This window comes from Elephantulus edwardii, unplaced genomic scaffold (assembly GCF_000299155.1).
Source record: "Elephantulus edwardii isolate Elephantulus edwardi_28Jun2011 unplaced genomic scaffold, EleEdw1.0 scaffold00072, whole genome shotgun sequence".
NCBI lineage: Eukaryota > Metazoa > Chordata > Mammalia > Macroscelidea > Macroscelididae > Elephantulus > Elephantulus edwardii.
In genome coordinates, this window is record NW_006399822.1 from 2,768,887 (window position 1) to 2,840,975 (window position 72,089).

Below are 72,089 nucleotides of genomic sequence, written 5' to 3' on the forward strand. Positions count from 1 at the left end.
TCAACACCAACAACATCAATCTATGAATCACTAAATAAAATAAAATAAAATCTTCAATGCACTGGATTGGCACAGTGGCTACAATGATCCCTGATGTGCCTGGGTCCATCTTATGGTCACCGTGTCAATCCAGCACATTGGAGCTCAGGACCACGGACAGGTTCAGAACTGCTGTGGTGAGGGTCGCTCTCGTGGTCAACCGGATGGCACCTAACAATAACGGGTTCAGACAGAGCAGTGGCTGCGAGGATGAGGCCGGACCAGGCAGGGTCTGTTCTGCTGAACACAGGGCCACTGTAAGTCACAATCAACCCGACAACATCGAACAATAATAATCTATTAGACTGGGACAGCTGCCGTCTCATCTTCCATGAAGTACTCTCAGTTTGATCCGTGGTCCATGGACCTCATAAATACCCACCTATCATCTGTCACCGGCAGCTTTCATGCTGCTATGACGATGCAGATTCCCAGTGTGAGATGGAGCGGTTAACCACAGCCAAGGCCCAGCACCGTCACTTACTACAGATCCGCTGGGACTCTGCGGAGTGAACCAAGACACACGGAGACTTCTTTCCAAATGACGGAGCTGCTTCAGTGTTGCTGCTGAATGGGTGATACTCGCCTCTGACGAAGGCAGACCCTGCGGAGCCCTCTGCCTTCTCAAGGGGGCGCGAGTCGGCTCACAGGACCTGGAGAAAGTCCACACGGGTGACCGCATCCCACGCATTCTCCCTCCAGGCCGCTGGCAGAAGCTGAATGACTGGGGCTGCTGCTTGTCGGGTCTTGCCCACAACCCAATCCAAAGTACAACAGGTCTCTTCAAACAGCAACAGCCACGCGGTAGATTGGACAACGAGCGCCCATCCCTAGACAAATGCCGTCCTTCTCATAAGAGACTGCTCTCAGAAATAGGTACTTTGCCGGTGTGCTCATCTTAGAGGCTGGTCGATCGTTTGGCTGAGAGTTGAATCACAGGGGTGAGTTTTGTTTCAGGTTCAAAGGGTGACTAAGAGCCATGGTTTGGGGGTTCCACCAGAGAGACAATAGATCCTTGTTCTTTGAAGGCAACCACTGTTGGTATCTTTTCGTGTTATGGTGTCATGGTAATTAATACAAGATAGCACAGGGAGAAGAGCCTTGGGCAGCACCAACATTAAACCTGGACCACCCGGGGCCTCACCCCTGAGTCAGCCATCAGCCCACTGCCACTCCCGGTGCCAAGAGCCCAGGAGAGGGGGTACCCCAGTACATGACAATCCACTGTCATTGTCCTAATTCACTCCACGTGGGTTTTTATTACACAGCACCTATGGATGAATCCTAGAGTCCTAACATGTAACCACAACTCTTATCAAGGAGAAAATGTTCTGAGAGCCACACAGCGCCCTCCGCCCCAGCCACTGAGAGCTCCCGAGATACCTACACTTCTGGCTCAGCTCTGGACACATCTCGTCTGCTCAAGAGGCCATGTGTCATGTCCTCCCTTTAAGTCTAACTTTTTTCACAAGAAGCCAGCACTTACCACTAGCTTTTCATCCTCAGAAGACAGCGTCCACTCATGTCTCCCAGGGTCCACACACTTGGAACCTGGTTTTCTGGGCTCACGTTCATCAGCTGGTAGATCCACACGCAGCCCCAGGAATCCCGCACGACAACAGTCTCCTGCTTCTAAGGAACTGAAGGAACACTGGTGATGCAGTGGGTTCCGTGCTGGGCACTAACCCAATGGTCGGCAGTTCAAATCCACCAGACTTCTAAGGGAGAAAGATGCACAGTGTTCACCCTCAAAGCCAATGGGAGGTCCATCCCCACGAGTGTGAATCAGTGGGCTTGACTTTCTGGTTTTCAGTCACTAAGATCTGCAGGACCTGTCCGAGTGTCTTCTCACAAGATAAGCTTTCCTCTCCACTTGGGACACTGAAGATTCTGGGAAACCTTCATCCAATTGCCCAGACAGGAGCTCGCATGGAGCTTTCCAGAAGCTGCCCCTCTGTCTCCTCAAGGCACATGGAGGGGCTCCCTGAAGACAGCTGGACAAGCTCCTTGTTGAAGCAGCTGCTGTTTCCTGGGACAGACGTTGGGCCTTACATCCTCCAGGAGCTCAGTTTGTCCTCCACACTCCAGGAGTGTGGAAAGTGAGCCCCACATGCACTATACTGGTTGGGCTCTCTTCACACTGCAGTCCACGGCCTCCTGTATTCTGGCTTGCCCACAGGGAGGGAGGCCGTGTGATCTGTGGTCTCACCATCATCTCAGGACTGAGGACAGCAACATAATGGATCCCAAAGATGACCATGTCCTAGTTCCCAGAACCTGTGAATCTGGGACCTCATATGATAAAAGGGAGTCTGCAGGCGAACTAGGATAAAAATGGTGAGACTCTGAGAGATGGTCCTCAATTAGCCAAGTGAATCCCTAGGAGAGAGGGACAGCGGTGAGGGAGTCAGAGAGAGGGGCTGACAGAGATGGAGGCGGGAGCACTTTGAGAGAGGAGGGGCCCCGAGCTAAGGAGCACAGGCAGTGCAGTGCCGGGAACCAGCTCCCACTCAGTGACCGCAGGGGCAACAGACGAAGGCCCTCCCACGCCTGCGTCCCCTTCAGACTCACAGTCACCGCCACAGGCACTGCGCCGACCTGTCTCACCAGGCACCCCCTCTTCTCACTGAACCTCTACTTTACCAGCACGATGCCCTTCTCAGGGACGGGTCTGTCCTAACAACAGGTGCAAGGTGGGCTCTGAGATGAAGTCTTACCAGCCTCACTCACAAGAAACCTTCCAAGCGTAGTTCTGCCACTACCGATCGATTTGTTCTTCCGGCAGTCCACGGTCAAGATTCTTCACCAGCACCATTAATTCAGGTCAAAGTCAATTCTTCATCCACACTATTAACTCAAACGTGTCTGTTCTTCGGTCTTTCTTGTTCAGGGTCCCATTTTCACAAGGCTATAAAAAGACTGGAAACTCCATGGCTTGGGTGAAATACCCCTTAGTGCTCAAACACTGTCTTTGTTCTTAACATTTTAAAGGGGTCTTTTACAGAGTGGCCTCACCCAATATACTGTTTGATTTCCTGTGTTGTTGAGGGCCGACCATCCCTCCTGATCACATGTGGAAGGACAAGAGGGGCGGTCTTTCCACTCGCTTCTAAGGAGCGTTCTACTTATTCCAAGACAGACGGAGAATCTCTCATATTCTACAACAGCATCATAACCCGAAGGCATCAATTTCGTCTCCCTTATTCATTGTCCAGAAGGTAGGAAAGGTCAAGAAACGGATGTTGTCGTAGAACACCCAGAAAGAAGACAGCCTCATTGACCGTGACGCTAGTCCAGGGAGACAGACCTCAGACGTCTGACCTTCAGAACTGAAAGAGCATTAATGTGCATTATTTCGAGCCTCTGAGTTGGTGGGATTTGTTACAGCAGACATGGGGGGATTATGCGGGTCTGTGGTCCCCCAAGTCTGCAGCAGGGCACAGGGGGGCGACCACAGAGCGGGAAAGCCACACTGAACCCACCCCGGCGCAGCTGCCCCGGTTCCAGGCAGCCCGGAGCTGCCGCTCCCAGACCACACACCAGTGGCAGCCCTGACTCATCGGCTCTGAAGGTGCCTGTGCACGGCGCTTTACCAGAAACTGCCTGGCTTTGCCCGACGGCTTTCCAATGAGCAAGTAACTCTTTCCAGATGCAGAAGCCCAACCGTGTTGGTCTCGGACTTTGTGAGAGACCCCATGGCTGCCATGGCCCTCCACACCTGCAGCACCCCTTTACTGAAGACCAGGAGAGAGGTGACACAAAGCCCGGGACAGACAGCCGAGAGGTGGTCCTCCTCTCAATGGGGAACCTGATTTCACCACCATGCAGCTGTGTGCGAAGGTGCACTTATTTTCTCTTCTTTAACAGGACTGGGGTGAGCAAGGTGGTGGTGTTCACTTTAGCCCACCTACTGACCTCTTCCCTGGTCACCTGCTTTAAAACATCTCTCTGGAGCCCTCTGACCCCCTCACATTCCCCTCAGGGCTGGCCAGGGATATCTTCCTTAGCTCTCCACTTTCTAGGACAGTGTTTGCTTGGAGGACGGGGGAGTTTAGGGCCTTCAGTGGGAGCGGGAGCCTCCTCATCCCCAGGTACTTCCTGCTTGACTCAGGAGCCAAAGCAAGTGACCGGGGTCCTGGGACCACCTCAGGGAAGCACCACATGCTGGGGGGCCGCTGGACAACCAAAGGGCCTTGCTTTGGGGTTCCAGGGGATGGGATATGACTTCTCTGAAGGTTCTAGAAGAGAATAGTTTCTTCTGGCTTTGGCGGCTCCCCATGTCCCTGGGCTATAGCACTCCAACTCAGCCTGTCATCACACAGCCCTCATTCTCTGCATCGTGTCTTCTTAGGACACTGCTCAAGAGGGTAGCCTCACCCTGGTCTAGAAAGAGTTCCTCTCCAAGTCTTTGATCTCATCTTCAAAGGTCCTTTTCCAAGTGTGGTAGCCATCAAGGCACTGCAGGTGCCTATCTTTCCAGGGCCACCAGCCAACAGAGGGACAGAGAAGTAGAGGAAAACTCTCAAAATGACAGACAGAGTGACCATATAGGACAAGGCAAGGACAGGGCCAGGTCCAGACCTGCTGTTCATACAGTCACTAGAAGTAGCAGCTGATTTGACAGTACCTACCAACAAGATACACTGCCACCGAACCACAGTAAGTACCAGGCTGGTCCGACTCAGCAATGAGTCTTTCTGTGTTTAAACTTTTCATTCGCTTTTAAAATAAAAGTCTTCTACAGTATTTATCCTTTTGTGACCGACTTGTTTGACTCAGCATAACAGATGCATCTGTGTTGTGCAATTCTTCACTTCTTAGTGTCAAGTAGTACTCTACTGTGTGAATGCACCAAAGATTCTTTATCTATCCATACACTGATGGAAATCTGGGGGGTTACTATCCCTTTGCTGTTGCCAATCACGCAGTCATAAATATGGACACCCGTACTCATTGCCGCACTATGTACAAGGCGGGAGTCTTTGATCTCCACCAGTAAATGTTGCAATTACTCTTCAAATCCTGCAAGGAAGGTTGATTCATTTGCATATTCCAAGTTCCTAATGAGTCTTCCTCCAACCTTGATGCTGAATTCTTCTCATTGTCCATTTTCTTAGACTATTTGTTCAGCAAATAAACTGGGTAAAAGTATGATGAAAGGAGACAAATAGACACATAACTTCCTTGATTTTAAACCACACCGTACTTCTGTTTAAATGATTGCTTCATAATCTGTACAGGCTCCACATGAACACACCTAAGAGCTCTGGAACATCCTTTGAAATGTTACACATAATTAGTTATACACACAGTCAAGTGTCTCTGCATGAGTCAATAGGACAAAGGTAACTCTTTCTGATACTCTCTGCTTTCCACTAGGATCCGTCCGACATCAGCAGTGAGATCCCTCCATCCATATCTTCTGAATCCAATTTGAATCTCTGGCACTTCCCTGTCAATGTCCTGCTACAACTGCTTTTTCATTATCTTCAGCTACTTTTACTTCTGGATGCTGTTAATAATATTTTACTAGGTGGATTCACTTTCTTTGGAATAGGTACAAATATGGATCTCTTCCAGTTGGTGGTCAGGTATCTGCTGGCAGAGAGCACGTCCAGGGCTGCACCTGCTTGTTCAAACCCCTCAGTTAGTATTTTATCAGTTGTTAAAGCTTCGTTCTCAGCAATACCATCAGCATAACTCATACTTCTTCCCTCAATACCATAGTTCTTGATCCTGTTTTATCTCCTCACGTAGGTGAACGCTGACCAGTTCTTTCGGCTACAATGACTGTATGTTCCTTCCACTGTCCTTTGATTTCTCCTCTGTCATTCAATATTTGTCCACAGATTCCTTCAATATTGCAACTCAAGATTTGAGGGGTTTGGTGATTTTTTGGCTTTTCCCTCATCCTTTCAACTTGAAAAATGCTGAGTGTATTCTTCCCTTTTGCTTTTCTCACCCCGTTTGCATATCTCACTGTAAAACTCTGTGTTCTCAAGATGCCCTGTGAAATCTAGTCATTCTCTTACTACATCACTTCTTCCATTTCAATATACACAGAGGAGCCATCAAGAAATCAAAGGATATGCTTCAGTGGGAAAATATGCTGTCAAGGACCTCTTTAAAGGGCTAAAAAGCAAGGATGTCACTTTAAGGATGAAGGTGGACCTGACTCAAGCCATAGTATTTTCAATGGATCCTTGGGCAAGTCAAAGTTGACATGAACAGATAAGACTGAAGAAGAGCTGATGCCTTTGTATTGTGGTGCTGGAAAAGGAGCACTGAATATACACCATGGACCGCCAGAAATACTAGTGGCAAAGCCTACAGCATCCCAGCAACACGCAAGCCACCACAGCAGCCAACAAAATAATGGGCGGCGGACAACACTTAGAGGGAAATAAACAGGATTGGGGGAAGGGAACAGGACCAAAGGAAGGAAATGTCACAGGCTGAACTGTGTACCCCCAACATGCATGTACGTGATGATCTTGCAGCGATCTGATAAGCAGTTGGAATCCCACCACAGCCCTGATGTGAGGGAGCGTCCCTGGGCTGTGGCCTGTGTCCCACAGACGGTAAAAGGAAAGAGGAATTGAGTAGAGGGGAGGTTTCAGTATTACCAAGACAGAAGAGCCGGAAGCAGAGTGTGTCCTTTAGATGGATCCAGGTCCCTGTGCTGAGAAAATCCTCGACACAGTGGAAGTCAAGACACAGAGACCTCCAAGAAATGCAAGGCCCACTGGTGGCCCAGTGTAAGAATCTGCCTGCACATGGTTCGATTCCATCAGGTGCTCTGCAGGAGAAGGATGGGCAATCTGCCTGGTACACAACAAAACACAGACACCAAAAGAAATAAGGATAACCTCCAGAACTGAGAACGAGAGAAGACCGAGTGTGGACTTGCAGCCTCCTTAACTGTAAGAGCATACATTTCTGTATCTCTTCAGGCGGTTCTAGATTACTAACGCAGGACGGGAGACAAAAAAATTGGCAGGAGTCTCTCACCGAGCAGAGAGAAGAGGGAAGTGCCTGGACAATCTGAAAGCAAGCAAGCTTCTCTGAGCCTCGACAGCAGCGTCCACACGGAATGAGGGCTGCCAGGGGATTTGTGAGAATAAGAACATCATGAGAACTTAAGAGCTGAAAGAAGCATTCCCTTCAACAGGCCTTGCTCCACAGTCACACAGTCTGTCCTCATTAAGAACTGACCCTTTCTGATCCCACCAGATGTTCTGCTGGAGGAGAGACAATCTCCTCCTGTACCTGTCAGATCTGATTTGATGGTACACACACACACACACAAATAAACAAATAAAATTTTTAAAAAAAGAATTGGCCCTTTGCAGCGGTGACCTCTGCATGCACACGCCTCCTTATCCCTCTCCAGGAGAGGAGAAGAGGAAACACACGACGAAGCACCTGGTGCAGAGTCCGGATTCCTATTTCATGGATGTGAAATGTCGAGGATGCGATAAAATCCCCACGGTCTTCGGCCATGCACAAACAGTAGTTTTGTGTGTTGGCTGCTCGACTATTCTCCATCAGCCTACAGGAGAAAAAGCAAGGCTTACAGAAGGATGCTCCTTGAGACGGAAGCAGTGTTCAGAAAAAAAAAATCAAGATGAATGGAAATTATCTCAATAAACAGAATTTTGGAAATACTGAGATATCTAGATCTATACCTATATCTGGATCTATATAGAATTGAAAGCAGGCAGAAGTGAACTGCAACCAAGAACAGTAACCCGATCCACCTCCCCGACCTGTCCAGGGACGCAGACAACAAACACAGACGGAGCCCTATTTTGGGGGGAGGTGGGAGTGCTGAAATACAACCCTGCCATTATCAATCATTTTCACACTTACAATTCAAAGACATCAATTCTATCCACCAGGTCGTGCCAACACCACCACGACCTGTTTGCAAGTTTCCCCATCCCCTTTGGGATCTAAGATCGGAACTCACCTAATGTCAGGAGGTACAGGATTCGGGATCTGTATGAAGTTGGTTCCTACAAGGACATCGACCACAAAGGATCTCTTTAAAGTGCTAAAGACCAAGGATGTCCGTTTAAAGACTCCAGTGCTCCTAATACACGCCACAGGACTGCCGACTGCTTCGTATGCATGGAAATCTGGACAGCGTAAAAGGAAGACCAAAGATGAGGTGATACCTGCAAATAGTGGTGTTGACAAAGAGGGCTGAATACTTCATAGACTGTCGAAAGACACAAATCTGTCTTGGAGAAAATGCAACCAGGACTCCTTAGAGGTGACGGTGGTGAGACTGTCTCACATACCCTGAGCATGTTGTCAGGAGGGGACTGGTCCTTGAAAAAGGATGTCATGCTTGAAAAAGTAGAAGAAAGTCAGTGAAAGAGACGATGACTCACTGGGCTGGACTTTCACAGTGATTTCAGCGATCCTTTCTGGATCTGAAGCATTCGCAGCACGAGATTGCAGGCCAGCTAGCTGGTTCTGGCAACATTATAAACCCCAGACCAGAAAGGTCGACTCCAAGAGGGAACCAGTGCATTGCAATCCTTCCCAGAAATTCAGCGTCACTTAGGCAGAAGCAACACCCCATTCCCACTCCACTGCTGCCCCCAGTGGCAACTAGAATGCTCTGGTCAATGCACTTGTCTTGGGCGCTCTGGTGGCTGAGTGGCAAGAGGCTGTGCTGCCAAACCTAAGGGGTGCAGTTCAATTCCACCAGCTTCTCTGAGACAGAAAGATAGGAAATCTCCCACGTAACTTAAAGCTTCTGAAAAACCCCTGGAGGGTCAAGTACAAGTCCATCCTGTGTGACTTGATGGCACTAACAACATTCACTTGCCTCCTCGTATATTTCACGTAGGATCACATAATACTTGTCCTTTGTGTCTGGCTTATTTGCACAAGAGGAAGTTTTTCTTGCACACAGACAACTTGAAAGGGGTCCAGGCAGCCCTGCAGAGCTAGTCCCTGAAGTTCATTAGAATGGCAGGGGGCTGTGGGCTGGCTGGCCACCCCGTACAAGCTCTGAGAAAGGGGCAGGGCCAGGGACTTCCCTGGGTCAGCCTCACTGACCAGGACTCTGGAGAAGGGCCAGCTGAAGGGAAGGGTCCAGAGTTCCCTGAGTGACGTGAGTTTGCCCCAGGGCAGCCAACTTGTGGAGGGAAAATGTCTCTTGGTAGAAAGATGTCTCTGCTTCCCAGAATCTGTTCAGCCCAGCACTGAGCGCTGGAGTCTGTCCAGGGAGCAGTTCTTTCCTGGTCTCCCCCCAACACTCCCCACCGTCAACTCAAGACATCTCAGTGCCGACAGCCTGCTGATGAGGTTTCTGCGAAAGGCTGACCCACTGGCTGACCTCCTGGTTGCTCATTAGGAAAGTAATGATCGACAGAAGACCTGGGTCTGCAAAGTGCGTCACTGACATAAGTCAGCTGCTGTGCTTACCAGATGTACGCTGTCTGGGCTTTTTATGTCATCATTAGCTGCTGTTAGGTGCCGTTGAGTCGACTACAACTCAGTGATCCTCTGAACGAGCTCTGACCTCGCCCTGTCCTGCACCATCCTTGGGAAGGACCCCTGGAGAGCTCTAGCCTATTGCTGTGATCACTGGCTGGATGCATCCTGTAAAGCGTCTTCCTCTTTTTCCTTCCTATCCTCAGGAGGAGGAACCAAGGCGCCCTAGGTCTACAACGGTCAGTGTTCCGTAACTAACCAAGCTCCAGAGATAGTCACAGCGCTCTACAGTGAGAACAGAGTCCCTGCAGACACAGGCACAGCGCTCTACAGTGAGAACGGAGTCCCCTTGACACAGGCACAGTGCTCTACAGTGAGAACAGAGTCCCCGCAGACACGGGCACAGCCCTCTACAGTGAGAACGGAGTCCCTGCAAACCCAGTCACAGCACTCTACAGTGAGAACAGAGTCCCTGCAGACACAGGCACAGCACTCTACAGTGAGAACAGAGTCCCTGCAGACACAGGCACAGCACTCTACAGTGAGAACAGAGTCCCCGCAGACACGGGCACAGCCCTCTACAGTGAGAACGGAGTCCCCTAGACACGGGCACAGCGCTCTACAGTGAGAACAGAGTACCCACAGACCCGGGCACAGCCCTCTACAGTGAGAACAGAGTACCCACAGACCCGGGCACAGCCCTCTACAGTGACAACGGAGTCCCCTAGACACGGACACAGTGCTCTACAGTGAGAACAGAGTCCCCACAAACCCAGTCACAGCGCTCTACAGTGAGAATGGAGTTCTCTAGACACGGTCACAGCCCTCTACAGTGAGAATGGAGTCCCCATTTGCATGACCACAGCCCTCTACAGTAAGAACTAGTCCCCACAGACCCAGTCACAGCCCTCACACAGTAAGAACGGAGCCCCCGAAGCCATGACCACAGCCTTCTGGTGGTGAGAAGAGACAGAGAAAACCATTAACCATCAATTAGGATTGAGTTGAAACCCCTGTCAAGGAGTTGAGGGTTTGGAAAAATGTTTCCAGATTCTTTTCCAAGTGTCTGATGAATCAAACAGCACCGCCTTTTTCCCAGGAAGATTCCCTCAGGCACTGGGAAGCCAGGGGAATTTGAGGAGACTCAGTGGCTGGATCAGCTTGTCTGGGCTTCACCCATCAGGGTAATGTTCAGTCTCCAGGCCCCTGTGTGTACTCTACTCTCCAAATGAGATGTTTGCACTTCAGGAGCACACAGCGGAATCCAGTGTTTCTCCACGACCTGAATTTCTAGAGGATGCAGTCGTGGCACATGTTTCCCCAATTACGGGATTCAAGGTAAGTCCCCTTTGGTTACAACAAGGTCAAGGCCCTTGGTCTTCAGAGCTGCAGACGGTAGGACAGGGGTTCCACTGACATCCTAGACATGGAATTCCAGTGCGAGAAATCCAACTGTTTATCCAGGTCTTGACTTTCATTGGATTTTATTATTATTATTTAAAAAGTAAGTTTAGGGGAGCTCTGGTGGCCTAGTGGCAAGGAGCTGCAACTACAATCCCAGAGGCGCACAGTTCAAATCCACCAGACACTCTGCAGGGGAAGGAGGGACAATCTCCTCCTGTACCAGTCAGATCTGATTTGACAGTACACTCACACAAAAATAATAAAATTTTTTTTAAAAAAGTAAGTTTAATGCCTACTGCAGAAAACATGGAATACATAGACCAACAGAGACTGAGAACAAATCCCTACAGCAGCAAACAATGGGACTATCCTCTGGGTGTGGCCTTCTAGTCTTCCTTCCTCCACGGTGTGATACTTAGCTTGCCAGGAAGCAGATCTGAGTGGACTCAAAGGTGGACTTTCAGGATTAACCAGTGTCTCGTTCTCTGGCGCTGCTGTAACAGTGGGCACTTTAACAGACACATTCACTCTCTTACAGAGACTAAAAATTCCAGAGAGTGGGCACCAGGGAAAGGCTTTAACTTAACTGTCTTCCAGTTCTAGAAGTTTCCATGAGCAGAAGCTCGAGTCCAAAGCATGTGCTCTGCTCTGGTTCCTGTTGTGGTACGGAGGTCTTCTCTCTGCATGATTTCCTTATCCTTTTATCTCACAAGAGAGAAAAGGCCACACTCTAGTGAAACTGCTTATATTAGCTCAACGATATGCCAGCCCTAATTATTTTACCACGGTTTGGTTTTCAAGCTCATGAAGGTCATTACCACAATACATCATCATAGACGTTTATTTTGTTCTTAGGTGCCATCAAGTCGGTTAAACACATGGTGATCCTAGGAACAGCAGAGCTGAGCCTGCCCCTTCCTCCTCCGTCCTCTCCACCTCACAGACACTCGCGTCCGTACTGCAGTCACTGTGTCGGTCTATCTTGCTGAGGGTTGTCCTCTGTCCCTCGGATCCTCAATCTTTCCCAGCATGATGTCCTTTTCCGAGGACTGACCCCTGCTCATAACACGCCCGATGTGCGATAATCCTCGCCTCTGCGGAGCACCCTCGTTTCACTTCCTCCACGCTTTGTTCTCTTGGCATCCATGGGACACTGACTACTCTCAAACACCACAATTTAAAGGCATCGATCGCTTCCTCTTTCGTCATCCTTACTCACTGACCAGCACGTATTTTAGAGGAGAAACAATTCAGTCCATGACAAGCCACTGGCCCACCAGGTGAAGCCTAAGGCCCTCAAGAGGTGAGGTGTGTGGCTGTCTTAGTGAGCAAGTTCCGCTGTAACAGAAGCCTCACAGACAGGTGATCATAGAGAGCAAGAACGCATTCCCTCGCACGCCTGGAGGTTGAAAGCATAAAAAGCAGAGTCTTGGCTGTGTTGAGTGGGCCTCTCTCCCAGCTTCTGGTTACTGCTGAGTGCCCTGGCATTCCACACGTGCCTGCCATGTGTGCGTTCGTGTGCGTGTCCTCAGGTCTGTACGTTCTGCTCTTTTTAAAGACACCACTGAGGGGCCCAGAATCCCGGTGTGACCGCTGGCACCGAGTCAGCAGCAGCTCCATGGCATGGATGAAGGACAGGTAGAAGTGATGAGTTCCCCGGCACAGCAAAAGGAGACCACTAGGAGCAAGGTCCCCGAGGCCAGGAGAGGGGCAGGCACAGCCTTCTTCCTGAGGCCTCAGGAGGAATTAACACGGCTGACACCCTGATCTCGGACCCTCTGACCTCGGGCTCCCAGCCTGATGACCTATGAGACAGGCAGGCGTTGTTCTGACAACTGTCCCAGCTGGTGCATTTGGTCTCAGCAGCCGGAGGACGCGATGTCGTCAGGAGAATGAGGGCGAGGGGCCAGTCAGAGGGCTAGCCTCAAGACCAAGAAGCGGGACACCTAGACAGTGGTCACACCTGGCACCCAGGCCACTTTCATCTAGAAAACATGGTTCCCAGTCTCTGTCCCTCTCCCTGGGTGGGAGGAAGCCGGCAAGAGAGGCTTGTTAGCATGGGGACAGCGTGGTGAATTTGGAAAGCACCAGACTGCTAGTTTATAAAACTCTTAAGACTGGTAGAAGAATTAGATAAAGCGTGGACATTTCACACTAGAACTGCCCCGTCTGGTTTCCCAGGCTGCGATCTTTACAGGAGGAGACTGTGTTTTCACCTTTCTCCTACGGAGCTGCTGGTGGGTTCAAACCATGGACCCTTCAGTCAGCAGCCTAACACATACTCCACTGTGCGATGTGACGCTAGGCATATCCACGAAACCTGCAGAAAACGGAAAATGTTCTTGACTGGTTTGTGGGATGGACACTGGCCCTATTTTGGAACAGTACGTGGTGGTACTATTAACCCTGGCCCTCCCTTGTGGCCCTGAACTTCTGACCTCAAGTATGCTCCCAAGAGAAACACGTGCAGTGTCCCCAAAATGCCATTACCTGGCAATGAACAAGTACATGCCATGGGTACACACCAGAAAGATGATTATCACAGAAGTCATGTCACTGACAGGTAGAGAGCCCATACCGTAAGACGACAATAAATACGCCCGCAGCACCACATTCCAAACAGGAGAACTCATTCCAGGGCAGGTGGTCTCAAGGGGAAAGTCCAGCATTGTGCGGCACTGTGTCCACACATTTCTGGTTGTCAGGAAGGCTCTAGGGGCATCTTTGTGGGAGGGGGAGATCCTGCTAGGCAGTTACAATGCACAGGGCAATATCCACTCCAGAGAACTGCTTGGCCCCCACAGCCAACAGTCCTGAGAGTGTGGAGCCCTGATGTAGGATGAGATAGGAGAAGTCACCCTCAGAGGTGATGATGGTGGCAGGGCAGGCATCCGGGGGCCTGAGGGCCAGTGACACGTCCACAGTATGGAAGTTTTCTCTGCCCCTAACATCCTGCAAAAAATTCTAAGCAAACAAAAGCACCCCCACCATGACTCTCCAATTAGAGGCTCCTGTTTGTATGATGCCATCGTCCCCACTGCCACTCATAGCTAAGTGGACAGGACTATTTCAGCAGATGCATCCCTGTGCCTGGTGGGAAAGGAAAGGTTTGCCAAGGAGGCAAACATGAACCAGATGAATGTGGGGACTCAGGGCGACTGCGGTTTCTTTCACAATCTTCCCAAACCACCATCCCAAGAACACACAGTATTCATGGGCTGGGCGCCCCCTGAAGACACTGCAGAAAGCCGACTTCGGTGGACGGTCACTCCTGTGGAAAGGTGCAGGGTCTGGCCCAGCCCTGCAGGCAGAGCTGGTCAGCAAGGTATCGCAAGGTGTCCACAGCCAGCCAGGACTCTGTGGGTTGCTGGGCTGTACCTCCTAGTTGGTGTGAAAATCTGCACTGTGGCTTCAGTCCACCTCATCCTGAACACAGTCGGGTGAGTGACACGCTGGCCAGACGCCGTGGAGACTCTGGGCTGCGGCTACTCCCCCATGGAGCACGAAGACTCGCAGGTTTGGCCCAAGCAGGCCGAGAACGGCCTAGCCACACATGCTCATGGTTTGTTTTTTCTTTAAGGGAATTTTCGTTTTCCTGTGGTTAACCGTGAGTCCTAACACAACCGAAACACTAAAAACAGATTGGGTTTGGGGAGAAAAAGGCTGAGATCAGTGATTGTGGGGCTCACAAGGACAGGTCATTTATGACTTAAAGATACATCTGAGTTACAAGGAGCTGAACTTGTGACCATCTGTTTTGTTTTCGTTTAGGGGACACCCTGTTGTTAAGTCAGCAGTGTGTACTATAGGGCGTTGTGAAAAAATTGCTGATGTTCTAAATCTCTGATATTCATTCCAAGATGTTCGAAAGATTAGATTCACAAAGACCCCATGCTGTCAAGTTGACCACGATTCACAGCACCCCCAGGGACAGATATGAACCCTGCCCTCGCCTGCACTGGCCATCTCTGATTGCATGAGCCCATTGCTATGGTCACCACGCCCTCCATCTCAGGGGGGGGGGGGGTCGGGTCCTCTCTTCTCTGACACACCATCTTCCCCAGCACCACATTCTTTTTCAAGGACTGGTCCCTCCTGACCACATGCCCAAGGTACATGGAAGGGCGTTTCGTGGTCCTTGTCTCCAAGGAGTTCCCTGGTTACACTTCCTCTAAGACAGAAGGTTTGTTCTTCTAGCAGTCCATGGGTGTGCCACCCTCTTCACCAACAGCTCAAAGGCCTTGATTCTTCTTCTGTCAGCCTTGTTCACTGTCCAACTTTCAGAAGCAAGAGAAGCAACTGAAAATACCATGGCGGTGGGTACAGTTCAATGGTGATTCATTTTATAAAGCATAATGAATGGGGACGATTGTATGCCACACTATACAAATTGTGTAAGCAAAACAATATAAAACAGAAATTATAAAAAAGAAAATACCATGGCACAATGCCGTCTTTAAAGTGACATCCCTGCTGGTCACTCTTTAAAGAGGTCTCTGACAGTACAGTTTCCCCAGAAGAAATGTAACAATGGCTGTTGGAAGGGAACTGTCTTAAGTTGGGGCTCCCTTTCCCCGATGAAATTTAATAATGGTTTTTGGAAGGGAACCGTGTCTTAAGTTGGGGCTCCCCGGATGGCCTTCAGACACTGGGAACTTGGGGGGGGGGGATGAATCGCCCTAGGAAGTGACCCTCTCTAGTCTCTGTCTTACCGCTCACTCGCCCCAGGTGCTGCAGAGGGAAGGGAGTCCACAGGGAAGCTGAGCGCAGGCAAGGCCGGAGATGGACAGAAGCAGCCAGGGAGAGGCCAGGAGAGGCCAGCGGGCAAAAGTCAAAGCCAGCCCCACAGGACATGGGCCCGGGTGCTCCCCATCTGGCTGGAGGCCTTTTGTCCTCCCAGGAGCAGCTGGTGTGCTGGACACTGGCCTCTGGGTTAACGAGAGGGGTGCGCCCCACTAGAGGCTGGAGTGGCCAGCAGCTGCTCCGGACAACGCGAGGCAGTGTCCCCCGCGTGACTTCGGCCTCGCACTGCCCACGGGTCAGTCGGGAGCTGGCCGCGGCGGCGGGAGAGGGCTGTGCAGGCCTGCGACGCAAAGCCGACCGAGGGGACCGGAGCGGACGAGGCCACGGGCGTGACATCTGTGCCTTACCTGAGACGGTGCGACCTGAAGTGGACAGAAGGGCCCTGGCTGGCCAGCTGCTCCTGGAGGAGTCGCGAGGCTTGGAGGCCGGGCCAACAGCCCCGAAGGCAGCGGGTTCCACCAGGCCGTCTTCTTCCGTAAATCGCGGGGTGAAGCTGAGCTGCATTGTGGGGTGCGAGGGCAGGTGGCCGAGGCTGCGTCCACCGCCGGCCCAGGGCCTGGACTCCGCCCCGTCTAAGGTGCTTCTCAACCGAAGCAACAAAGGGACCCGGCCGCTCGGGGCGAGGACCTCGCCGGGCCGGCGGCCACTCAAGTCCTCCAGCACGCAGGCCCCACAGGGCGCGGCGGGTCAGGGCTCTTCTGCGACCTTGACCTTGAGTAACCCCGCAGGCAGGCGGGAATTCAAGCAGGCGGCTAGGCCCGAGCACGCGCGGAGGACTCTGGGATGCGCACGCACCAGGAGTGGTGCGCATGCGCCCTGCACGGGGTGGGAGCTCTGGAGGGAACGAGCTGTGCTACCAACCCAAAGACCTGGAGTTCCAATCCACCACCCCCTTCTGCATGGGCGAAAGATGGGACACTCCCTTCTGTGTGATTTACAGGTCAGCTCTTGGTCGGTTCACACTCAATGATACACAACTACGGCTCTGTAAGGGAACTCTGGTGGCCTAGCGTAAGAAGCCGCGCTGCAGTCCTAAAGCCTTGTGGTTCAAATCCACCAGCTGCTTCGTAGGATGGGCCCGCTCCTCCTGTGATTAACGCCTCTGAAAACGTCCTGGAGGGTCAGCTATGAGTGTTCCAACTTGAGGGCACACAACATAGGCACTGTAAAGGGGCCATCCTGTCCCTCAAGGTAGGAAATACAATTCTCATCACAGACTGTTGGGCAACATTCCCCCCACCACAGAAAGAGGAAAACCAAACATTTAACAATGTTACCATCCAATTGCTTCATAAGCATTTGAAAGATGGAGGATGAATAAGTAAAACTGAGAACAGATGCCTTTGTATTGCGGTGTGAGGAAGAGTAGTGAATGGACTTATCAAAGAACAAGTAAACCTGTCTTGGCAGAAGTGCAGGTAAGGTGGGCCTTCCGGGGGAGGCTGCTGAGACCTGGTCTCACACCTGGAGCCCACTGTCAGAACAGGCCAGTGCTCGGAGAGGAGGCCAGGGCTCAGAGAGGAGGCAGGCCAGTGCCCCAGGGGGACAGTATGCTCGGAAACGTGGAGAGTAAAGGAAGTGAAATTCACAGCAAAGGTGGTGTGGGTGGTACAGAATTGTACAGGTTTCCACCTCTTCTCTGAATCTGATTGGGCTCAATGGCATCTAAAAACTAAGTGGAATTCAGGACACTGTTTAAATTCAGTGATTTTCAGCACAAAACACTCATCCACATGTAACAAAGTTTATGTTAAAATTATGAAATTGTTTTCCGCTTTTCTCCCATGAGTTGGCTGTATGTACATAAGCACCACGCCGATTTAAGTTAAAGCTGTTGTTGTCAGATGCCACCAAGTCATCGTGACCCGACGAAAAGATCAAAATTGTCCCCATCTCGCACCATCCTCACGATCTGTCCTGCTCAAGCCCACCGTGGCAGTCCTGCAGCAGTCCATCTCACTGAGGGTTTCCTCTTGACCCCTTGCTTTTCCTAGCTGGCCGTCTCTAAGGCCTGGTTCCCCCTGAAGAAATCCCAAGGTGAGTGAGATGAACTTACATTATCCTTGTCTCTAAGGAGCACTTTATTCAAGACAGATCTGTTTGCTCTTTGCAACCCATGGTATTCAATACTCCTCACCAACACAATTCAAAGCCATCAGTAATTCTTTGGTCTTCCTTATTCTTTGTCAACTTTCAGATGCATAGGGAGCAGCTAAGAACTTTGGGTAAATACTTGACAGCAGATTTCTTCAATGCAACACATCTTGATTTCTTGACTAGCAAGGCTGTTGATTGTAGATTCAATGAACTTATTTGTGACAATGAAATGTAATGCCAAAATTTAGGAAACAGAACAAAAAGACTGTGTGGTACTTTCCTTATTCTTTTAAGCCTGAGAACTCTTTAGTTTTTCTACAGTTGCAAACATGAAGAAAGGTGCAGTGACTGAGTTGTCTACACGGGCAGGAACTGTATGCTTTGCTAGACAGTAATCATCACATGAGGTGGCAGAAGGAAGACACAGAGAAAGATGACAGATGTGTGATATATGGACGGCCTTTTCATGAATACTAGGGTAAAGCTACCACCATCCCCGCAAGACCCCGGTTCTAGTGAGCAGTCCTCTGCAAGCTTCTCTCCATGCCTTTGGTCTACCAAAGGCAGCCCGACCACCTGAATAGGCATCCGGAGGCTGCCGCAGAGCTAAGCCAATATATGGGACACCAGGAAATGCAGGGGAGCCGACAGGCACAACAGTGGGGAGGTTTCCTTCTTTGGCTTGCTCGAGACTTGTGGTTAGAAAGCACCACGCAGTAGCCTCTGGGTGCAGCTGCTCCCCAGACTGCGCGCTCACTCAGGGCTGTGCCCAACGAACACCAAGAAACATGAACGCTCTACATCAACTTTGTGATTTTTATTGATGGGCGACCACGTTATACCCCTAGGCATCACTATACTGTGTACAATTAGAGAGGCGGCATTATAGGAAGCAGACAGCAGAATTACACAGAGCAGATTGAGGAACTAACACTCAGTATTCTGCCCATGTTTTGTGACATGTACACAGAAGCGTGAATGCAACTTGAAATCTTTTAATGGCAATAGTTACAATCACCCATCTACGTATCCTAACATCTTAACTCCAAGGATTTTCTCGGCATTGTGTATGGAAGCAGTTTCTCATTGCACAATTACTAAAATGCTTTCCCCCGCTAGGAACCAGCAACTTACTACGTTTCTGTTCTGAGGAAAGAGTTATTTCCTTCTCCTCTGATAACTGGCTTCTATTTTTTTAAATCATTTATCAAAAACTAAAGGTGAGGGAGAAAAGTGTGATGAATTTAAAAATTCTTTTTCCGGGAAAGATAAAATTCTTTTGCACAAATTTACAAGTGTCGTTGCTGGTGCAGGACTTATCATACTAAGCAATCAGACTGGAAATCAAACGGAAATCCTTTCCCCATCTCAGGAATCAGCATTATTTCACAAACATGGGGTTTGTGAATTGGTTCCCCCCCCAAATCAAGTGAGTCTCTTTTCAACCAAATGATCTAGATCTGGAAGTTAAAAGTCAGCATGCACCATGTTGTGCATGAAGTCCAGCGTCTCCTTTATTTCGAGCCCATTTCTGCAGAAGGGACAGAAGAGAGGGAGGGTAGATGTCATGGCCACCACAGTGGCCTTGGGGCAGGGCCTGCGGCGTAGAGGGGTGGAGTCAGCATCAGGGACACCTGCTTAAGCACAGGGCAGGGGCAGAGTCGGCATCTGTGTGGAGTCAGCATGGGGCAGTCAGTGTGGGCGTGGGGCAGAGTCGACGTGGTGTGGCATGACGTGAGGGGAGGAGGGGCACCTGCGTGGGCACAGGAGACGTCATGGGCTACAGCAGGTCCACGCGGCGGTAGTAGAGGAGGTAGGCTGTGCGCTCGGCCGTGGGCTTCACCACCTGGTACTGGGTGATCACTTTGACTGTCTGGTCATCGATGCGGAGCCAGCCATTCAGGCCGATCTGGAAGACGTCTGTGGTGTAGTGGCCACCAGTGGCGCTGTTCCCATGGTGGTAGACCACTGCAAGAGAGGAGGGCAGGGCGTGACTGGTCAGCAGTGACAGGACATGTGGCGCCTCCCTGACCCCTGCAGGCACCTTCCAGGACCAGAGGCACAAGACAGATGCAGCTATACAGGGCCATGCTGTCGACGTGAAAACAATCTGAGCTTTACCAATTCACAAAAAAGTAGGTCACCTCAGTCCCAAGGAGACAGATGTCGCACACACACACAGCAAGAGTCGATGGGGGGGGATGGCGGCAGCAAGGCACCAACGTCATCACAGGTGCCACCACGTGTTCCCGAAGGAAGCAAAGATGCAGGTCTTTGTGGGCAGGTCTGGGTCTTGGGCAGAGCGCAGAGAACCTGGGCACCTGGGTGTGCAGACGTCAAGGCCTGCTGCGGGGTTACTAATGAGTGCTTTGACTGTAGTGTTTTAACAGGAAAAAGGGACACACAGTCTTTTCTTTAAATCAGGTAATTAAATTGCAGTCTTTCACAAACATCTAAAACACGTGAATCTGTGGGAAGATGTAGACGACAGCCCACGACATAGGTAGCAGGACTTCTCAGAGAGGGCAGGGTAGGGATTGAGGGCAGCAGGGTCAGCGAGCTGAGCTGGACAAGGACATGAAGGACAGCCACTAGGTGAGACAGGAGGGGACCTGCAGTATGAAAGGCCCAAATGTTATGAGCACCAGCAACAGTCATCTTCTGGAGTGTCCCTCAAACAAGGGTCGGCATCCACTCCAGGCTGGGCTCTGCATTAGAGGCTGGTGCCAAGCAGGCCATGGGCGTGGCAAACTCCAGCTCTGCAGAGGTCCAGGTGCTTGGACCTTGGAAAGGAGTGAGCTGGCCACATGGCCGGAAGACTGGCCAGCAAGGAGAGAGCGAGACATGAAGACGTGGTGAAAACCAGGCCCTGAGCAGTGCTCGCTGTGTGCTGCCGCAGCCTAGTCAGTCACAGGGCGCAGGTGCACAAGGAGGGCTCCTGTCCCGTTACCCAGCTGTTTGTCTTAGACATTCATCTGGAACACTCTAGCTGATTCAGGTTAGCAGCTCAGAAGACCATGAAGGACCCAGGAATTGAACTGACTTCTGTTTCTAAAGGGAGACGCCTCCACTAGCTCAGAAAAGCAGTTAAGAGACACAGGCCCATCTTGAGATATGGAAAGTCAGGTTCCATACCACAGTGATGAAGCAAATACTGCCAACAGAGCAAACTGATACATGCTGTGGTCTCTAAGTGCACATGAAGCTGCTCACATTCTCTTGTAATCAGTGACAGGATACAGCACAATGTAAACAACTTTCAGTTAAGAGCCCTGGGCATAGTGCTTTTCAGTGCTGGGGTACAAAGCGAAAGGTCAGGTTCAAATCCATCAGGTGCCCCTCAGGAATGGGTGGAGGGATCTCACGCTGTAAAGATTTACAGCCTTAGAAAGTCGAGGGAGGGCTGCTATGAAGTGGGTCAACACAATGGCAATGGCTTTGGCTTTGGAAGTCCATTAAGTGTGCAACATAGTGGAAAGGCTAAAATACTTTTAAGAGAGAACAAGGTGCTGAGTGAACTAACTCAGTCCCATAAGGAGAAATACTGCATAAGACCATTACTGTAGAAACAGAAGGATAACTAGTAAAACATGTATGTGGATCCAAAGGGCAAAGGAGTAGAAGCAGAAGGGAGAGGATGGGTAGGGGCGAAATCATAGGGTTGCACAATTTGGTGAGTGGAGGGAATGGGAAAGATCCAGCAGGGATCTCAAAGGACAGGGTAATGATGGGCCCAGTCAAACGATGACAAATTTTACAAAACACAATGTATGGGAATGACTGTATGAAGCTTAATGTCAGTGAAGGAAAAGTGTGGGAGGATACACTATATAATAATAACAAAGTGTTATGACAGAATGTGAAAGAGTGGAAAAGCAAAGAGGAAGAACAAATTTGGCATTTCTAAAGATGAAAGAATGGAAGAAAAAGACTGAAGTCCCGAGTTGCAATACTGAAGGATTTTATGCACAAATATTGACTGACTCAAGATGTAACAAATACAGAAGATGTAAGGAATACACAGAAAAACTATTTCAAAAAGAATGAGTCAACACTGAACCACTTCAGGAGTTGTACCTGATAAGACCCTGGGCAGAGCAGCGGCTTGCTCGAGGCTGGGAGCAGCCTCACCAGACTGGTGAACATGGCGCCGCTGGCCACCACATGCTCGTCACCACCTGGTCCTTCATTTACGAGCTCACCTCTACCAGCTATACACGGGCATCTATAAAGAACACTCATTTCCCCAGCGGCCTCACTCTCCAGCAGCTGTTGGGGTCCCTTCCTGCTGCTCTGAGTTGGCATCTATGTGTGAAGGCTATGACTCTGACAGCTTCACAGAACTCCTGCTTTTATAAATTAGTATCGTGAACCAATAGTACTGAAGGAAGAAGTCATTGTTCCCACACTATTTGTTAAAAATAGCTTTTCTGCATTGCATTTGCTGTGAGACTCTGCTGAAAATAAAAAAGTGAACGAGATGAGACCCAGAGACTCAGTGCAGGCACCTGCTTTTGGAAAAGAGGCAAGGACACACTTGCTCAACACGAGGCCTTCACTGTGTGAAGAATGTCTCTCCCTTTGTAAAAGCCCAGCATGGTACAGCAAGGCTGCCTGCACTCTGTGGTCTGGGAGAGGACAGCTACGGTGGAGAAATGGGCCAGGTAGGAAGCAGCAAGGAGCAGGAATGAAGCTGCCCCTGTTGGCTCCTTGAGCCAGGACCCGGAGGGCCCAGCAGGGTGTGAAGGTCCCAGGAGCTGCTGGACCCTTCTGGTCTCTGCTGAAGGGCTGCCCGCCAGAGCACATGACCAATGAAGAATGTGGTAGCAGAGGGGCCTGGGAGCTCACCCCACCTTCTCATGTACACCCAAGAGCACCGTGTAGAAGAGGGATGGGGGACACGTTCCAGAGGCGTCCCTGAATCTAGTGGGGAAGTAGATGACATGGTACCCCAACATGTGACCACCATGATGGGAATTCCACATTCTCACATGCTAGTCCAGTAGCACAAGCCTCGCCCTCGACAGGACTCCAGGACAGAAACAGCCCTTGTGAACTAGGCCAGTATGGAACCAGGATGCGATCAGACTGCAAGCAACAAACCTCACGGGACACAGCCTCGCAGCCTCCCCTACGTCGGCCAGTTCAGCAGAGCGCACAGGGACAGCACGGGCTGTCAGTGGAGTGGCAGTGGGCAAGGTACTTCCCTGCTCTAACAGGACTGGTATGCACATGTGGGCTTACCTGCAAATAGCCTATAGGTCCTGTGGCATTTGAAGTTCTTATTTTTGACCCCTGGAGAAAGCAGTTCTGAAAAACAAAACATCAACAGCTCTAGTCCATAAGAGGGTGCTGCAGGTAAGCATCGGAAACAGAAGCCTCAAAGCACAACAAGCAGGAAAAGACCCACAGACCCAGTGCAGGAAAGTGAGAGACTGACAGGAGGGTTAGCCTGGGCATCCGGGGCTGGGCTCCCGGCTCTTCTCCATCACATCAGGCACGTGCCTGTGAGTGACGGCAGAGCTGGAAGATGGACGGCAAGTGAAGCAGACACGGGACCTCCACATAAGCCCATCAGGTGGCAGAGCGGCCAGCAGGGAAGGGAGCATAAGCCGGCCACGTCCCAGTGACTGTGATGGGCAGGTGTCTGAGTGCGGCCATTCCGTGCCATAGAGTATGGGCAGAGGAAGCAGCTCCTCTACGAGACATGGAGTCTCTCCCGTGACCCCGGCAGCTTGCCTGGTATTTTCAGACTAGTCTCTGGCTGTTTCCTTCCCAATCAAGCATTGATAAATGGGTATTTTGTTGTGAAAATAAAAATTAGTTACAAAAAAAGCACTAACCATATTCATATTGTAAGCTTTCAATTACCAAATGAGTAAAAATGCCATCTAACCAGAAAAACCACGCTCTTTTTGATAATAAAAAAAATGCCTGTTTTTTCCAATCTAGTCAGGTTATATGGTTTCTTAGTTTTAGTACAAAGATTTATGACCAAGAGACCATGCAGCAAATGCTAGCAGACTAAGCAAGCAGGTTTCCAGAAATGCCTGCACCCACGGCCCACCTCACTCATTACCTTTGCTGATTTCTAGGTCCACAGGATATTCGATGTTTTTAATCAGTTTCTGACAGCCGCCAGTCTTCTCATAAACAAATCGTTTCAGATGTAACACGAGGACAGGAGGGAGCTTCTCCAGAGTCACTCTACGACTTATCTCCACCTAAGACACAACACAAGGACACAGCCCTGGCTCACTCGGGCAGCAGGTGTGGCATATGCACGTGCCCACTCCTCTCAGGTCACCAAGCAGCCCTGTCGTTGCTGTGTCACAGAACCTTCTGATCTAGCACAGCTCAGACACTCCCGTCAGGAGAGCACAGGTCCTCCACGCTGCCACCAGGAGGTTAACTCACACACGAATCTCTGCTCTGTGCATTACCATGACCAAGGAGAGCTGCACAGCCCATGCACACAGGATGAGAACAGAAGGCAAACACAGAGTACAGCTTATGAGAGGTTATAAGGACAAGCGGGAGGGGAGAGGCCTGTCCTGGTGATGCCTATGACACAGTAGTATCAATTGTGCAAATGACTGCTGCACCTGGAGCCCTAAGTTGTGGACCTGTAATAACATGGATGGCAAAAGCTCCCCGATAGATATGATGGTAACAGCAACAAAAGAGCGGCTGCTGAGGCCGTGCAGCCCCAAGGGCCTGGGCCCATGGGTCCGGGGGACATGCCCATCAGTAACCTGCCTGTGCTTCTCTGTTCCACCTCCCACGTTACTCAGTAGAGCCCAGGGCCTTAAAATCTCACAAGTGTCCATTCAAGACACAACCTGGGGCCGCAGAGGAGGGACAGTCAGGAACAGGAGGCAGCTAAGGTGTGGAGGCTGTGGTCTGCGGCCGGCTACTGTTACCGAGCATTTAAGTCAATGACTCCAGAGCAGAATCCTGGTCAAGAAGTGGGAATGCAGAACAAAAGGTCAAAACCTGGGCTCTGATTTGGAGCCACGGAAGGTTAGTCAACCCCCAGGAAAAACTGCTGAAATAATCTTTAAACGTTGTTATGTGCCGTCGAGTAGCTTGCAACTCATAGTGAGCCTATGTACAATAGTACAATAGCCCTAAACCCTTCTCTGTCCCTTGCCAATCCCTTTGTCTCCAACACGCTTTAAACATTAAATTGAAAAATATCGTCTTAAAGCTCTTTAGCTTAACCACCACCAAAAATGCTTTCCTCGAACATTTTGCTCTTTTCAAGAACTGTATTTCAAGCGTCTGAATGCAGCTGGAAGGATCCGCAGGGATAGCACGGGCAGCTGAGTTTATGTTAAGCAAAAGGAGCAACTCCGGAAAAGAAGGGCTGAGGATGGCTGCCCAACTTAAAGGTGAGATCCATTCTCTCTAGATTGTAGCACAGAAACTGCTGGCAGGTTCTGCTATACACGGTCACCAGAACAACATAAGAAATCATTTAAAGGCGAACCAATGAGAAAGCTCTGGCTCAGCTCCCCGTGTGCGTCAGTTCTGGCTCCTGGTGGCCCTCGCTCCAGCTTCCCAGGCTGTCAGTCTCAACGAGAGGAGATTGCCCATCTCTGCAGAGGAGCTTCTGGTAGATCCGGCCCCTGGATGGGCAGCCTTTCGGTCAGCAGCCAACCCACACAGACCACCAGTGCCCCTTAACACACAGTACCTACTACATCAAAGCCAAATTTGTTTTTAAACTAATTCTATCAATTCCATATGCTGCTGTAGAATAAGTTATGCTTTTAAAGATAGATCCATTTTATTTGCTTATTAAAATGCATCTTCACAAATAATAAGTTCCTTCCATTCTAATTATCTGTACCTAGGATGCATGTGAGGCCTCTTTCTATGTAAGCAGCGTATATAAAATGATCATGTGTCAGAGGCCCATTTCTTCTCTGGTTGAAGGCACTTCAAGGATAAGCACATTCAGCCAGGCACACTGCTGGACATATTAATGTCACACACCCACGTCTGCCTTCCCCACTGGATGAAGAGGCCCTGGAGTGGCCACCAGATCTTGTGCGTCCGCACAGTCCCATCACAGTTACGTCGTAGTGTGCTCCAGAAGGCCTTGTTGATGAATGAAGAGTCCGAGCCCAGCTCAGGGGATCAGAGATGAGGCTCCCACCAGCCAGTGGCCCGGCCTGTCAGGAGGCTGGATGTGGGACTGTGCTGGGCTGCCTTCTCCTGCTAATGATCTCTGACTTTAACTTAATGCTGTCAGTCAGTTCATCACGGGGCTTGGATATCACACCTGCTCTATTTCGGGCTTTGGGGCATATTTTCTAATTGTCGAATAAAACCAGAATTTTCCTGCATTTATTTGCATAACCACATATCCCCAAGAAACTTCATGTCTTGACCTGAAAAGGAAAATCAAACTTTGTAATTTAAAAAGCAAATTGAGTCGCCTTCTTTCTCTTCAGCAAGGTGGCCGGGCGGCAGATGCAAAGATGCAGATCTTTGTGAAAACCCTGACTGGCAAGACCATCACTCTTGAGGTCGAGCCAAGTGACACCATCAAGAATGTCAAAACCAAAATCCAAGACAAGGAGGGCATCCCTCCTGACCAGCAGCGTCTGATATTTGTGGACAAACACCTAGAGGATGGCCGTACGCTCTCAGACTACAACATCCAGAAAGAGTCCACCCTGCATCTGGTGCTGCGTCTCCGTGGTGGCATTACTGAGCCTTCCTTGCGCCAGCTCGCCCAGAAACACAACTGCGACAAGATGATCTGCCGCAAGTGTTATGCTCGCCTGCGCCCCCGTGCTGTCAACTGTCGCAAGAAGAAGTGTGGGCACACCAACAACCTGCGCCCCAAGAAGGTCAAATAAGAGCCCACTCTTCACTGCCTCCCTTGCCTCTTGCAGGTGGCCTTCTTCTGAGCCCCATGACCCTGGGCCCTCAATAAAGTCTCTTTCATTGAACTGAAGCAAAAAAAAAAACAAAAACAAAAAAACAGCAAATTGAGAACACACACTCCAAGAAAATGTGATGTGTGCTCCATAGGTTGTCCTGTGAGCTGGCGAGCATCTTCCAGCCAATAAATCCACGGCGTCCACTCACACTGCTAGTCACAGCCCACAGCAGGGCCAAGTGTTCTCTCCTACAGCAAGGTCACACGAGCACCACTTCTTTCTTCAAACAGTGCTTCAAGTTCAAACGGATTCAAATTCAATGTAGAAAGGATCAGCCTCCTCTGTCTCCATCTCACCCACCACTCACCTCCTCCTGACCCAGTTACAGTGTGACCACAGCAGGGAGAAAGAAGCAGACATCGTCAGAGGGTCTGTCCTGGGGTGACTGGGGAGGGAGTGGGGAGCAGGAGCAGTAGCCACAGATGCCAGAGCAGGAACGCCACCTCTCAGAGACTCAGGGGCCACAGAGTCACCCCCAGCCAAAACACACACCTAACCACACTAGAGCACACAGCACTCTCTCTGTCACCAGAACCAATGCCAGACGCAGCTCAGCTATCCGTTTGGGGCCTCAGCCAAGTGTCTGTCTCTGCTTCTTACCACTTTTTTAAAAAACATAAAACTGCTGTGAGGAGACAGTCTGGAAACAGTGGGAGCTGAGGCCTGGCTTGTACTCCCGCCAAGGGGGGCTATTGCATCAGCCCCAAAGGGAGCTGTCTGGTGGCACCAGAGGTCCCCGTGTCCTACTTTCATGCTCCTGTGTTCAGACAAGGAGCCGAAGGACAAGAGCCAGCCTCAGCCGTGAAGTTGGTGGTAGGTTATCTACGCTGCGATGTCTGCTTTCATTTGAAAAGAATGGTTCACAGCTGCCACACGCTGCCCTTCTACTGAAATAAACCTTCACAGGGAGGGAGGAACACTATGAACCGCCCAATAAATTCTGCCAGGAGCCTGCACGCCTCTCCCCAGCTCATCTTTCCCAATTCTCTGTCACCACCTCCCACACTCGTGTAATAGCAGCTCTTACCATAAAGCAGAAAACAGGCACGACCTAGCCCACCCGGACAGCCAATGACGTGTGAGTTCACTCCACTTGAGTGAAAGAACATCGTCAGGTCTACCGGGAACGCAGCTCACTGTCACCTCTCCATGAGGCTCCTAGTCTCTGAACAGTGCAGGCTGAAATATTACGACCTCATCCTCTCCACATCAAATCCAGGAGACACCACAGTACTTTATAGGCTTCCATGTCCCTGCTGATCTGCTAAACCTCGCATGCAGTCCAGCAGGTAGGTGGACAGGGTGCCTTGTGCTTCCCGACTTGACTAAGACTGTGCCACGACTCAGTGTATACAAATAAGCTCTCCTGCTTGTCACGGCATATAAACTATACATTTCCAGAAATTATATGGAGCAAAGGATCCACTACACAAAAGGAAACACCATTTTCATGAATTCAGAGCAAGAAGAGATTTGGATCTCCTTGCAACCATTTCATTCGGTTAAGGTGGAAACCTCTAGTCCAGCAAGTGGGCCACCGACTTCAGTGGCAGGACACAAATCCACTAGCAGACTCGTAGCTGTGCTCCTCCCGCCTCGCGGCCATACCTCCTGCTTGGTTTTTGTGGTGTAGCCCTGTACAGACTCTCTGGCCACCAAGCTCTCCAGTGCGTCCTGGACAGTGCGGATCTTGTCAGACTGGATGTCCAGCTGCAGCGTGAAGAAAGGCTGCAGCGTGGCCGACTCCTTTGAGCTCTGCTGGTAAACCACAGACCTGAGAACCAGAACCAAAAGGGTCAATGTGAGAAACCGGGCCTCCTCACTCCACTAGGATTAACCGACGGGAGAAAGGGACCAGACATTCAAAACAAGGGTGTCCAGTATCACTGGAAAAAGCTTCCTTAAACACCACCAGTTAAGTGTTTCTAACAGCTAAATCTACCAGTGAATAAAATGTTCCCAACTTGAATGCTCTGGAAAAAAACATATTTTCCCTTCCAAAAGTTTCGCCTCCACCCCACACTGGGACTGCATGCTCCTGTTCATAAAAGAAGTCCTCCTGTCAGTCTCAAAGTGCTCACATTTTGTTTGCTCAAAGTATCACGGATGTTCTAATGTTATGATCTGGGAGATCCCGAACTGAGTGCATTTATTTTTAATGGCATTTCCCCTTTGTATAAAAGAAGAGGTGGGAGGAGGGTGTGTATTATAAAAAACAAGTTAACATTCCAGGAAAAATGGCTCCTACCCTTCCAAGAAGCAAAGCACCAATTCCGCCTTGTTTTCTTAGCTGGTTTTTCATTTCACTTTTCCCTCCCTAAGTCTCTAACTCAGCCTCAGTAAGGAGCGCTCCAGAAGTTCAACAAGAGACTCTCTTTCTGCAGTCTAAGGGGCCCAGCTGAGGGACAGCGTCCAGTGAGTGTGGGCAGGTGTATGGTTGGACGCTGCAAAGAGCGGGTTACAGGCCCCAATGCCATGTCTAGTTGACAATTCCAGTCAAGTCGCTTCTTCAACACAAGTCATCACAGTCTCTCCACAGTCCTCCAGGGTGTGAAGACTGCGTGATGACCATCCCCTTGGCTCCAAGAGCAACAGTGGGAAACCAGGCGTGCACACAGGTGGAGAAATCAAGCAGCCGCAGCCCGCGTTTATCACAAGTGGAGGGAAGAGCCAGAGGGCGTGCTGGCCCTTCTGAGGAAGGCCTCACTTTTAAAGGAAAATCGTTCAGTCTTCCGCTCACTCACAGACAAGCCCGGCATTTGGGTAGTACTGTCTGCCTGGGGCTTCACAATCACAATACCCCACGTGATGCCCCAAATGCTGGTCCATTTAACACACTGGAGCTATTTCCTAGGCTCCTCTCCCATCTAGGTGAGTATCCTAAGAACTCTAACTTCTAGGCTGCTGGCTTCAAGGACACTGGATCAAGGACACAGCAGCATCTCTCACTATTGTCACCCAACCTGGATGCCAGTCTGCTTCTTCCCAACACACCAATTCAGCAGAAACCAGTTACAACTGTGGCAAAGCCGCAGTGGCCAGGCTCCCAGCACTGTCCAGACCACGCTATGTTTGACTAGGACAGAGGCCTGCAGAGTCCAGCTGATGGCCAAGAGCATGGAAGTGACTCAGTCAAGGGTGTGGCTGGTGTCTCTCTGCTCTGAACAGGCTCATTGATCAGCCTATCGCTGTTGCTCAGTAAGTGATGTCAGAGGGCAAGAGACTGCTTCCTTCCAGAGACAGAGCAGGGGAGAGACGTACAGAGCAGGGGAAAGACGTACAGAGCAGGAGAGAGATGTACAGAGCAGGGGAAAGACGTACAGAGCAGGGGAGAGACGTACAGAGCAGGGGAGAGACGTACAGAGCAGGGGAAAGACGTGGCAGTGCCCTTCCGCAGAGCGGCTGGTGGGTTAGAACCTCGGAACTCTTGGTTAGGAGCCATGCTCTTTAACCACGGTGCCACCAGGGTCCCTGATTTTGCAGGTTAGGAACTGATGTTAGAATGGGGGTCTCTTAGCACCTGGAGGGAGTACACCTCCTAGGAAACAGGGCACATTTTCCTGAGTCCCACATCTTGGTATTGACGGCTCGAACATAAAGAAATACATTTTTAGAAGGAGGTTGTGAGTCAGCACAAGGCAGCCAGTTTAAGCAGCCTGGATTCATGCCGCAGGAATCCCAGCCTATACAGCACTGCTTCCTTTAAAATCTCTCTCCAGGCTGGGTTCACGTTCTGGTTTGGCTTCACTCAATCATGGCATCTCAAGTTCCTTCCACCCTACACATCTGGTATCAGTGTTTCCTCCTAACAAACGTGCCCTTGTGTGAGCCTGCTTTTATCCTCTGAGCTCAGGTGGACAGGGGATCAGAGGGGGTGGGGGGCCAGGGTGGGGGAGATGGCTGTGGCCAGGGCAGCACTCCCCGGAGCGGTACTTGCCGGGGCACAGTGCCCTCTGCAGGGATGATGCCCTGGGCCGCGCGTGGGGGGAAGGGCAAGAGAAGCCTGAGGAGGGGCAGGGCAGAGCACGCAGGGACTCCGGCCTTCCTTAGGACAGGTCACTCCGCAGCCCTCCTTATCAACCTGGCAACTGAAGGGTCCCCAGACAGCACCAACCTGATATGCCCGCCAAAAATGCCAGTGATGGGCGTCTGGACAAAGTCCGCCTGCCGAGTGACCGAGGTCTTGTTCCTGGGGCCCACCTGCTCCCACTCGTCCTCGCTGCCCTCGCCTGGTTCTTCCTGCTCCTCGTCGTTCACCAAGGGGCTCTGGGGCCCGTTGGAGACACTGAGCTCTGAAAGGCAGAATCAGCTTAGGGGATCACACCCACAGTCCCAAGAAGACAAAGATCAGTGGGAAGCACATCAGTAGATTTGTCAATTTTTAGTTTTAAAAAGAAACTGAGAGCATATTCCAGATTGGAAGACCCCTGCAATCAAATGCAAACAACACAGCTTTACAGCATCTGAGCTTGATCTTCAAAGTGCCTGTTAGCATGCAGGGGCCACTTCAGATGGCCAGAGAGCCCTGAAGTCTGGCCGGGAAGTGGAGCCTATAAAACTGTTACTGTTTGTGTTCTTAACTTGATGAGGATCTTGTGGTTTTGCTTAGGAGACAGATACCTCAGCACTTGGGGATGAGAGATACTGTTATCTGCAAGTAAATTCTGAGTCATTCAGGAAGAAGTGGGTATAAACTGTGCGTTCATGTGCAGATACACAGATAACAATACCATGCTGACAGCAGGTACTCACTGAAATATGGCTGCCCTCAAGGGTCCCCGGCAGGGATTCAAACTTGGGGTCTCCTGGGTACAAAGTAATAACTCTACCACTGAACCACCACCAGTCTTTGTAAAAATAGTTATCCCTAAAGAGTATATACGTAATCCGGAAGTGCAGACTCAGGGTGCAGAGACGCAATGTCTCATATGAACATGCGAGAGTTATTTGAAAAACAACTGAGAAAATGTCCACATATAATTATATAGCAAATAATTACATTATAACGTACTTTCAGTATTCGGTGAGATAAGCTTCTTGAGATTCAGCATCTCCTCGTGGAGTCCGTTGAGAATAAAGCCGAGGTATTCCTCAGCATCTTCCTGTCGGCCCTGGAAAGGTCAAAGGGAATGACAAGAGATGCTCACGGACATTGGTCAACTTGTTTCCTTTGACGTTTTCACGAAAAAATAATGTCAAATATGTGTGTACACGTACAGATATATATACATAGATATAAAATAAATGTTATTTTAAAGGGACTTTTTCCTCCTTCAAAGCCGGGATGAGGCGGAGCCAGGTGCCTGAGTCACTGTGTCAAGCAGCCCAGAGCTTCCTTCCTGAGTAGGGATAGCAGTGCTGTGTGAGCTCGCCGACTGGAGGTGCAGCTGGCGAGGATTTGTGACCGGCCCCCACTGAAGGCCCTGAGCACTGAGGCTGTGCCGTCAAGGGCTTATTGTTCAAAATGGCATTACTAGTCGAAGACGTGGCCACATGGATGGGCAGGATCATACAATTAGGATGAATGAGTCTGTCCACAAAGGGATTGGCTAGTCCAATTAAAATGAGCAGATTCGGTGGCAGAAATCTGAACTTTCAACACCAAGGAGGAAGAAGAAACAGTAGGGCCAGGGCCAGAGAGTCCTGCTGCAGCCAGACAGGGATCCACGCAAGTGCAGCAAGAGCTGCCTCGGCAGAGAACGAGCCTGAGGCAGAGCCGATCTGGAACAGCTGACACAGAGCCAGAGCCTTTCACCCACACTCGCTGGAGGCCCGAGGGAAGACGCCCCGACCGGCAGGGCGAAGGGAACTTTGCGATGTCGTTAGGCTCAAGGTCAAAGGGCCTGCAACCACCCTTGAGAAGCTGTCTGGACTGAGCAACTGTGTGCTGCTGAATTATATAGCCTTTTAACTTCCCTAATAAGCCCCATAACTGTATGTTTCTGTGAAGTGTGTGTGGTCCCTCTAACAGTTTGACCCCAGCAGAGCAGTAAGCCTGGTAGTGGAACTAGTGGCAGAGGTGCAGGAGTGTGGGAAACCACGCCTGAACTAGAGCAGTTAGCTTTGTTACTGTGGACGTTACCGACGGGGACAATACCCCCTTATGGAGTTATCGGAGGTCGGACGCGGCTGTCCTCAGGCTGCCGACACTCACTCTACGATCTCCAACCTGCTTCCCTGGCCCACATCTCCCACATGCTGTCACTACTCCTCGCTGGACGAACAAAGTGTGTCCTGGGCAGTCCCACAAGGAGTGTGCCCATGGGACCTGGCCCACATGGCTTTTCCCCTTGTTGGTTTTGGTTGGCACTCAAGGCGGAGTGCCTGAAAACAGACTCTAAACCAGACTCCACTATTTCTTATGTGACCTGGACAGGGTGCTTTTCTCAACTATGAAAACAAAATGAAACCAACCACTGCCATGCAGTCGGCTCTGACTCATGGGGCCCGTCCTCCAGTTTCAGAGGCTGGAAGTCTTTACGAGGGACTGCTCATCTTCCTCTAGTGGACAGGCTCGCTGATTTAAGTGCAGAGCTTTCGGTTAGCAGCTTGACAAGTCAAGCCCTCACTGCCAGGGCTATAGCCACACATACTCTTAAGGCTGAACAAGCTAATATATGGGAGGTGGCCCCACAGGGCCGGCACCAACTCCAGGAGCTCATTCCGATCACAAGGACGGTGAGCAACACCACACACCTTCCACCCACTAAGCACGGGGGCTCACGAGACTCTCCACCTGGTCCTGAGTGCTGGTCAGGCACAGCACCAGCTCAGGAGGAAGCCCAGACTACGCAACTAACCAAAACCAGGCCACAGCAGCAGGTCCCCACCTTTTCAGACAAGCTGGACTTGATGACCGTCAGGAGTCTATAAATATACGTGGGCTCGAAGGCGGCGCCGGGACGGATGTCCCTCACGATTTTATCCCCAAGAGCTGTAATGGAAACAATGCAGGTGTAGAGGATTACCAAGTGTCCTCCAGTTAGGAGCTGCGGGATCACGCTCCCTCCCAGGAGGATGTGAAGGGCACAGAAGCACCTGCACCTGCACCTTATTTCTAGCATCTGACTCCACAGTCCCCAGGATGGCATGTCCGTGGAGGCCCCTGTGTCACTCACCTTGTCTGGGTTTTGGAGGTACTGGCATGTTAGTGAACTCATTCATCAATCGAACACTAAGTGGAAAGGAAAAGACAAGGAAGTCACTAGAGCATTTTTAAAAACCAAAATACTTTTACTTAAAGCCCTTGATGGCTATAGAGAGTAGTCACTAATACTAACAGAGTGGACTTTAGTAACTAGCAGTCTCATAGGCAGAGTTCCTACATCTTCTCTGTAGAAGTCTCTTTGGTGTCTTTAACTGATGGACCCCCAATCAGGCCCACCGTGGTTGCACTGCTTCTGACTCATGGGAACCCTGCCACTTTTCTCCTCCGGAGCAGCTAGGAGATTCAAACCACTGACCCTTTCAGGTTAGCAGTCTAGCACAGAATGTATTACACTCCCAGGGTTCTTAACATGCACTGGTAAAGATAGAAATGTATTCTGGGTCTAAAGAACACAGACATACAAAATGCTCCAATTTCATTTAAAAAACCAAAAATCTAATGGGACCCATAGCAAGCAATGAAGAATCCTGGACGTTTAAATTCTCCTCATCAGAGGGTAAACGCACCCTTTACTTACAAGCTATCTATCATGGGTGTGGACGTACAAGGCCGCTGCACTTTGGAATACACAGGAATGAACTTCATCAGGTGATACATCGGGGGGCAAGCAACCAATGCCTGCAAGGTCTACACGTCGGCAGTAAGGAAGTGTAAAGGAGAAGAAACCCACCATTCATCTTACAGGCACATTCAATATACAAGCTTATAAAACGAAATCAAACCAAGGACGCTGCAAACTCAGACATGTAAACACGAGTGGAGTAAACCACACAGTCATGAGGGCAACAGCCTGGCAAGGTCCACAAATGGGCTGCAAGTTTACATACCAGGCCTTGATTCAGCCAAGATCATCAAATAAAAACAATCTCCAGTTTTAAGCAGTCACTCCATCCTAGTATTCAGGGCCATTCTAAGGAGAACAAACCTTGCCTGGCTCTTTTATTTAATGAGCCAGGTGTTAGGATTCTGGATTTGTGTGAGATGCCCCATGGACTCAAGCGCCTGGGGCAGAGAAGGCTGCCTGCTGGAATAGCTTGGGGACACCGTCTGAGAAGGATACAGCATTAATGTAGCACCAGTTTCCTTTATTGATCAGCCCACGGGGTTGCAATGACACCGGTTTATGGATCAGGGTTACAGTCTCCAGTAACTCTGAAAAATGAAGAAGATATATTTAAGAGATTGATAACATCTGGTGAACATGAGTCAATGCTGACCTACTCTGGGGAGAGCTGAAAACCCCTGCAAAGATACAGGCCTTGCTGCTTGACCGCTGAAAACCAGGGAAGCCTGCTGCGAGGGCCCAGCAGTCAAGAACCTGAGGCTCCCAAGTCCCCTCTCCAGTCCGGCAGCTCAGCGTGCCAACAGTGGGTGCTCGGAGATGACAGTGAGTAGAGACAGGCCTGTCTGGACATCTGTCCCTGACCAACCAAACTGTGTTATTCCAATGGACACCTGCTTTGGGACTGTTTCCTTCACTGTGATTCCTTTATTCTGACTTCTTACCCTCAGACTGACCTTGTGACATGGTGCTTCTGCCTAGTTATAAGACACCCTGAAGGCCATCTTTATACCATCAATCGCCTGGTTAACACAATTAACCAGCTGGTGGATTTGAATGGCGTGCCTCCAGGATTGCAGCGCAGCTTCTTGCCACTATGCCACCAATGCTCCCTAATTAACCACCAGAAATGCTTCAACATGAAACGAGGTCCCGGAATAGTCGAGCCCCATCATCAGGGAAGGCAACTCCAAGTGGACTTCTCTCCAACAGTTATGGGGAACAGCACTGAGCCCTAGCACCTCTGGTCTCCACACTAATCTTTCCCTGAACTCAGTGTCGACTCCAGCCTTGCTCGTGGTTTGCAAGTTTGAGGAGGAGGTCGTTGTTAAATGCCATCAAGTAGATCACAGCCTTGCCTCACCCTGTACCACACTGTCCATCTGAGAAGACTCCAGACCACTGTTACAGTCACTGGGTCAGCCCGTCTTGTCAAGAGTCCTCTCCTTCTCTGACCCTCCACACATTTACCAACATGGCACATTTTTCCAGAACTGGCCCCTCCTGATAACATGCCTAAAGTAAGTAATACACAGTTTGAGGAAGGGGAGATGAAAATGCAATTTGCTCTTTCACAAGTCTCTATTATAGCATTGAGTTCAAGTCTTTCAGCATCACCTAGTGGACAGCTTAGTAACTGCAAGAGAAAGACATTCTAGGTAGACACATCGGTAAAACCAAAAGAACACAACACTGGGAAACATGACATACCAAGACAGCAGAAGGACGTGCAGAACTTAATAAGAGAACGCCCGGAATTGGTGTCTTCCCATGCTCTGGGAGAGGCCTCTGGTAGACCAGTCTTAAATGTAGCCTTCACAGGCACTGAATACCATTATGCTAGTATTTTAGAAATGTGTTCTTGAACACTGGATCATTATGTTTCTTCTTCCACTGAGCCTAAATCTTACTCTCAAAACTATGGGCTGAAAGAATGAAGTTTCTTCACAGAGGGTCCCTAAAACTGTCAATAGTGTACCTCTGGAGTCCTCAAACTCACCATCTTCTACTCTGCACCAGTGATATAGACCTCCCTCCTCAGACAGGAAGCTCCTCAGAGAAAACACCCTCATGCTGACTGGTCAGTAGTCTCCCCATCCTCCTCTGTGCCGACTGATACTACCGTCCCTCTGCACTGCAGTGGGTCTTCTGCTGGCCTCGGTCCTTCACTGCCGGCCGACTGCACCACCCCCTGTTCCCTCTCTGTTTTTTTCCCTGCCCTCAAGCACAGCCTGGCCTCGCCCACTCTCCTGGAACACCTGGCACACAGTAAGTGCTCACTGCACGGCGAGAGGACATGCATTAACCACCTGGGGACTGGAGGTGTGGCTCAGGCAAACGACTCAAGTTTGACAGAAGTGAGCCTAAGGTCTAGCTGTTAACTCAGTTCACACAACCACAGGAGGCTCCGTGGAGGGAGGATGTCCAGGCACACAGACCCGAAACACTTGGTTCAAAGCCTGGCTCTGCACTGAACTTGTTCTGTGACCTGGAGTAGATCCCGTCTTCACCTCGAGTCCAGTGAGCTGTGCGCCACACAAGTACCGTGTGGCAACCATGCCATGGCGGCCAGCTCGACGCGGCCACCCAACACTTCACATTCTAAAAGAGCTAATACAGGTGAGAAGAGAGGGAAATAATTTGCAGAGTTCCATGGGAAGACAAGTTAGCTTTACTCACCTGAAGTCACATTTGAACATTCTATAAATACACATTAATAAAATTTCATTTCAAAAGAAATATTAAGATTTAATATCTTTTCCTCTATATTTTTTTCCTTAGGGATTAATTTCCAAAAAATTTGAAGATTCCATTTTTTTAACACTGTACATGGAGCTCTGCTCTCTATTCTCCCAAATAATTTCAATAACCACAAATTCAACCCATGTTCGTCAAAGGAGCACCTCTTTTTAGATCTTGTAGTATAAACAAAAACACAACAAAGGTGCACAGGTGGGAAAAGCCATCCTAACGTCCTAATTCCTTGTAACTAGCCAGCACTGTTCCATCTGTGTGCTGAGCAATTCAAGAAGCTGGACTCTATGAAGAACATGGCATCGGGACTGAGAAGCCTCATCAACAGCCTGCCTCCTGCAGATGACACACTGTGACGGCTGAACGTGAGGACTTGAAATGCTTGCTGTAGAAGATCAAACCCTGTTCAGCTTTCAGGATAGGTTGCATCTCAACATCAAGAAGACCAAAATCCTCATCATTAGATCAGTAAGCAACAGCACGGCACATAGACAAAAAGACTGCAGTTGTCTATGATCTCCCTATACCTGGATTCACAAGATGATATTCTTGGGGTGAGGAGATCAAAAGATGTCCTCTGTCATGGACCTCTCCAAATTACTGAGGAGCAATAAAGGCAGGAAAAACCAATCTGTGCCTGATCCAGAACATGGTCTTTTCAATCACTTGCTACACATCTGAGAGCTAACCAATGAATAAGGATGATAGAGGAAGAATGAATGCCTTTGAGCTGTGGTCTTGGAGAAGAGTGCTGAAAAGTCCTTCCACAGACTGCCAAAGAACAAACGTCTTAGAGACGTTTAGACGTCTTAGAGAAAGTGCAATCAGAACCCTCTTTGGTGGCAAAGATCACAAGACTTCATCTCAAACACTTCGGGCATGTTGTTAGAAGAGGCTACTACTCCTTAGAGAGGAACATCACACTTGGAAAGGTGGAGAATCAGTGCAAAAGAGGAAGGCACTCCACGAGGTGGACTGACACAGTGACCGCAGCAATGGGCTCGAGTTATCAGAGACGAGGACGGCACAGGGCAGGCAAGTTCAGATATCGTCCATAGGGTTGCTGTGCGGCAGAGTCAACTTGACGGCACCTAACAACTGGTAAGACCCTCTTGCCTACTTTGGGCATCAGGAGGAACCTGGAGATGGTCATCACGGCATGGAAAAGTAAAGGGTCAGAAAAGACAAAGCCCCTCAGAGAGGCCTGGCATGGTGGCTGCGACAATGAGCTTGAACAGGGCTTGCTCAGAAGGTGCAGGGTCGGGCAGGCCAGCTGCTTGTCCACTGGGCCACCCTGTTTTGTTCAAAGGAACTGAACCCAACAACCACAAACCTAAAGTCAATTATTCTTCATGTATACACAAGTGTATGGACATCAACAGCCCTTTAATCAAAGTTCTTTTTTATAGCATCACCATTTCCCCTGACCACCTGACTTCTAGCCTGACATCCAGAGACATCTACCGAGACCCACAGATGGAAACGCAAGGGCAGCGGCCACCAAGAACAAGACGGCACAGAAGGCCGGGTACTGCTGAGGTCACCTGAGCTGGTCCATGACCTCAGAGAAGGCCGAGTACTGCTGAGGTCACCTGAGCTGGTCCATGACCTCAGAGAAGGCTGGGTACTGCTGAGGTCTGAGGTCACCTGGGCTGGTCTAGTTACCTCACCTTCCTTCAGGCAGTAGCAAGGAGCCAATGAAAACCCCTCTCCCTCTCCTCCCATGCCCTAAGGCCTCTGCTGGTGTAATGCACTTAGATCCTTTAGATACAAGAGAGGCCAGAATGGGCAAGCCCCCATCCTTCTTGCAGGAGCTGTGGGGGCTGTCCTGACTAAGAACAACTCCACATATGAAAGATATACACAACTGAAGCCAGTCTCCACTTTTCTAACAGCTCCCTACTACCTGCAGTTAGGAAGTAACAGTACTTGGAACAAAATGCAAACACGTCCAGAGAAGAGCAGACGCCCTGTTGCCCGCCAAGGTGAGCAGTCCCTGCCTGTCAGGGCAGCACCTTCAGCCCTAGGATCAGAATCAGTGCCTGCTCCACTTTCCCTCAAAATCTTGTTTTGCAGCTGACTGACCATCCTGATTTGCGTTTTATTTCTGGTTTTATAAAAACCAGTGGGGACCAACTAAAACACCAAATAAACCATGAACAATGACAAAAACAAAACAAAACAAAACACCAGTGGGCATTTACTAAATAGACTTAACGATGGGAGCCAGTCAAAAAACAGGGCTACCAGAAATAATAAATTCAGGATAAAAACTTTTTTTTAACCTTTAGATCTAATACAAGAATTGTCCCTTTTGCTCATTCCCAAAACTAACTATAAATACTAATTGTGAAATCCACTCTCTCAGTAGCGAGTCGTAGCCGACCCAACAGTAGAGTCAGTAAGGCACTGTAACGAACGTCAGTCTATTACCACAGACACCAGGAAACCTCCAATGGAGCGGGCTGCTCACTCCATCACACGCTGCTTAAGATAACAAAGTCGACGCTGGCCGTCTAGTTAAAGGGTTTTCTCTTTTCCCTTATGTTGTATTTAACTTATAATGAAATTGAATGTATTTCATAATTTTACAAAGTAAATCCCTACACAGAAGAGTCAGACTAGAGGGTAAAGCCTCACAAGGAGCCCCTGCACCAATGCTCTCCAAGATCTTATCCCTGGTTTGACAGCTGTGCCTACGTCACTTCAAAGGAAGTCATGGGCACAGGACGGCCAACATCATTTTATGTTCCAGAAGTTCCACAGGCAGGACTAAAAAGAGTGAAGAGTCTGAAAAGGCACTACACTTCTTTGTTCAAGGAATTGAAAATTCTTTACAATCAGTATAATCAAAAAAGGATTAAGAACAAATTTGTGATCTCTGCCCAGAAAAGGAGGGACAATCTCCTCCTGTACCAGTCAGATCTAATTTGACGGTACACTCACACAAAAATTTAAAAAAAACAAAACAAATTTGCAGGAGGTGGACATGCAATACCTCAATTAAAAAATGACTTGGATAATGTATAGCCCAGCTCTCCCCAGGAGGGCTCCCCTTCCTTCACACCTTTCCAAGGCAGTTGAACAATCTCAGTTTAAAACAGCACATATCTATCAAACCATTTTCTGAGGCTTTGGCTTCAATGTTGACAAAACACTGAAAACAGTGCTTTCGTTTTGTTCAATGGGATAAGAGCACCTCCCAGGCAAGGGACAGCTTCTTCTATGAAGTGACTTTCAGGAACAGAAGTTTACAACTGCCATGTTTCCTTCTACTACTCTGAAAGTAGAAGGCACATTTTTAACTTTTTTTTTTAAATTTTATTATTTTTTGCGTGTACCGTCAAATCAGATCTGACAGGTACAGTAGGTGATTGCCTCTCCTTCTCCAGCAGAACATCTGGTGGATTTGAACCGCATACCTCTGGGATTGCAAATGCAGCTTCTTGCCACTAGGCCACCAGAGCTCCCAAAAGGCACATTTTAAGCATCACCCCACCACTGTCTGTCACAGTTAAAAAAAATGGTTAACTCTGTTATCACAAAGAAATTACCTGGCTTTTATTTAAAAATAGGAAGCAATACTTTACTAGTTGACCTATCAACTAGATAACAGAACATCAAAATTACTGATGTTAACATGTTTTGTGTAAAGATTAAAATATGTGTAGTTGGTTGGTTTTAAGTTTTACTGTCACTCAATGGCTATCAAAAAGTGCGTATTTTCTGTCTTTTCAGGGGGATTCTGGTCCATCTATAAAGGATGAACATTCTGCTGCTTGCTCTCGCACCCACCCACCCACCCAGGTCCTGATCTGAGTGCCCAGGCGCTCCACCCACCCATGAAATCTCCTGATTACCTGATGGCTGGTACCAAGGGTATTAATTGGGGATCCAAGTAAGATAAAGTTGTTAACAATTTCAATCTTTTCTCCATCTATCATGATGCTGCCTATTGGTCCAGTGGTAAGAATCTTGTTTTCTTGACATTGAGATGCAATCCATTATGAAGGTTGCATTCCTTGATCTTCTGCAACAAGTGCTTTTCAAGTCATAGTCACTTTGAGCAAGCAAGATTGTGTCATCTGCATAATGCAGGTTATTGATGAGTTTTCCTCCAATCCTAATGCCACATTCCTCTTCAAGAGTCCAGCTTCTCAATGTGCTCAGCATACAGACTGAATAGGTATGAAGAGAGAATACAACCCTGACACACACCCTTCTTTAAACCACAGGGTGTTCCCTTGCTCTGTTCATACAACAGCCTCCTGGTCTGGGTAGAGGTTTCACATGAGCACAATTAGATACTCTGGGATTCCCATTCTTCTCAATGTTACCCATAACTTGTTATGATCCACACAGTTTAATACCTTTGCATAGTCAATAAAGCCCAAATACACATCCTTCTGGTATTCTTTACTTTCAGCCAGGAGCCATCTGATAACAATGATATCCCTGGAATGATATCCACAGCCTCTTCTAAATCCTGCTTGAAATTCTGGCAGTTCCCAATCTATGTACTGTTCTAGCCATTTTTTAATGATCTCCAGCAGTATTTGCTTGCATATGAAATTAATGATATTGTTCAATAGTTCCCACATTCTGTTAGATCACCTTTCTTGGGAATGGAAACAAATATGGACCTCTTCCAATCCAATGGCCAGACAGCTGTCCACCAAATTTCCTGGCACAGACTGTGAGAGTATCCAAGGCTGATCTAAGCCCCAGGTGCTCACGCATCCAGATCCTGATCTCAATGTCCCAAGTGTTCCACAATGGTCATTCAGAAAATATTACGGAGAGCCCAGCAATTCAGCAAGACAACTTATTTAAGCAGCTTAATAGAACAAGGAGCTGAAGAATCAGCTACTGAACTGGGACAGAATCGAACCGAAAGAGACAGCTCATGCTTCTTAGTGATGCAGAGGTCATCCTCAACTCTTTCAAAAGTAACTCAAATACCTCTTTTTACAAAGTTTTCTTCTTCTGCGTCCTGTTATCATTATCTTCATGCACCCAATCTTTGAATGTGTGTGCATGGCCATGTGGGAATATGACCAACATCAGCCGAGTGTACACAGCACGCCGTATGCAGTACAGACGGCTGATGAAAACTGCGCCCCAGCACTTCCTGCCCACTGCATGTGCGGGTCACCATCTCTCAGTGCCACTGCTGCACAGACGGGCTCCTCTGCATGCTTTACTGCCTCCTTCAAGTGTAGCTCATAAACCCACCCGGGAATGCAGCCTTATGATGTTAACGAGAACTGGTCCTACTTCTGAGTTTTACCACTTCAAAAAGGAAATGTCAACTCCAGGTTAAATCCGTTTGGAATTTTCCTTTTCTTGTCAAAAGTGTTAGTGTGTTAAAAAAACTCAGAACAGAATTCAGCAACTCAATCCAAAAGCAGCATTAGAAGGGAGTTGTTGTTTTTGTTGTTACGTGCTGTCAAGTCGCCTGTGACCCATAGTGACCCTATGTACAGCAGCTTTGAAGCCCACCCTGTCCCGAGCCAGTCTCACTAATTCCAACACACCTACCCTCGTTGCCCCAGTTACTGTATCAATCCATCTCATCTGGGGTCCTCCTCTCTTGCATTGTCCCTCCACCCTTCTGAGCATGATGTCCTCCTCCAAAGACTGGTCCCTCCTGGCCATGTGCCCAAAGTATGTGAGATGGAGCTTCAAAAACCTAGCCTCCAAGGAGAAACTTGATTTCACCTTCTCCAAGGGAAGAAAAACTCAAAATCCTATGTTAGTCACAAAATGATTCCTTGTGTCTTAAATACAAAAACAGAAATAGAGCAAAGTGAGTAGAAATCAGGGGCTGTCACGCCAGGGAGATGGCAATAGCTGTCAACCCAGAGAGGACACCTGTGTCACACTCACGATGGAGCGAAACCAGAGGAAATGGAACCTGTCTTAGAAAAGAACCCACAGGAGAAAAGATAGGAACGAACGTGCATGCACACACCCCACCACCACCCACTTCCACACTGCACACGTCACACACTTTCACTTTTAGAAATCTTTTAGGACAAAGGCATTCTCAGAAACTCCTGTGACAGACAGATAACCTATGGCTGTGGCAATGTCACCATGGCTGATGAGACAGTGGCTTTAAACCTCTCTTTTAGCGGAGCCCGAGGCACTGTCTCCCTCCCTGCCTCCAGTGTGACTGCATAACTATACCTGCGATCTTTATGGCTACAGGGTCCTCCGAAACTGGAACAAGCCCTTCTCTGACTTCAACCTGCTTTTCAGAGGCCGGGGACGATGTGACAGGTGGGGAATACTTGGTTTCCACATAAGCCATGGGTGAGGAAGAAGAGGCCTTGGAATCATGGAAGAGACTGGCCCATGACTTGGTGGGCTGGCTGGGGGGGGCGGAGCCGGCCACCAAGGCCGAGGGGTCAGTAGGGGGCTGCGCAGGTTCAGAGTCCGTGCTCTCCACTGTGTGCAGCTCCATCCCATTGGCAGCTGGGTCTGCACCCGAGGGTTCAAGTACTTGTCCATTAGCAACACCAAGGTTCTCAGTAGTATCAAGCCCGACACAAGGCTGGGCCACTGCTGTCCTTGCCAGGCTGTCCCTGGCAGCCTCGACAGGGAGGCAGGCCTGCTCAAAGGCAGGGAGGCACAGCTCTGGCTGCCCCGCAGTCCTGGCATGGCTGTCCAGTGCTCTGGGGAAAGGCCCATCGGGCAGAGAGCCACCCACAAAGTCCAGGGAGTCCTCAGGGCTATTACAAGTCCTGGGGGTGACCAACGGGGGCACGTCACCCAAGAACTCTGTGTCCTCTGCACTTCCGCTGTCCGGGGCAGGCGGGTGTGCGTGGCCGTTGACCAGGGCCTCTGTGGGAGCACTGCCATCGCTGCCATCTTTCAAGTAACTATAATACCCAGGTGGTCGTTTCTTCTTCTTCTTCCGTTCCCTTTGTCCGAGACCACCAGAGACGCCATCATTTTCCCACACTTCTGTCTCCACGTTGGAACTGCTATCCAGAGTAAGCGGAGATCCCGGGTACTGGCATTCAGAACTGTAGTTTGCATCCTTATCCACATCATCGGGGGTCTTTTTGGAAGCAGGACAACCTAAAATAAATTCCGGGGCCTGAGGGTTCAGTGTGCTGGAAATACTGTAGCTGGGGGCTCTGGGCACAGAGTCTTCCGGTTCGATTACTTCATTAACTCCAAACTCAATTCTCTGGTATTCTTGTCCTGCAGAGGCAGAAGAAGAACCTGTAAACACACCGTTCACTCACCAGTCCTCAGCTGTGAGGGCTATGAAAGCTTCAGTCAGTCACTTTTTTAAAAAAAAACTAGAAATCTCACATTCTTAATTTTAAAGCTACGGCAATTTTATTTCTGGCTGAAGGAAAAAAAATTGTGGAAATAAAACCAGTAACTATACAATTATACTAAACCTGAGGCTATATAAAACAGAATACTTTACTCTCTGGGTAGCTAAGGAAAACTTCCAGAAGGTAAAGTAGAATGAATTTATAATAAAAAGAAAGTTGTATTTTGCCTGCTTAACAACATTCCTCAAAGGAATCTGACTGTACTGGCTTATGTTAGGCCTGGGGCTAGGGAATATGTATTTTGACAATTTAATGTAAAAATATAAAACCACAATGACTAAGGGATTTAGACATTTTGGCTGGATTTAATGAAGCTAAAACATACTGAGCTTTTTTTTTAAATCTGTAACAAAAATTGTGCATAATCCTATTTTGTAATCACTTACATATGTCAGTTTTATTTGGTTTAAAAAAAAAAACCCAAACAAGTAGCATTTTCCCTGTGACCTTGCTGTAATTTTTAAAAGGTGCTCGCATAATCCACTCCTTAATGACTAAATTTGAATTCTATCTAATCTATCTGGGAATTTTCAAGGCTGCTTTGGAGTCAGAAGACCAAGCAAATCCTGTCCCAGGTTTCACATCTACTATATTAAACACAAATGCTCTATAATTCTCATCCAAATTGCCTAGAATTTATGGCAAAAGTGAAATAAGAATGTTTATATGCTACATGTTTCTTTTTCTGATTAGTGTCAATAATTCTTTACAAAGTTAACAAGTTAATGTCAAGGCTGTACAATTAAGGAGACTGACAGGGGGCCCAAGTTTCATCTACATCTGTAGCATGGCTTTAAATTTATCATGGTCCCACAGAGACCACCTCAAAGTCATTTCTTTTAAATACATCTACAATGACTTTATCCTCATGCACTCCAGAGGGGACTAAGATTGAAGCTTTAAGAAAAGCCTCGGCGAGCTCTGGTGGCGTAGTGGCAAGAAGTTGCACTGCGATCTCAGAGGTGCACGGTTCGAATCCACCAGATGCTCTGCTGGAGAAGGAGGAACAATCTCCTCCTGTACCAGTCAGATCTGATTTGGCTGTATGCACAAAAAATAATGAAATAAAATTAAAAAAAAAAAAGCCTCAAGACTTAGCTTGGCTGTGAATGTGAAGGTGGGCGGAGTTCTATTCATCATTTCAGGCTCGGGGTGGGGATGCCAACACACTGGGCACAACTGGGGTTCACTCACCCATTCTAGGACGTGTGCCTCTTCACTGATGCCGCTCTGAATCAGGCAGAGGCTTAGGATCAAGGGTGTCATTCAGAGTAAGTCTTCTAATTCTGCTAAGTAGCATTTTAAATATCTCAGACTACACAGGACTCAAATTTTCATCATTAAGCAATAGATTTTGCAAAGCACCTTTTTAAAGCAAGTTCATAGGGCAAATGCTACCAGATTTTTTTTATCAAATAAAAGTGACATCATCTAAGTGATTACAAGACATGATTACTTACAAAGGGCACCAGTCACCTTCCAGCTGGTGAACTAGGGCACTGAACTTGAAAAAGGGAAAGACTCATCATCCCTTGCTTTAGTCTACATGCTTGAGTGTCTGACATCTTCTTGAACTTGCTCTGTGAACAACTTGCTTTTAGTCAAATCTGGTATCCAGCTGATTTTTATTTCAAGATATTTCTATATAAAGATTTTTTTAAAAAAAAACCAATATACTCCACTCTATTACAGAAAATTTCATCTATTCATGAAGATCTAGTTCCCAGAGCCCCCTCCAAGCTGGCCAGCTGCAGCCCGCAGCACCATGACGGGGTGCTGGGCAGTGCCCCGGGGTCAGCCCACAGCCGTCTGAGTGCAGTGCTGACTTCTCCAGTCAGGCCTGAGCGAGCCGACCCTGTGAGCCTGGAACCACAGAATACCAGTGTGCGCCCAGGGCACTGTGTCAACATGCTAGTCACAGGGTCACGGCGGCTGACAGGTGTCTGTGCGTCTACTGAGGGGACAGAGCCACACTCGGGATGGATGAGAAGCCCTCTACAGCCTAACAGAGGGAGTGTGGCAGAGTCTGTGGCACCGGACCACCTGGAGAGGACATGTGCTGGCTCTGGGGACTGACGGCAAAGCAGAAGGCTCGTGTGCATGTCACTGTGGGGTCTGCAGGGAGCCTGGCAGAGGGGGCTGAGATAGGAGGCAGTGATCTAAGCCCTTCTCAGTCGCTCACACACACACACTGAGGGTCCCCCATGTTCCAGATGCCTCCTTGCACAGCTGCTAGGCACGTGCAGGCGATGAGAGTCCCTGCCATCATGAGCCCTCTTTCAGGAACAGACTTATGCCTGGGCAGTGAAACAGACACTGGCAGAGAGATGGAAACATAAGAGGTGGAAAGGGCTGCAGAGAAGAGGGGCCCTTTAAACCAGCTTGTCACCAACAGTGCCAGCTGGAGGCAGATCTGAGGGAGCTGGCAGAAAAGAAAGATGATCTGGAAGGGGACAGCAGAGGTAGGAAAGGTGGCATGATGGTGGCCAAGAACTCAGGGAGTGGCTGTGAGGACAGGGAAGGGAAGGCCCGGGCAGGAGAGTGCCCCAGACCAGGCGCCCTGGTGGCAGCAGCTGGGAGGTTGTACACAAAGCAGGCCTCACTGACCCCAACAGCGGACAAGCCTGTGGGGCCCCACAGCTGCCTCGGTCTTTGTCTAAGGCTCTTCTGGCCTCCTATGTTCCAGTTTCTTATGTATTATCTAATAAGTAAAACCCATTTTACACGTCTGACCATGCTAACAAAATGGCATTCATATCCCTTGCTCTTAAAGACAGACATGGCTTCAGCTTCTCAGAGAGCAACAGGATTCTTAAAAGCACCGTGGTCTGGAAGAGGAGTGGTCTCGGGAAATCTAAGTGCCAAAGGGCAGACCACACTGGTTAAATGATTGCTGTGAGGCAAACCCCTGGTGCTCACCAATCCAAAGCCCTCCCCCCACTCACCACTCACCCGGTGTCTGGGGCAGAGACAAAGGAGTAACAGGCTAGGAGGGAGGTGAGCAGGTCAACTGGGTTCCTGAGAGAACTATCCACAGACTGAGACCTGGATGTGAACCCCCAGAATGATGGCCAAGTTGCCAAAGAGAAGCAAGGACAAAACACGCTGGTTCCGAGATAGTGCGCCCTCCACGTGCAGTAGCTCCGGCACCGACTCAGACGTGCGTCGCTCTCTGAAGTGGAGAAGAAACTAACTTCACAGCCAGAGCGACTCAGAGATCAAATTTGCTATGGCTTACAGCACAGAAATCATGTAATGCGCTCAAGGTAAGAGGAAGTGGGACAGTATTTGCAGGGAAGCCTGCCCACCGGGCCCATGGGAGACAGAGAACCAGCTTACCGTCGAGGAGTTCATCTGCAGCCTGAGCGCCACACAAAACTGCTCCATTGTAGGGAGGAAGCTGCACGGAAGTGGAAACAAATTTAATTCAACACAGGGTTCACTACCTCATTAGTGCACCATTTCATGAAAACTACTGATCCACGCAGCTCTTCAAGACTGTACTGTCGCTCAAGTCACACGTGTGGACTCCAAAAAACAGAAATAATACTCACCCAAAGGAGATAAAAAGCCCAAACACTGTAGAAATGCTTTCAAATATGCACTGTTAATAAGCAGATGGGGGGGGGGGGAAATCTAGCAAAATGGACTGCAGTCATCATGTCTGTCAGCAGTAAAGCGTTTATCGTTACCATCCTCTTCATCTAAGGACACCAGAGACTGGCTGCAGTGAACAGGTGTTTTACTGTCTGGTGGTGAAGACAGACCCTCGCTGAGCCAGCGCGCAGTCCTGCTGCTCCCCATGGATCCACACAACTTGCTGTGAGCAGAGCAGGGACATGTGGCTCCAATTTTAGCACAAATGCCTCATATAACTCAATTAATGACACAAAATCACAGTCCTTTCTCAGGAAGAAAGAAAAGCAAAATTGCAAGTGTCTGACCTCTTTCCAAAGAGCAGGAAGGAGTATGACTGTCCTAATTTCTTCCTCCTAGCTATTCCACAATATGGATTTATTTATTAGTTGGGACTATTTCAAATGGACAAATTTGGGATGAGAAAATAAAGGATAGGCAGGGGTACTGATTATTGCTACCTGGAGTAGAACCACCCCCACCCTACCCCCCAAAAAGGCAACCTCAACCAAACTCTGTGACACCAAGTCAATGAACACACAGGCCAGAGCAGAGCTGCCCAGGGCGGAGCACGCAGACCTCCACAGTGCACACTGTCTCAGCTTTCTCCCACAGAGCAGCTGCAGGTTTTGAACTGACAACTTTGCAGCAGCCAAGTTCTTTAACCACTGCACCACCAGGACTTCTTAAAAGTTTATTTCTCAAAGTAACTGAGGAGATTCCCTCCTCCTCAGAAAACCAGTGATAGACAGAAACAAAGAAAAATCAGCGATCAAAAGGGAGCGAAGACTCAGAATTCATGACCTGGCCTCTTTCTAGACTGGGGTGTGCAGCATTGGTCATGTTTGAAAGGGATCCAATCCTGCACCACAGCTCAATTTCGCTCAGGGTACAAACCTCACAATCCACCCCCTAAACATCCCACTGGCCCCAGGCACCTCAGCAACCACCACTGGCACAAAAATGGGGTGGAACAGGTGTGCCTGTGAAGGGCACCTGAGTCACACCAGCATCCCTCTGCAGTCACAGGACTGCTCAGAGGCTCCATGCAACACACAGCAGCAGCCTTCTTCCTCTGCACAAGGACCCTGGGGGCTCCCAGGAGAGAAATCGCTACCATCCGAAGGCACTGAAAGTCTTCAACACTTCATGCATTGCCTATTTACACAGACCATTTTATCATATTAAGATACTATCTCCTTTTCTGAACCAGTCACACAAACAGTTCCATACCCTCATATCTGAACCAAGTTTCACAAAAGCCCAACCTCTAATGTCAAAATAATTTTTCGAATGGCACTGTGCTGAGGAAAAGCAATCTGTCTATGCGAGGCCTCTCTCCAGCTCTGCTTGGAGAAGGGTGCAGAGCCCTGCAGAGGCCAGGGTGTGAGGCAGGCTGCAGGGAGGTGGGATTTCCAGAAGGAACCGCAGTGAGAGGTCTGGACACACTGTAAGCCGCCTTCATGGACCTCTGCCCTCTGCAGCCATCCACCCAAGCAGGCTGCACGAAGAAACCCCCACACCTGAAAGACCCAAGGGATGGCCCCCCATGCCCGAAGGCAGAGTGGCAGGACAGCTGTCTCAGGTGTTTTACAGGTGGTATACTATCAAGGTCCGGTGTTCATGGTCGCCTGGTCAGTATGCAACACAGGCAGGACAGGGTCTCCACATACATCCAGTGTGCTCTCAGTGACACTGCCTGTTAGTGTCCTTCAGACACTTAGTTCACTATTCTGATACAAGACAGCTTCCCTGCAGGAATACCAAACAGTGGAGGAGATGCTGGCAAGGAAGAAAGCATGTTTGTGTATATGAAGGGCCCAGGTAGATGGCATCTGTAATTGAACAAACTTCTACAACTGTAAGATGCCCCTAGAGCCTGTGGACTTCTCAGGGGCAGAACAAGCCAACCTCAGGAGCCTAGTGCCAGGGCTCATGGGGCCTGCCCAGCACTGCCCACCGAAATCACAAGCGTCTACCCATGTTCCAGCAGAGGCACTACAGGCTTCATGTGCTAAGTTCAATTTAGCTTTTTCAGTATCATAATGACTGCAACTCAGAGGTCTGAATAAAACTGTAAAAACAATTTCTAATTCTCTTTAACTACACAACTAACCATAAGAACAAATGTAAGTTATTTTATGCACACCCATATTTATTGGTGCGTCACCCACAAGAGCAAACAGATGGAAGTAACCCAAGTGGCCATCAACAAATGAATGGATAGAAAAACAATGGAATATTACACAGCACTAAAAAAAAACCCCAATGAACTTGTAAAACATTACACACCATAGAGGAGTCCACAGGACATCATGCTGAGTGAAATATCTCCGTCAAAAACGACAAACATTAAATAACAATGCTATTATAAAATAAGATAGACGTGGAGGAGTTAGTGAGAGAACGGGAAAAGAATGGCTAATGAACACTGCATAAGAATAGATGAGGGAAAAGAACTGTCCGAAAGGAATATATGATTGGGCATTATATATATGACAGCAGTCTGGAACAAGAGGTGCATTGTGGGATGAGATGATGGAGGGTTGAGAAAATGTGCAATAACAACAACAAAAAAAAGAAAATGTGCAACAATGAAAAAATAAATACGGGAAAAGGAAAAAAAAATGCAAAAATTTTATATTTGGAAACCCCAAGTCTCTGTAAACTTTCATTAAAACTACTTTTTAAAAAGATAAAAAATTTTTTTTACATTTTAAGAGCAAAAAATTCCCCATATAAACATGTGAGCCAAGTTAAAGCAAGGGAGAGCCAGACACCTTAGACAGGAAGAAAAAAAGATCACCTAGTCTGAGTCCAGCAGCTACGGGAAGCCAGCCCTCTGATGAGCTGATGTTCTCAGTGCACTGTCTACAACACCCTCGGGAATCCCTACTACTTCCCGTGAAACCCCATTAAGACACAGGTCTCAGAGAATAACTGTCTACACTCCATGTCATCACTCCCAATAAACCCCCCACTGGCCTCTTTCTCTCTCTCTCTCTCACACACACACACACACACACACACCCCCATCTCTCATACATGTTATCTCAGACTCTCACATAGTTTCTCATACATGGTATCTCGGGCTCTCAGTGTGTGTGTCTCTCTCTAACACACACTCTCCGTCTCTCGTGCACGTTATCTCAGACTCTCACATGCTCGCTTTCTCACACATGGTATCTCAGGCACACATTCTTTCTCTCTCTCTCTCTCTCTCTCTCACACACACACACACACACACACACACCTCTCATACATGTTATCTCAGACTTTTCCACTGTCTTTCTTTCACAATGCAGAAGTCTCTTCACAGTTTCTGTCTTTCAGTTATTCTCTCTCACTGATACAGGATCACATACAAATTAAAACCTGAATCATTAACAGAGTTTACACAGAACCACCACAATTAACAGTTAATTAACTTTTACCAGGAGTCTAATATACCTTGAAAACACAACTGTTAACATCAATGAACACAAACCAGTAGGATTAAATGTGTTTTATTCATTTTCTTTTTTTTTTTTATTCATTTTCTAAGTGGAACTCTAACCAAGGTTTTTTATTAATGTCTTTCTTTTTCCTAAAGTAAAAGAACAGAACAAATACTCTTCCTGCTGCTTTACATATGATTGCATTTAATTTAAATCTACCTTCAAAAGCCAAGGTGAGAGGCATGAAAAGCTTTGCCAAGGTCACATGGAAGGATTATGGTCACAGCCATGATCTTTTCATATCTATCCTAAAAGGTCAGCTGTCCTTGACCCTTTTTTAAAAACAACAACAACAAAAGACAAAACACAAACCCCAGGTACCTTGCAGATAACTCTAAGCTCCCAGGGAGCTTTGGGTTGTAGTCCGCAGGAAGCTGCACAGCTGACACAGACAGCACCTCCCTGGCAGTTCCAATCCACCAGCTGCTTTGAGAAAAAAAGATGCGCAAACTCCTCCAGCGGGATCAACATCTCTGAACAGCTGCTGCACGTCAGCTCTAAGTCAGCTACCATGAGACAACGAGTCGGCAATGGAATGGCTAGACTCTCGCTGCTAACCAAAAACAAAGCTAGGCAGGTGAAACCCAGCAGCCACTCTAGAGCAGAAAGATGGAGCAGTTTGTTCTGTAACAATTTTAACTCTGGAAACCTAAGGGGCAGAGAACTCTGTCCTGAAGGACCACCAGAAGTGGGGTAAATTCCATGAGAGGATGTTTGAGCATCGTTACGTATAAATATAAGGAACACTGTGATGCATTGGGCTGCTAAACAAATGGCCAGTGGTTCAAACTCACCAGCCTCTGCAAGGCAGGAAAAATGTGGGAGTGAGCTCCCTAAAGATTTGCATCCTCAGAAACCCTACAGGGTGGCTATGAGTTAGAATACAACCCCAGCGTAGTAGTTGGGGTCCATGCAGAAGGGTACCTGAGGGCACTTGGCAATAAGATACCCAGGCCCTGTTAGGGGTTAGTAAACCATGACTAAGATCTTAGTTAACATAAAATTACTTCTCCCTCTTCATTTTTCCTATTCAGCAATTTTTCAGTTTCTATATGTAAAACAATCTGAAAACTTTTCCCAGAATATTTATAAGCAAACTACTTGTTGCATAAAGTGGTCTTAAAAAACCCGTATCAATGGGGAATATTTTTATGTCTCAGTTCCAAATTATTTGGGGGGAAATCTACCGTGGCAAAAATATTAATGAATTCATAATTTTAATGCAATTCCAAGCAAGATTTCAGTAATGTAACTTGGCATGCTGATAATAAAATTTTTAAAAACAAAAACAACAGCAATAATAAATAAATAAATAAATCACAAGAAATGGGTGTATACCCCACCAGAAATTTATTACAAACCTCATAGCAGGGGCACAAAGGTAAAGAGAGGGACACAAACAGAACAGGGACTCGGTTGTGAGACACAAAGGGAAGGTGATTCCTCCAGGAGGTGGGCTCCCCTAAACAATGCTGGGACAGCTGCTGCTGCAGTGGAAAGGGGGCTCTGGGAGAAGGGCATGACCCCCTCAGACTCCTACAAAAACCAGCACCTCATTCTCAGATGTTTTATACACTAAGGTGTGAAAATAAACAATACACAAACAGCGTTTATCACTCAGAATAGGATCATAATTTTTGACAATAAAGTTAAAAATGTATAATCCTTCACCCATTAAAATAATTTTGGTGCATCATACACAAAGTGTACTTCGAGGGTGAGCTCTGGTGGCCTAGCAGCAAGAAGCTGCATTGCAATCTGAGGTGAGCTGTTCAAATCCACCAGATGCTCTGCTGGAGAAGGAGGAACAATCTCCTCCTGTACCAGTCAGATCTGATTTGACAGTACACACAAAAAATAATGGAAAAAAGAAAAGAAAAACAAAGTGTACTTCGTGACTTGAAGTAAAGTTCATGGCTGGAAGTCTCTCCTCTGATGGGAAGAGAACTTGTAATACAGACGTTAAGACTGAGGCCATAATCAGTGATAGGCCAGGCGTTAGAGTGCACAGTGGACAGGACGCTCCTGGAGGGGACGGCCAAGTGGCTGATGCTTGGAGACAAGAAACGTGCTCAGCTGCTGTCAGCTGAGCAGGCAACGCCGACAGAGAGCAAAGCCACCAGAACCCATTTATGACCCACATATCCACGTCAATGACGCTGATACGGACAATCAGGAAGATTTGTTGACCGGAAAGAAAAAGCAAGCGGAGCCCACACCTTCTGCGGGGAAAGTGCACGGCTCAGACCTTCAGCTCACTTCCTGGGTCCCCCAACAACCCAAGATGCCCATTCACTGCAGGGCCGTGTCCACTCCTGAGTCCACTCCAGGTGCGAGTCCTGGAGACGCCTCAGGGCAGCAAGGGGGGCTGGGCCACGTGGGTCCACTCCAACACTGCCATCCTGGTGAGGCCCAAGGCCTCTACGGGCCAACCCGTGAGGCACAGGTAAATGTGGACACTGGATGTTTAAGTCAATTATGAAATAAAAATTTTTAAAATAAAGGTGAAAACAAACCGTATCTACGCACATACTCCACAAAATCAAGTTTTGTCTTACCTCAACAGAGGAGCGAGGTGTCACAAAGAACTGATTGAATTCATCAGGGCTGAAGTCTCCAAAAATATACTGCGAAAGATCAGAGAATCATTGGTCATAAACAGTGCACCGTGAGAAGGCCATCCCACAAACACCAGTGCCAGACTCCCCACGCTCCTCTTCAGAGAAACAAGCAGCACAGCAGCAGCCCCCCACTACAGATGGGGGACCCGCCCTGCGCCGCCTGCTCTGCCAACAGAGGGCGACCTCTCACATGCACCTCACTGCTGTGCTGACTCCCCGGGAAGCTCCAGGCCAGTCTCCACCCTGCAGGCCAGGGGCAGAGGGCATGGCAGACGGGAGAAGGCAGCGAGCCCACTGTGAATATTAAACAGTGCAGGGGGACACCTGGTCAGGGACACGGCCTCCTGCGGCTCTCCAGGCACAGAAGCCTGATGTGACTCATTAGGTATAATAACAGTCAGCTGGCTTAAGAGGCACAAAAGTCACGTGGCAAGTGGTGCCAGTTCATAATCACCCTGAAACTTCAGGTTCTTTGCAAGAATCAGCATAACCAGGTTTCTACAGTCCTCACATATCCCTTTGACCAATCAACTCTTCAGAGCCTATGCCTGCTGCAAGGAGCCTGGTGGCCACAGCCCCTAAATGAGACTCCTAACCGAAAGGTCAGTGTTTGAACCCACCAACTGTTCCCCAGGATAAAGACAAGGCAGTCTGCTTCTGTATGTACTGACACAGCGCTGGGGAAGACCTGGCCCCCCTGGGTTGCTGGGTGGGTCACTGTGAGTCAGAGCAGCTTGAGGAAGGTGACTTCTCAGTAGAGTGTCTGTGCTTAGGGCGAGGGCTCAGACTGGTAAGCGGGGTGCGGCACCTCTGCACCTCAGGGTAACCTGAACCTCAGCCTGTTGTTGTATGAAGCTGAGTCAGAATCAGCCTACAGATGCCCCTGCAGTGATTTTCAGAGGCAGGAAATCTAACGGAAGGAGACTGCCTTTGCTAATTAGCACTGAGTCAAGTACCCAGCGCTTAACGTCTGCACCACCCCGGGCCTCTCCATTTCCACTGCAGAGGAAAAGAAATGGCAGTGAACGCTCATACCGTCAGTGCGAAACATCTCCTGAAAGCTTCTTGGCAAGACTATAAACAGATGTTAGAAACAGAAGCAACTCCATGTAAATACACTCGCAGTCCACAAAGAAACCATGCATCGACAGTAGGAGCTAACGTAAGCAGCAGAATCCCTCAGGACTTAGAAATGATCTCTTGAAGTGCTTACATCATGAGCACGGTCCTTCTCATGCTGTCAACACAGCAGGAAGCACATGCTAACTTCACTCAAGTACAACACTGAGAAATGGAAGGAAAAGGTAAGTGAAAAGAAAGTAGAGGAAGAAGTATGAGAATATGCATGCTGACCCTCCAAGGAGGATTCCTTTAACATCCTACCTAATGGATGTTGACATTTAGAACGACCCTGAGATACTTTTCAGGAGACAAGAAAAAGAGAAGCAAGCCAGCAACTGGCAGAAGATAATCCAGACACCAAATGTTGATGAGGGTGTGGAGCAACCAGAACTCTCACACATCACAGATGAGGATGTAAAAGGGTTCAATCTGAAAAGTTGTTGTTGTTGTTATGTGCCATCGAGTCATTTGCGACTCATAGTGACCCTATGCACAACAGCCCTAAACCCTGCTCTATCATGCGCCAACCGCACTGCCTCTGACACACCCATCCCGATTACCCCAGTCACCGAAACAATCCATCTCAGAGAGGGTCTTCCCCTCCTGCGCCGTCCCTCCACCCTCCCGAGCATGATGTCCCTCTCCAAGGACCCGTCTCTCCTGGCAACATGTCCAAAGTATGTCAGACGAAGCCCCAGAATCCTTGCCTCCAAGGAGTAGCTTGGTTTAATCCTCTCCAAGATGAATCTGTTTGTTTTCCTGGCAGTCCATGGTACATTCAGTACTCTTAATCTGAAAAGAACTTGGTAACTTCTGAAAAAACTCTGGGGGTCTAATGGGTAGAATTGCACTACCAACCCAAAGGCAGGCAGTTCAAATCTATCAGCTGCTCAGAGGAAGAAAAATGGGCAATGTCTTCCCATGACACTTACAGCCTATGAAAAACTCACTGGATGGTCAGCTATGGTCCAGCAATCCACTCCTGGGCACTTGTACTTAAAACAAGGAAGATGGAGCTTTATGTGTGTGAGAGCGCGTGTGTGTACAAAAACACGTCTATGCTCACACTTGTGCTACAGTATTGGAGGAGAGTAGCAAATATCCCATTGGTTGCCAAAAGAACAAACAGGTAAGGCTTGGAAGAAAGTGCAACAAGAGCTAAGCTTGGTCTCTCATCCTTTGGGAATTCTGCTGAGAGAGGAGGTTCCTTGGAGGAACACCATGCTTGGAAACGTAGAGAGTCAGTGAAAGAGAGGAAGACCCTCAACGAAATGGAGCGACACAGTGAATGCAGCAATGGGATCAAGTGAGTTGGAGATGATGAGGATGGCACAGGATAGGGCAGAGTTCAGATCTGTTGTTCACAGGGTCATTATGCTCGACTTGACAGCACCTAACAGCAACAACATTTGTCCAAACTGGAGACAACCCCAAAAGTCCATCAAAAGATCAAAAGGCACATGCAAAAAAGCCACAAAAAACAAAACACAAAAGGCACATGTAGGGAATCTCAACTATCAAAACAATGCACACCAGAGGGCCATGGAAGTACACTAAGTACACCCTGCCCGACTGCGTTTCTCTACTCCTTCAGGGCCTGAAGGTCTCCATCAGAGTCTGGAGGTGAAGGACTAATTACAGAAGGGAGTAAGGGACTGTCATGGGGTGCTGACAACACCTGCAGAAGTGTCCTTGAGAAACTCTAACTGCCCTCACTGCCACGGGAACGCACACCCACCAGTCCGCATATGTGAACGGACAGACTCCAAAGGCAACAGGACAATGTCCACTGAAAAGAATTACGATGAGCATACGTATCTTCCAATACATCCCAACAGATAAACTGCTCCTGGAAAAAACAAAGCCACTTCAGGAAGAGGGAGCCCCCTACTGCTGGTAAATTCCTCAGGTTCCTGCTAAGGCACGGCCTGCGAACTTGGTTCCCTAGGAGCCAGGGAGACTATGGCCCTCAGGCTCTGGATCTCAGGGTCTGAGGAGAGGACTAAAATACTGATATCTGTGCTAACAGTAAGGCAAAGAACTGGCCTCAGAAATAAGGCTAAATTCTTCAGTAGCAGTCCAAGAGGACAAGGAAATTAATTTTACCATTCACACATCCAACCCGGCAGTCACAGCAAACATCAATTTCTGCAACACTCCACCACAACATGGCACTAGAGGGCGCTGAAGCATAGCATGTACCCAGAAGTCTTTTGAGTCACCTCCTTTCAAAAGGGCCAATAAAGTTCAAAGCCGACTAGGAGGCAAAACATTAAGACACAAAGAAACGATTGGGAAATACTTTGGTGTTTGTTCCACAGTTTCTCGTTTCTAAGACAGGTAGGTAACCACCATGCCAGCTCTAAGCACTCAGGATGAGAAGACACAACCAAGGTCATCGCTAGTAAAGAGGCTGAGAAGTGCAAAGTCGCTTCCTCCCTTTCCTGGTCGAACGAGGACACATGCAGGCGAGGGAATAAGCTCAAGAACAGAGGCTTGTGCAGCCAAGGGTGCTGCTGACACACTGTGGAGGTCACACAGCCTGCTCCTTGGCCATAAGGAGAAGGGGTTCTGATCCACAGTGCACCACAGTACACACAGCACTGGCCAAGCAACAGAAACCAGAACAGATACAAGGGTCTATGATGCCACTTAACAAATTATCCACTGGTCAAGAACTACTCATTTAAAATGCACAATCCAGAGGTTTTCTATGTGAATTCTATCTCAATGGGGAATGGCACAGACTATCACCCTTGGCCGCAAAAGAAAGCTTTCATTTCTTTCCTAAAAGTACTGACGATGGTGCAGTATTTCCCAGGCAGTAACTGACAACTACGGTACCAGCAGGCTTTCAAACGTGCCAAGTCTATGATTTCTGGGCTGGGAGCGGCGGTCTCTGGAGTTCGGTGGTAAAGTGGTGAAGTATACAGCTGCGAACCGAAAGGCTGGCAGCTAGCTCAAACCCACCAGTTACCCCCAGGGGAAGATGAGGCGGTCTGCAGCTTTAAAGATGGAAACCCTGTGAGGCAGCTCAACTCTGCCTGCAGGGCTGCTTGGCGCTGGAACCAAGCTGGTAGTCGGCTTTGGAATGGAGTTTCTGCACCTACCTGCTGCACTCCAGAGCTCCTACACATTACACACTGTGTCATCTAGACACTACATCTCAAAGTCAAAACAAAAATCCTCACCACGGGACTGACTGATAAGAGCATCACAGACGGAGAAAAGGCTGCAGCTATCAACGATTTCATTTTACTTAGAGCTACATCAACACCGATGGCAGTAGCAGTCAAGAGCTCAAGATGTGTCACAGGTACACCAATGGTCAAAGCAGAAGTACTCACAAAAGCAAGAATATGGAAGCAGCCCAAATTCCCATCAACAAATGGATGGATTGAGAAATTGTCGTACATTCCCACAACAGAATTCTATGCAGCGCGAGGAAGAGTGAGTTTGTAAAATAACACATATACCACGGGAGAGTCCTGACAGCATTATGCTGAGAACTCAGTCTCCTAAGAACAAAGAGCTGCACAAAATCATAACTGTAAAGATACAAGGATAACTACTAACATGTGAATAGATGTCCAAAAGGGAAGGAGAAAGGGGGGAAGGGCAGAAAAAGGGGGAGCATGGAAATCACTAGGATAGCAGAGCTTAGTAGGCAGATGAGGGGGAGATGAAGGTATAGGAAAGAGTCAACAGAGACTCGAAAGATGGGGTAATAATATGCACTGTTGTTGTGTGTGTGCTGAGTTGGAACCAATCCATAACTGACCCACCAGTGAGTTTTCAGAGCAGTAAATCACACGGGAGGAGACTGCCCATCCTCCAGAGAGCAGCTGGTGGATTCAAACAGTGTGCCTTTGGGATTACACCATGCTTCTTTCCCTAATGATAGGCACAGAGCAATAGTAATTATAGAAGCTACAATGTAAAATGAATTTCATTGGTCTGAAACACAAAGTAAATGAATGTGTAAAAATCAATTAAAAATTTTTCTTTTAAAATGTACCACTTTGAGGAAATCTGCTATTAAGGACCTCTTTAAGTGCTAAAGAGCAAGGATGTCGGTTTAAAGACTAAGGTGTACCTGATCCAAACCATGATCTTTTAAATTGCTTTCAATGCATCTGAAAGCTAGACAATGCATAAGGATCACAGAAGACAAAAAGTCAATGCCTTTACATTGTGGTGGTTGGTGAAGAGTACTGACTATCCCATGGACTGCTCAAAGAACAAACAACTCTGTCCTGGAGGAAGTACAACCGGAGCACTCGCTCCAGGCAAGGAGAGTGAAACTTGGTCTCACATACTTTGGATGTGCCATCAGGAGAGGTCAGTCACTGGGAAAAGGGATCACGCTGGGCGGGAAAAGTAAAGGGAGGGTCAGAGGAAGACTCTCAATAAGATGGTCTAGCCCAGTGACTGTGACAATGGGCTTGAGCACGATGGGGAGTATATGCACAGTGCAGGACAAGACAAGGTTCAAGGGCTGTTTACAGGGTCACTGTGCGTGCTAGTCAGCTTGACAGCACCTAACAACCATTCAGTGTGTATGACATTTCTAGAAAAGGTAAACTTGTTTGCAGAGTGACAAAGCAGATCACTAGCTGAGTGGGAAGGGGATGTGAACTGAGGACAAAGGACATGAGGCAATGAAGTGATCTAGATCTTGATAGCAACGGAGTGTACACACGGCATCATGCATTCAATTACACTTCAGGAAGGCTGACTTGAAGGAAATGGATGTGCATGCTATGCAGCGGGAAAGCAGCTCTCCTGTCATAAAGCAGCTCTTGAAAGCCACCCAGAAGCTGGTGGCTGGAAGCTGGACACAGATGTGGCATTCTGCCTCCACAAAGTTTAAAAAACCAACCTGTTCCCACTCAGTGTGACAAATTCACAGACGACCCTCCAGGGGGCGATCCTGAGCCCACAAACCCCCTGGGAAGTGACCGCTCTTCTTTCTCCACTGGAGCCCCTGCTGGACTGAAACCCAAGGAGGTGCCGCCTCTGCATTAACAGGGCATGCCCACGGGGAGCTCTGGCGGGCTAGTGGGAAGAAGCAGTCCCGAAGGCCTGCGGTTCCAATCTACTGGATGCTCTGTGGGACAGGAATGAGCAATCTCCTCCATGCAATTAACTGCTTCTGAAAACCTGCTGGCGGGTCAGCTATGGGTCGATTCGACCCTACAGCACACAACACCACCACTCTGCTCCCTGGGTTGCTCTGAGTCTAAGCTGATGCAATGCAATGGGCGGGTTGGTTAATTTAATTCATTGTCACTGTAACTGCCCTCACCCCCCTCCTCTCAATCTCGCCTCCACCCTCCACTGGGACTCCACCCCTCAACCACCACACGTACTGCCAAGAACATGGAAGCCAAGCTATAGTGTTTCATTAACCAGGGTGTTACACGGCAGAAACTTGTAAGCGCATCTGTTTGCCGGTATTTTTCACTGAAAGAAATGTGCTGGAAGCAAACCAATGAAAGCTTAGTTCCCAGAGGCCACCTGCCAGGAGGAAAAGAGCTTAGTTAAAGCAGAGCCTCATCTTAATAGAAGGTTCTTAAAAACCATGCTTGACTCCAGCAAAGCCTTTCTTCTAATTTGCCAGTTATTGCCAAGTTGTTGTTGTTGTGTACCACTGAGACAGACCTGACCCACAGCTGGCCTTCCAGTGGGTTTTCAGAGGCAGTAAATTACATGGAAGGAGACTGCCCATTCCAAATACGCCAGAAGCCAAGAGCTTCCCCATTGTTAAGTACTTGTGTCAGAGCGCTCTCCACCTATGTCAGGACAGAAGTTCTCCTTCATACCCTGTGAGGCTGTCAATGAAAACAAGGCTTCCTGAGAAGGGCTGGTCAGCAAGGTTAAAAGCTACAAACTAGAGACGGTCCTCGCAGAATCACCATGGTCTCCTGCTTCAACAGTGCTTGAACAGAACCCAGTGCTCGCCCGCATTTCCCCTGCTGGTCATTTCCAGCCAGTCCTCCGCCACCTCCTTCCTCACACCAGCATCTCCGGACACCCCAAGGGCCTCACCTCCGCTCCAGCAGCAGCTGTGGCCGCCTCTCTGCCACCACCGTTATGACCACGTCCCCTTTGCAGGTGGCACCAGAACTACAACCAGGACTTGGAGGCCATCAACCGCCAGATCAATCTGGAGCTCTACGCCTCCTGTGTCTACCTGTCCATGTCTTACTACTTCAACCGCGATGTAGCTTTGAAGAATTTGCCAAGTATTTTCTCCACCAGTCCCACGAGGAGAGGGAACATGCTGAGAAGCTGATGAAACTGCAGAAGCAGCGAGGTGGCCGCATCTTCCTTCAGGACATCAAGAAACCAGACCGGATGACCGGGAAAGCGGGCTGAATGCAATGGAGGGTGTGCTGCACTTGGAGAAAACTGTGACTCAGTCCCTGCTGGAACTGCACAGACTGGCCACTGACAAGAACGACCCTCATCTGTGTGACTTCACTGAGATGCATTTCTGGATGAGCAGGTGAAATCCATCAAACAACTGGGTGATCACGTAACCAACTTGTGCAAGATGGGCACCCCAGACTCATGTCTGGCAGAGCAGCTCTTTGACAAGCACATGCTGGGGGACAGTGACAGCGAGAGCTGGGCAAGGCTTTAGCCCGGCTTCCCCACAGCCACAGGGGTGACTCTGTGGTCACCACCAGGCCACCTGCAAGTCCTGTTTATTTTACCTTCCCTATAAATTGTACCAAAATGCCCACTTCAGTTCTTTCCTTTGTACTATTCATTCAGATAGTCATTCAGTGCCCAGCTGTTGTGTTGGAGATCTTGGTCAGCCAGAAGTCTGTCTAAGCCATCTTGGTTAAACTCTTTAGTCACCATGGTGTCTGCTTCTGTCACATTTAATAAAATGAAACTTACAAGGGGGAAGGGGGAAGCTGCAAACTATGCCGAAAAGAAGTGATGTGTGTAAGAGCAGAGAGAGCTAAGAATTCTGCCCAACCCATAAAAGCATGTCACAGGGGCCCTTCTTAACCTTCACCTCATAATCTGCTGAAAAGTACTCTCAAAAAAAATCTCTAGTAACTTTACACTCGATTTGAGTACAAAGTGGTCACTATTCAACAATTCACCACAGTGTATTTCCTGGGACCGATGGTCGCCCCTTTCCGCTTCCTCCCTGTGTCTCTCATTTCTCCTTGTCCTGCTTTCCTACTCCTTCCTGACTCCTCAGGTGTAGCCTTGGGCAGATGCTGTCATTGTGTGGTTGATAGCCGTAAGGAGCATATTTTTCCCTGCTGTTACTGTTCACCTTTTGTTGTGTGTACCTTCAAGTCGGAAATGACTCATAGTTGACCCTGTAGCAGGTTTGCGGCGACAGTAAATCACACCAGAGGAGACTGCTCATCCTTCATCCTTCTCCCACAGAGCAGCTGGCAGATTCAAACCGCTTGCCTTTGGGTTGGCAGTGCAGCTCCTTCCCACTAAGCACCAGGGCTCATCTACCTTCTAGGCCTATCTGACTGGAAGTGGAGTCACAAGGCGATTTCTGCTCCAGGCTTGTAGGGAGACTAAGGGCCAGAGACTCAGGGGTTCTGCCACGCAGTAAGCAGAGTCTCTACAAGTGAGTTTCATTTCACACTTATCTTTCACTTAATGAAGGACTTTGTGTTAGTATCCCTTCAGAGCAGTCAGCTGGACACCATCTAGTTTCTGTAGTTATAACAAAAAAATAATAGTTTGGTTTTTACTTTCACATTCCAATCTTTAACTGTCTCTAGGTTCACTATTGAATTAAAAAAAAACAAACAAACCTAAACACCCCTCATAATAGGAAAACATCATTTAAGACATCAGTAAGTTTCTCATAAGGTAAATGTGTGGAGCCAAGCACTCTGGAGGACAGATGTTACAAATCCTGGTTTGGAGACATCAACGATGACGTTCATCCAGGTACGAGCATGATCACTGATCTCACCCTGACCTCCCTGACCACACAGCTGGGGAGCATCCTTAGAGGCACAGTGCACGGGTCAGACTCGGGGGCCTGAGGTCACAAAAGGCTTCCTTTAAGTGCGTCTAAAAGCCTTCCTGTGCTTCTGCTGTACAACCAGGATCCCAGACTCAGCATCGAGTCCTAATCACTGCGCAGGAGCGTCCAGTGCCCAAGGGAAAACCATCACTGGAGCAAAGAGTGAGGACAACAGGAAGTGAACGGGAGGAGGGTGAGCAGAGCAGCTTCTCCCTGGAATCAGCAACAAGAACTCACAAACCAGCTGGACTTGAGAGTTCATGTTTTAAGAGAACTCACTGCTTTGTGAACAGCCGATGTTTGTAAAATGGGACATTTCTGCACAACAAGATGAAGGTAAATAATCCAACAGAAAAATGAGCACAGGATATGAACAGACACTTCACCGAAGAAGACATTCAGATGGCCAACAAGCACATGAAGAAATGTTCAAAATCCCTAGCTCTAAGGGAGATGCAAATTAAAACAACTATGAGATACCATCTCACCCCAGTCAGAATTGCAAAATTTAACAGAACAGCAAGCAACAAATGCTGGTGAGGTTGTGGAGAAACTGGAACCCTTATTCACAGTTGGTGGGAGTGTAAAATGGTGCAACCACTGTGGAAGGCACTATGGCGCTTTCTCAAAAAGTTGCAAATTGAGATACCATTTGACCCAGCAATTCCACTACTGGAAATATACCCTAAAGAGACCATAACCGACATCCAAGCAGATATATGCACACCCATGTTTATTGCGGCTTTGTTCACAAGAGCAAGGAGTTGGAAACAACCTAAGTGCCCATCAACAAACGAATGGATAAAGAAGCTGTGGTATATTCACACAATGGAATATTATGCTGCATTGAAAAACAAGGAACTCATGCAATATTATTCAAAATGGGTGACTCTGGAGGACATTATGCTGAGTGAAGTATCTCAGTCACAAAAGGACAAATACTGCATGGTGCCACTGTTGTAAAACAGGACTGACCTTGGGGTTGGGGAGAGACTGAGAAACATGGGTTCAATAATGTATACTGCATTGAAACAGATGAAGAGAAAACTGTTTAAAAGGGATACGTGATTAGGTATTTTTGTCATGACAGGAGTCTAGAGCGAAGTCTACATGGTGGAGTGGACCTGGGGGACAGTTTGTAAAACAATGAAAGAATTTTTTTTTTTTGGAAAAGAATTTTTCTTTTACTTTTCCAAGAGGCTAGTGTACTGGAGGGGGTGGGTTGGGAGGGAAGAAAAGTGTAACAATGAATGAATGGAAATCCAAAGTCTCTGTAAATTTTTACTGAAATTAAGAATAAACTTAAATAAAATTTTTAAAAAATGGGACATTTTCTACTGCTCTAAAGACTTCTCACTCCACTTGAGGTGGTTTTAAGACACAGCAATCTTCCATCAGATTTCCAACGTCAAACTTAAGGAGAAGAGCAGCCAGTGGACTCAAACTACTGCAAACACAAGGCCATATTTCTGGAAGCACAGTACACGACAGACTCTACTACCAGAGCACTGCTTTGAAAGGCTAACTGACCACTAACAACAAAGGTAAAACATGAAGCCACCCTAAGACCAGAAAAAAATAGACGGTGCCTGCCTACCACTGTTGACCACTGTGAAAAGGATCACAGAAGATCCTGGATAGGGTTAGAGGAAAATGTGGAACAAATCTCAGAAACATAAAAAAGGCCTGTCTTATCGGCTCAACAGATATTGGAGAATATCAAGACTAAGACAGGAGCATGCTGCCTCATCTTCCTCCCGAGGAGAAGCTGGTGGATTTGAACCACTGACCTTCTGGTTAGCCGCACAACATTGAATAAGCTATACCACCAAGGATCCTTTACTACACTACAGTGTGATGTAAACACAACTTCTGGATGCACTAAGAAATTAAAGAAATGCTTGTGACTCATTATATTGCAATACTTGTCTCGTTGCAGTTATCTAGAGCAGAAGCCACCATGTCCAAGGTCTGCCTTGGTCATGTGCTCTATTTTGTGTGCCTGGTAGAGAAATAGAGCTTGTTCAGTATGAGCCGTGGAATGAGAGACAAACAAGCTTTCCAAACACAGCTCTGGCAACTCTGTCCAAGACTGCAAGGCTGTTGCTCCGGTATCCCTGCAGCCTGGGAGTTGGGGGAGGCCTGCAGCCTAGGGAGCCCTGCAGCCCAGGGGACCCTGCAGCCTAAGGGGCCCTGCAGCCTAGGAGGCCCTGCAACCTGGGGGGTGGGGAAGGCCTGAAGCCTAGGGGGCCCTGCGCCTGGGGGGTGAGAGAGGCCTGCATCCCAAGGGACCCTGCAGCCTAGGGGTCCCTGCATACTGGGGGGTGGGAGAAGCCTGCAGCTGTGGGGCGCTGCAGCCTAGAGGACCTTGCAGCCTAGGGGGCCCTGCAGCCTGGGGAGCAGGAGAGGCCTGCAGCCTCAGGTCCTGCAATCTGGAGGGTGGAGGAGGCCCATAGATTCAGGGGTCCTGCAGCCTCGGGAAGGTATTCAAGTCATATTAAGGACTACAAATCCCAACACAGGCTAGTGGACAGAAGCAAAGAGTAAGCTGCACAGACACTGAAAAATAATTCAGTCCTACAGTTCCATTCAGCACTAAAACTGCTGCGTGTGTGTTATGTACCTTCAAGTTAGAACTCATAGTTGACTTTTCAGTGGATTTTCAGAGGCAATAAATCACTCAGGGGACTATCAATGTTTCTCCCAAAGAGCAGCTGGTGGATTCGAACTGTATGCCTTTTGGTTGGCAGCACAGTTTCTTACCTAACACTAAAATTAGAGAGCTGAAAACTAGCCATGTGTGTCACAGCTAACCAAGACCAGAGAAGATAAGAAATCTCTTTTGTCCAGTGATTTTGCTTTTTGCTATTGCTGTCTTAATTCATCAGAAAGTGCTCCCAGGGTAAGTGAGAAATGCTGCGTATGATGTCATCCAGAGCGTGAAGCGGCTGAGGTCACCTGGAGCTCCCCCGGCCCTGGCTCTTGCCCAGGATCAGTGTGTCTTTGATGGGGGTGGGGGGCCACATCTGGGATAAGCACGTAAGAAGCGCTGTACACAAGTATGAGCAGGGTGGGGGCAGTTACACTGTCAAGGTTGTCTCAGGGTGATATTCTCTAAAGGCGTCCCCTCAAAATAACGGGAATGATAGCCCCTGATGGTCATCCCTCACAACCTTCCCCCATCACCACTAAGGGCGTTAAGGCCGTCTGCCTCCCACTTATCTGCCACAGGTATCCGCTTCCCATCCACCAGCCTAGGGTTGTGAGACCCTGGGCTGGGTGGTTAGTTAGGTGGACAGAGCACATTCTCAGAACAGGAGAAGCCCATGAATCAAGTCTCTGACAAAGCCCAGTCAGCAAATGCAGTGACCACAGAGAACTCCTTACTCACTGCCTGTCAAGATGGCTCTGAGGCTATAAATCACTTTAGGGGAGACTCCTCACGACTCCCTTGGTGCTGCTGGTGGCTTGGAGCTGACAGAAGTGAGGCCTCTGAGTCAGGAGCTCCACTCCCTGCAGTCCAGGCCACCACAGCTCCCTACGGCAACAACACCAAACCAAGCAGCCACAGCCCCACGGGGACACACAGGCACGGGGTCTCTCCTAGCTAGTGTTCGAGGGTCTTGTTCCACACACGCAATGACATCACAATTGGTCTCCATCTCCCTAACCTGCTGCAGCCTCTGTGTTTGCGTTTCTCCCAACGCAGTCTCTGCAGGAAGAAGCCAGTCCGGGCATCACCCCTTCTAGATGAGGCACCCTCACAGCTTCCTGCCTCTTGGTCATGAGCTCTTCCCTTTCCAGTCATTTTAGTCCTGCTTCTCTTCTCTCCAGCCACCTCAGTCCACCCTTCACTGGGCCCTGAATCCTAACCTGATACCTCCCCCACACTGACCCCTCAGAGTATTCCCCATGGAGAGGCTGCATGGTCATGTGTGGAGTCACCACAAAGCTCTCCGTGGGCACCCCATTTTGCTCAGGCCAAGTCCTTGAGCTCCAGACCCAAAGGCTTGCTCCGAGGCTCCTAGCTCTTCTGGCCACAGGGCCCCTGTGCACGTTGCAGGCAGCAAATACGGCCTGGCTTATCTTACGTGCCTCACAGTGTGGTCTTCACAAAGAGAATGTCTGTGGCAACCCTGCTCTGAGCCAAGCTCACAGGCATGGCGCTTTCAACAGCACGTGCTGGCTTTGTGCCGTCCTGGCAGTGCCGCCTTTGGGTTTTTCCTTTTCACAACACATTCGCTAGACTACAAAGCCACACATCCTGCCAGCTCACAGTCCAGCCCAGCTCAAGCGACCCTCACAGGCTGCAGAGGCTGTAAAACTTCCTGGGAGGAGACCACCACCACTGCAGAGCACCACCAGGGCTCCTTCAGGAGACAACAGACAGTGCAGCAGAACCTCCCCATGCACAGGGCCCAGGACCTCAGCCACCTGCTCTGCTGTCCAAGTGTCCCCAGCGATGTCCGCACACAGCACCTCCACAGGCGCCCTTCCCCAACCTGCCCACCTGGAGCCAACAGCTGGTTCCCTTCCACCTTCCCGTCTCAGTCTGAAATGAACAGCCATGCCTGCAAGTCCCCAACTATCAGCTGTCTCCCTCACTAGCTGGTCATGGGGCGAGGCCTGGACAGCACCCCCTCAGTGCCTGGTACGGGATACCGACTCTATGACAACGTGAGGAATGAATCAAAGTCCTTGACTGTCTGTCACCACCGGAACTGGCCCTTGCTCTCCCCGCACCGTGACCCTCTCACTCCCAGAAACCATCTTTCCAGCCCCACAACCCGGTGCCCAGCAAGCAAGAATCACAGCTCAATGAATGAACAAGCACAAAAGACAAAGTCCTTAGTATGTGGTTCTGAATAAAAGCGCCTGTCTCCTGCAAGTTAATTCCAAACGGAATTGTGACCCCGCCGAGGGAGGCCTGACTGTGCGCGCTTCAGCAGTATCAGACGTGGTCAAACCCAGCGAGGGGCGGGGGAGCGGGGCAGGACATGGACGGCCCTCCGCACTGTCTTTTTTTTTTTTGCCCTCACAGAACACTCTGGCAAAAAACCCAAAAGACGAATAGTAAACCTGGTCTGAAAGAAGACAGGGATGGCCCAGGGTAAGCGCCTAAGTCTCCACTTCTCTCGGGTCTACCAAGCTCTCCCGCTCACGTGAAGCAGGTCTGCTCTGTAATCCGCTCTCATGCACAGGTGCCAGGAGGCAGAGCTGAACTTGAATCATAGCCCTCTTCACAACAATAAAACCGAGCAGCACAGCTACTGTTATTAAGGAGTCAAATATCACCAAGGTAGCATTTCCTTTTTAAGAAGTTGTTCAGGCAATTCTCCAACACTCCTGTGTCTCTACAGAACCTCCACGGCCCTCTGCGGACCAGGCCTGTACGCACTTCCACCTCAGAGTGTCTGCACCCACCGTCCCTGGTAAAACTGAACAAAAACAAATCCCTTACTATACTTGACAAGATTTGCTCACTGCCTTTGTCCTATTATGAACACACTGAGGATGTCCTCGCAGAGATGGCACAGATTCTACATTATACTAGGGTGACAAGTAGGAAGCAGAAGGGTGATATTTTACCTTAAATATCCTAGTGCTAGTTGCATGTTTTAAAAACAGCACTTGCCTTCTTTGTATTTAAAAACCAAATCAATATTTTATCAAAATACACCCTACACAGACTCAACACTTTGAAGTCTTTAAACACTGGTCGTGGTTTCATTCATTCAACCCACCGACTTTTCCTCAAGAACTACTATGATAAAGTCACACTGTAAGCACTAGGCCTCCGTCGGGGGCACAGTTCAGCCCACAGGCAGTGCCCCTCTCAGGGCCAGAATCCACCAGTGGCTTCAGGGAAGAGAGGGGACACTGCCCTCCCGTGCAATAGACGCCTCTGAAAAATGGCGAGAGGGCACTCAACAGCAATGTGTTTCCGTTTAGGCCACTCATCAGTCTCTTCTACAAAAGCAGCTTGGTAAGGAAGGAAAAGCTGGCCATTGGCAAGCCCACAACTTGGCCTGTCGTTCCTGATCATTCCCTTCCCAGTCACATGACCTCCCACAAGGTACAATCGTGTGAGTCCCAGGACACTGGCCTGGAAAGCAGGGTCTCCAAGCTATTACAGAGGTGCTCTAAGGATTAAGCCAAGTCCAGTGAGGCTGTTCCAAGTCATGACGTTTATATATGGCTGACGTGGAGTTTATCCAGCAATATGCAAACGGTGGCTCTAAAAAAGGCGGCATCTTATGGATATGTATCAAATCTACCCAGACAACCTACTTCAGGCTGCAAATAAATATGTAAGGTTTTGGAAGCCATTGAAAGGAAATTATTATTTTAAAAATCAAGGGGTTAGAAATCTTCAAAAATGTTAAGATTTCTATTAAAAATAAACACTGCAAGAAGCTGCACTGCAATCCCAGAGGTATGCGGTTCAAATCCACCAGATGCTCTGCTGGAGGAGGGGGCCAATCTCCTCCTGTACCTGTCAGATCTGATTTGCCAGTACACACACAAAATAATAAAATTTAAATATTTAAAAATAAATACTGAACTTTATTTTCAAACTCTCCACGTCCTCACCAAAGCTTAAATAAGCTGATTCAAAAAGAAAGATAGGAAATTTCAGAAAGAATTGTTATGTGTCATTAAATCAGAACCAATCCACAACTGACCATTAAGCGGGTTTTCAAAAGGCGTAAGTCGCAGGGGAGAAGCCTGTCTTCCTGTCGGCAGTGTGACTCCTGGACTCCAGAGCTCCCACAAGCCCCCGATGTGCACCGCAGAAACGCCCCATAAAAAGTTCAAAGCTCAACTACAATCCCAGAGGCGCACGGTTCGAATCCACCAGATGCTCTGCCGGGGAAGGAGGGACAATCTCCTCCTGTACCAGTCAGATCTGATTTGACGGTACACGCACACAAAAGTAAATAAAATTTTTTTTAAAAAAAAGTTCAAAGCTGTGTGTCCTTCTGGAAGCAGATCACTAGGCCTGCCTTCTGCAATGCCTCTAGATGGGTACAATCTACCAACCTTCCCACAAGCAGTCAACTGTTTAACTGTTCAGGTACAGATAAACACAAGAAATGCAAAAATAAATCAACAAGAAATAAAGGCTCGCTAGAACAGCTTTTAACAGGTATTGGAAACACACAAAAATTCACAAGTTAATCAGGCCTTACTACAGTGAAATGAATGATACAATTTAAAATACACTCCTCACATCCATGCCAAAGGCCACCACTATCATGCTTATGCAAGAGCTGTTAAAGAGGACACAATGGAATTTATCAGGCTGCAATTGTCTTAATAGAATGCTCTTCGGCAATTCTACTTTATAGGGTCTATGGCTTGCAAAATATAGCCTATAGAGAAATCCAGCTTCATTCCACAACTTGTAAATCAAACAAAATTATTCCGACACTCTGGTGGTCTGGAGGCAGCAGTGCTGTTAATCCCAACAGCCACGGCCACGTCTCTCTGAGGCTGGAATCCACCAGCAGCTCCAAGAGAGGATGGGCAATCTCTTCCTGTGTGATTTACAGCCTCCAATGCCCAACAGCGGGTCAACCAAGAAACTTCCAACTTGCCCGCAGTAGCTGTTTGAGTTCTTAATCCGGTCTCGTACTTGTAGCAATGACCCCAGAAAGTCTGTGACGGTGAGACCATTTCAACCACTCGAAAAATGCGGCACCAGCAAGTCTTTGGAAGTGAACATCTACACTGCTGAAGTAGCACTAACATGACAAATGACAGTAATCCAATGGCTCCAGGCCAGCAAATTCCACTGCAAACAGATTTATCTGTTTTGTGCCACAATGATTCTTGCATATGTGGCAGCAAGCAGGAATCTTACAGCCTAATTACACATTCAAAAGCATGTTCTTTCTACTACTTCTCCTACTTTAGTAGGTTATCAGTAAGAAATATTCTTCACAAGCTCACTTAATGTGCCTCTTAAAAAAGAGAGCTGTTAACATTATGGGTCTAGTGATTTCTTTAAACACAAACAGAAAAACTTGGCGTAACTAATTCACGTGGAGAAGACCTAGCATATTCATATTTCTTGAACTGATTAGCTCAGACCATAACACAAATGAAATGTGCCACCAGGATTGGTGTTTAAATAGCCATCCTTTGCTCCTTAAGTCTCTCCTTAAGTTCTATGTATAGAACTCTGGCTAGTCAAAGCCTGTCAGTTCCCCAGCCAGGAACACAACACAGGGCTAGCTCTAGCAACTGTGTGTCAGAGGGTGGGATTAGGAGGTGGGTTCACTGTAGATAAAGATCCCAACAAGATCACATGACGGAGGTCCTGCTCAGGGTTCACATCCAAAGTCAATGGCCACTGAGATAACCATCAGATGGCAAACTTACAAGGTTTCCCGTCCTCTGAGCACCAAGCCTACCTTCCAGTGAATTCCTACACAGTTACCCTGCAGTCTTTCAGGAAGGCTGGAAATCTTCATGAAAGTAGACAAACTGCCCATCTTCACCCACAGACAATTGCTTCACCTTGCACTACACCACCAGAGCTCCTTAGTCTTTAACTAACACACACTGCTGCTGGATTGGAATGGACTC

At 48.6% G+C, this 72,089-nt stretch overlaps 1 protein-coding gene and 1 pseudogene across 1 annotated transcript; one reads left to right on the forward strand and one right to left on the reverse strand.

Annotated features, from left to right (window-relative positions):
- Window positions 1-19,576: 19,576 nt before the first annotated feature.
- Window positions 19,577-55,585, reverse strand: USP10 (ubiquitin specific peptidase 10). Its single transcript, XM_006888870.1, has 15 exons — window positions 55,563-55,585; window positions 55,306-55,348; window positions 54,287-54,355; window positions 47,935-47,995; window positions 43,430-44,452; window positions 34,982-35,073; window positions 34,439-34,548; window positions 33,872-33,927; window positions 33,584-33,687; window positions 31,765-31,864; window positions 30,868-31,045; window positions 28,362-28,527; window positions 23,876-24,020; window positions 23,041-23,106; window positions 19,577-19,764 (listed from the first exon to the last, which is right to left on the reverse strand). Exons 1-15 carry the CDS (start codon window positions 55,583-55,585, stop codon window positions 19,577-19,579), a joined length of 2,424 nt encoding a protein of 807 aa, XP_006888932.1.
- A 1,690-nt stretch (window positions 55,586-57,275) lies between these two features.
- On the forward strand, window positions 57,276-62,120 carry LOC102864603 (annotated as a pseudogene).
- Window positions 62,121-72,089: the final 9,969 nt, after the last annotated feature.

Bases quoted from the DNA above. Each gene is read 5' to 3' on its own strand.
- USP10 (XM_006888870.1), bottom strand. From the start codon at position 55,585: ATGAGAAGGACCGTGCTCATGAT. The intron at 31,046-31,764 runs GTACGTTATAAT...TCTGCCTTTCAG, and splicing joins TATCTCACCGAATACTGAAA to AGCTCAGTGTCTCCAACGGG. The intron at 24,021-28,361 runs GTATGGCCGCGA...GTTGTGTCTTAG, and splicing joins CCACAAAAACCAAGCAGGAG to GTGGAGATAAGTCGTAGAGT.